We start from the raw sequence: 61859 nt of genomic DNA, 5'->3' as shown, positions 1-61859 counted from the left end.
TTCACTACAAGCCCACTGACTCCCACAGCTACCTGGACTACACTTCCTCCCACCCCGCCTCCTGTAAGGACTCTATTCCATTCTCCCAGTTTCTCCGTCTCCGCCGTATCTGCTCCGACGATGCCACCTTCCACACCAGTGCTTCAGACATGTCTTCCTTTTTCCACAACCGAGGTTTCCCCTCGACCGTGTCAGTTCTATCTCCCGCACTTCTGCCCTCACCCCTGCCCCTCCCTCCCAGAACCACGATAGGGTTCCCCTTGTCCTCACCTTTCATCCCACCAGCCTCCACATTCAACGGATCATCCTCTGGGATTTCCGCTACCTCCAAAGTGATCCCACCACCAAATGTATCTTCCCCTCCCCTCCCCTTTCGGCATTCCGTAGGGACTGCTCCCTCCGAGACACCCGAGTCCACTCCTCTATCACCCCAAACAGCCCTTCCCCTTCGCCTGGCACCTTCCCGTGCAAGCGGAGGAGATGTAACACCTGCCCCTATACCTCCCCCCTTCCCAGGGCCCCAAACACCCCTTCCAGGTGAAACAGCGATTTACTTGTACTTCTCGCAATCTAGTATACTGTATTCGCTGCTCACGATGCGGTCTCCTCTACGTTGGGGAGACCAAATGCAGATTGGGTGACCGCTTTGCGGAACACCTCCGTTCAGTCCGTAAGGGTGACCCCGAGCTTCCGGTCGCCTGTCACTTTAATTCACCGCTCCATTCCCACTCGGACCTCACCGTCCTTGGCCTCTTGTATTGTTTCATGGAAGCTCAACGTAAACTTGAGGAACAGCAGCTCATCTTCCAATTAGGCACTTTGCAGCCTTCCGGACTCAATATCGAGTTTAACAATTTCAGATCATAACCTCGGCCCCTGTCACTTTTTTACTTGTAATTTTTCCACTCCTTTCCCCCCCGCACTTTCCTTTTGTTTCACTCTCCCACCTGGCAGCTATCTCTTGCCCTGCCAGTACACTTCACACCTAATCTCAGCCTATTACCATCTCGTCTGGCTTCGAACACCTTTTATTGTCTCTTCTACTCCTTTTGTCTCTTTCACTTCTTTTGTCCGATCGCAGCCCTGCCTTCGATCTATTTTCTTTTCTTTCCAGTTTTGAAGAAGGGTTCGACCCGAAACGTCAACTCAAATTTCTCTCCACGGATGTTGCCTGACCTGCTGAGTTTTTCCAGCATTTTCTGTTGTTATTTTTAATGATTAAATGATATCTGATGATTATGATATAGAATGAGAACTGACTAGCAGCTCTAATCTACTAAGGTTACCCAGATAGGCTTTAAAGCTGGGTCTACTTATCCTTACATGCGTAGACTCCGGGATGATTGGAAAGAGGTGTTTAAAATAATGAAGGGACCAGACTTTTTTTTACCTGTTCCTGGGATGTGGGCGTTGCTGGCAAGGCCAGTATTTATTGCCCATCCCTAACTGCCTTTGAGAAGGTGGTGGTGAGCCGTCTTCTTGAACCGCTGATGCCCGTCATGTGGTGAAGGTACTCCCACAGTGCTGTTAGGGAGTGAGTGCCAGGATTTTGACCCAGCGACGATGAAGAAACGGCAATATACTTCCAAGTCAGGTTGGTGTGTAACTTGGAGGGGAACTTGCAGGTGATGGTGTTCCCATGTGCCTGCTGCCCTTGTCCATCTAGGTGGTAGAGTTCACGGGTTTGGGAGGTGCTGCTGAAGAAGGCTTGGCAAGTTCGTGCAGTGCATCTTGTAGATGGTACACACTGCAGCCACGGTGCACCGGTGGTGGAGGGAGTGAATGTTTAAGGTGGTGGATCAAATGGGCTGCTTTGTCCTGGATGGTGTCAAGCTTCTTGAGTGTTGTTGGAGCTGCACTCATCCAGGCAAGTGGAGAGTATTCCATCGCACTCCTGACTTGTGCCTTGCAGATGGTGGAAAGGCTTTAGGGAGTCAGGAGGTGGGACAGTTGCCGCAGAATACCCAGCCTGTGACCTGCTTTTGTAGCCACTGTATTTATGTGGCTGGTCCAGTTAAGTGTCTGGTCAATGGTAACCCCCAGGTGGATGGTGGGGTATTTGGCGATGGTAATGCCGTTGAATGTCAAGGGGCGGTAGTTAGACTCTTGCTTGTTGGAGATAGTCATAGCCTGGCACTTCTGTGGCGCAAATGTTACTTGCCACTTATCAGCCCACGCCTGAATGTCGTGCAGGTCTTGCTGCATGTGGGCATGGACTGCTTCATTATCTGAGGAGTTGCAAATGGAACTGAACACTGTGCAATCATCAGCGAACATCCCCACTTCTGACCTTATGATGTAGGAAAGGTCATTGATAAAGCAGCTGAAGATGGTTGGGCCTAGGACACGGCCCTGAGGAACTCCTGTAGCGACGTCCTGGGGCTGAAATGATTGACCTCCAACAACTACATCTCCCTTTGTGCTAGGTATGACTCCAGCCAGTGGAAGGTTTCCCCGATTCCCATTTACTTCAATTTTACTAGGGCTCCTTGATGCCACACTCGGTCAAATGCTGCCTTGATGCCAAGGGCAGTCATCCTCACCTCACCTCTGGAATTCAGCTCTTTTGCCCATGTTTGGACCAAGGCTGTAATGAGATCTGGAGCTGAGTGGTCCTGGCAGAACCCAGACTGAGCATCGGTGAGCAGGTTATTGGTGAGTAAGTGCCACTTGATAGCATTGTCGACGACATCTTCAATCACATTGCTGATGATTGAGAGTAGACTGATGGAGTGGTAATTGGCTGGATTGGATTTGTCCTGCTTTTTGTGGACAGGACATACTTGGGCAGTTTTCCACATTGTCGAGTAGATGCCAGTGTTGTAGCTGTACTGGAACAGCTTGGCTAGAGGCACGGCTAGTTTTGGAGCACAAGTCTTCAGCACGACAGCTGGGAGGTTGTCAGGGCCCATAGCCTTTGCTGTATTCAGTGCGCTCAGCCATTTTTTGGTACCACGTGGAGCGAATCAAATTGGCTGAAGACTGGCTTCTGTGATGGTGGGGACCTCTGGAGGAGGCCGATATGGATCATCCAGTTGGCACTTCTGGCTGAAGATGGTTGCAAATGTTTCAGCCTTGTCTTTTGCACTCGCGTGCTGGGCTCCACCATCATTGAGGATGGGGATATTCATGGAGCCTCCTCCTCCCATTATTTGTTTAATTGTCCACCACCATTCATGATTGGATGTGGCAGGACTGCAGAGCTTTGATCTGATCCGTTGATTGTGGGATCACTTAGCTTCTGACTATAGCATGCTGCTTCCGCTTTTTAGCATGCATGTAGTCCTGTGTTGCAGCTTCCCCAGGTTGACACCTCATTTTTAGGTACACCTGGTGCTGCTCCTGTCCTTATTGAACCAGGGTTGGTTCCCTGGCTTGATGGTAATGGTAGAGTGAGGGATATGCCGGGTCATGAGGTTACAGATTGTGGTGGAATACAATTCTGCTGCTGCTGATGGCCCACAGCGCCTCATGGATGCCCAGTTTGGAGCTGCTAGATCTGTTCTGAATCGATCCCATTTAGCACGGTGGTAGTGCCACACAACACGATGGAAGGTGTTCTCAGTGTGAAGACGGGATTTCGTCTCCACAAGGATGGTGCGGTGGTCACTGCTACCAATGCTGTCATGGACAGATGCATCTGCGACAGGTAGATTGGGGAGGATGAGGTCAAGTAGGTTTTTCCCTCGTGTTGGTTCTCTCACCACTTGCCGCAGTCCTAATCTGGCAGCTATGTCCTTAAGGACTTGGCTAGCTTGGTCAGTAGTGGTGCTACCGAGCCACTCTTGGTGATGGACATTGCAGTCCCCCACCCAGAGTGCATTCTGTACGCTTGCTACCCTCAATGCTTCTTCCAAGTGGTGTTCAACATGTTGGAGTACTGATTCATACTGCTGAGGGAGGGTAGTAGGTGGTAATCAGCAGAAGGTTCCCTTGCCCATGCTTGACCTGAAGCCATAAGACTTCATGGGGTCCAGAGTCAATGTTGAGGGCTCTCAGGGCCACTCACTCCTGACTGTATACCACTATCTCTGGTGGGTCTGTCCTGCCGGTGGTGACAGTGGAGTCTGGGACATTGGCTGAAAGGTGTGATTCTGTGAGTAGGACCATGTCAGGCTGTTGCTTGACTAGTCTGTGGGACAGCTCTCCCAATTTTGGCACAAGTCCCCAGATGTTAGTGAGGACGACTTTGCAGGTTCGATGCTGCTGGGTGTGTCGTTGTCGTGTCCGAAGCCGGTGACAATGTCAATTGCAGGTGGTCCGTCCAGTTCTATTCTTATTATTGTTTTTCATAGTGATTGTGTACAACTCAGTGGCTCGCTAGGCCATTTCAGTGGGCAGTTAAGAGTCAACCACATTGCTGTGGGTCTGGAGTCACATATAGGCCACACCAGGTAAGGACGGCAAATTTCCTTCCCTAAAGGCCATTAGTGAACCAGATGGGTTTTTACAACACTCCAATAGTTTCATGGTCACCATTACTGAAACTAGCCTTTTATTCCAGATTGATTTTAATTAACTGAATTTAAATTTCCTCGTGGTGGGATTTGAACTCACGTCTCTGGATCATTAGTTCAGTAACATAACCACTATGCTACCATTCCCTGTGTTCATACTGACAGATTTTTTCAATCAGAGAGTTTAGGGAGGACCTGAGGTCATGTGTATAAGTTATGCAAGGGCAGAACTCAGGCAGCAGGTTCTTCTTTTCCCAGTTGACCTATGGAATAAGTTGATCACTCATGCATGAAAGCTGATTCGCCACATACCTTCGAGAGAGAGCTGGATGATTTCCTGGCTGGGACGGAGATAAGAACATAAGAAATAGGAGCAGGAGTAGGCCAATCGGCCCCTCGAGCCTGCTCCGCCATTCAATAAGATCATGGCTGATCTGATCCTAACCGCCAATCCACTATCACAGAACCATCTCCTGAATCTAACAGAATTAGACACACGAAATAGGAGCAGGATCAGGCTACACGGCCCCTGGGCCCGCTCCGCTACCCACTGGGCCATGACCGATCCGAACCTAGACTCATGTCCAAATTCCTGCCCGCTCCCCGTAACCCTTAATTCCCTTTACTTCTAGGAAACTGTCTATTTCTGTTTTAAATTTATGTAATGATGTAGCTTCTACAGCTTTTTGGGGCAGCATATTCCATGGACCTACCACCCTCTGAGTGAAGTAGTTCCTCCTCATCTCAGTTTTGAAAGAGCAGCCCCTTATTCTAAGACTATGCCCCCTAGTTCTAGTTTCACCCATCATCGGGAACATCTTCCCCGCATCCACCCGATCCAACCCCTTCACAATCTTATATGTTTCAATAAGATCGCCTCTCATTCTTCTGAACTCCAATGAGTAGAGTCTCAATCTACTCAACCTCTCCTCATATGTCCATCCCCTCATCCCCAGGATTAACCGAGTGAACCTTCTTTGTACTGACTCGAGAGCACAGCACACAATAGGTCGGTAGAATACTAAGTAATATAAATAATGGTCAATGTGGTCTCCTGAACTAGTCTTGATCGCCTACGGAAGTCATAGAGGAATTTTCTAGGCTTGCCCCACCCACCTCCAACATGGCCTCCCCAGGAGATTACATAGCTGCTGGTGGGTGCTCAAAGCCTCACAACTGCATCGGGCCGGCTCGATAGATCTTTTTTTGTATGTTTATATGTTTGTATGGAAACAATTGAGAATCACGACATGGATGCGCTATATGCAGCCAACGCACAGCGCAAATCTTAAGGTTTTCATCATCATAAAAGCGAGTTCAGAAGATAAAATTCTTGAAGGCCAAAGTGCAGCTCACAAAAGGGTCTTTCACCTTCATCAACCTTACCATATTCCAGTTAGTGGGATAACAAAGCATTAAAAGAGAAAAAGTCAAATTAAGAACTTTAAAAGGATTTTATCAAATAAAGTTGGAAGGACAATTACGAAAATAAAAGGAAAGACCAAACAAAGGATGCCAAATCGAAAAGAAAGACCAAGGCAATGTGGTACAAATACTGGAGAAATACTGGGCAGGTGAGCTGAGTAATTTATTGAGATGAGGAATTGCAAAATTAAGACAGCAGACAATAAACCTTTCAGCAAGGAATATCAAAATGCAGATGCAGAAATCTAAATTTATAAGTGCATGTTGACATTTTTGAGAAACGTATTTTCCAATCAAAGCTCTTTTGCCAAAGTGCCAGCATTGAGTCAAATATTCAAAAGTTAAGGTTAACATTTAGGTCAAATACAGCATTGCCCAGGTATAATTCACAATATAACTGGTTTAATATGTAGACAAAATACACAGATTGCACTCAAACTCAGAGGAAGAAATGGAAGGCCGCTCAGATCATCATTCCTCTCCCATTGCAGTTCTTGCCATGTTCTATTAATCCTGCGATGGTTTCATGTACCCTTGAGAATGTTATAGCCAAATATGCGCTCTGCTGGCCCTGTTAAATCTCTGGCTAATAGAATTCTTTCATTGGTGTCATCTGAAAATTTCTACAACAACAACTAAATACGATTAAAATCACTAAGGAAGTGGTACTTGGTAAAATAATGGGACTCAAGGCGGATAAATCCCCTGGACCTGATGGCTTGCATCCTAGGGTCTTGAGGGAAATAGCGGTAGGGATTGTGGATGCATTGGTAATAATTTTCCAAAACTCACTGGACTCAGCAAAGGTCCCGGCAGATTGGAAAACTGCTAATGTAACACCCTTATTTAAAAAGGGTAGTAGGCAGAAGGCTGGAAACTATAGACCTGTTAGCCTAACATCTGTGGTTGGTAAAATGTTAGAGTCCATTATTAAGGAGACAGTAATGGGACATTTGGATAAACATAATTTAATAGGACAAACTCAGCATGGTTTCATGAAGGGGAAGTCATGTTTGACAAATTTGCTGGAGTTTTTTGAGGAAGTAACATACAGTGTGGATAAAGGGGAACCAGTGGACGTAGTGTATTTAGACTTCCAAAAGGCATTTGACAAGGTGCCACACAAAAGATTATTGCTCAAGATAAAAAATCACAGGATTGGGGGTAATATTCTGGCGTGGGTGGAGGATTGGCTCTCTAACAGAAAGCAGAGAGTTGGGATAAATGGTTCGTTCTCAGATTGGCAACCAGTAACTAGTGGTGTTCCGCAGGGGTCAGTGCTGGGTCCCCAACTCTTTACAATCTATATTAACGATTTGGAGGAGGGGACCGAGTGTAACATATCAAAGTTTGCAGATGATACAAGGATGGGACGGAAAGTAGTGAGTGAGGAGGACATAAAAAACCTGCAAAGGGACATAGACAGGCTAAGTAAGTGGGCAGAGATTTGGCAGATGGAATACAATACTGGTAAGTGTGAGGTTATGCACTTTGGCAGGAAAAATCATAGAGCAAGTTATTATCTTAATGGCAAGAAACTGGAAAGTACTGTAGTACAAAGGGATCTGGGGGTCCTGGTGCACGAAACTCAAAAAGTTAGTATGCAGGTGCAGCAAGTGATCAAGAAGGCCAATGGAATGTTGGCTTTTATTGCTAGGGGGATGGAATATAAAAACAGGGAGGTATTGCTGCAGTTGTACAAGGTATTGGTGAGACCGCACCTGGAATACTGCATACAGTTTTGGTGTCCATACTTAAAAGACATACTTGCTCTCGAGTCAGTACAAAGAAGGTTCACTCGGTTAATCCCGGGGATGAGGGGGTGGTCATATGAGGAGAGGTTGAGTAGATTGGGACTCTACTCATTGGAGTTCAGAAGAATGAGAGGCGATCTTATTGAAACATATAAGATTGTGAAGGGGCTTGATCGGGTGGATGCGGTGAGGATGTTCCCAATGAAGGGTGAAACTAGAACTAGGGGGCATAATCTTAGAATAAGGGGCTGCTCTTTCAAAACTGAGATGAGGAGAAACTTCTTCACTCAGAGGGTGGTAGGTTTGTGGAATTTGCTGCCCCAGAAAGCTGTGGAAGCTACATCATTAAATAAATTTAAAACAGAAATAGATAGTTTCCTAGAAGTAAAGGGAATTAAGGGTTACGGGGAGCGGGCAGGAAATTGGACATGAGTCTAGGTTCGGAATGGTCATGGCCCTGTGGGTAGTGGAGTGGGCCCAGGGGCCTTGTAGCCTGGTTCTGCTCCTACTGTGTTCTAATTCTGTGTTAGATTTCAGGAGATGGTTTTATTCCTTTTCCTGGCTGGGGTGGAGATCGCCTTTACAGAAGGTAAGTACTGTAGAAAATATAGGGACAGAGTGATCTCCTGGAAGAATTTCGATCGCCTAGATGGGTCGGAGAGGAATTTCCCAGATTTTTTTCTCCCAAATTGGCCATTGGGTCTTTATCTGGTTTTTCGCCTCTTCCGGGAGATCACATGGGTTCGGGTGGATGCAGAGTGATAGAAGATTTGAGGTTAGGATCAGATCAGCCATGATCTTATTGAATGGTGGAGCAGGCTCGAGGGGCCGATTGGCCTACTCCTGCTCCTATTTCTTATGTTCTTATTTCTATAACACTTTTAACCCAGTAAAATGTCCCAAGGAACTTCACAGGAGCATTATCAAACAAAATATGACACTGAACCACATAAGGGGGTATAAGGACAGCTTGGTCAAAGAGGTAGCGTTTAAGGAGCATCTTAAAGGAGGAGAGAGTAGTAGAGAGGTGGAGACGTTTAGGGAGGAAATTCCAGAGCTTAGGGCTGAGGCAGCTGAAGACACGGCCACCAATGGTGGAGCAATTAAAATCGGGGATGCGCAAGAGGCCAGAATTGGAGGAGCGCAGAGATCTCGAAGGCTTGTAGGGCTGGAGGAGGTTACAGAGATAGGGAGCGGCAAAGCCATGGAGTGATTCGAAAATGAGGGTGAGAATTTTAAAACTGAGGCATTGCCAGACCAGGAGCCAATGTAGGTCAGCGAGCGCAGGGGTGATGGGTGTTCACAATTTACATTAATGACCTGGATCAGGGAGTCGGATGCAGCATTTCCAAATTTGCAGACGACACTAAACTAGGAGGTGGGGTGGGCTCAGAGGAAGAGACCAGGAAGCTCCAGAGCGATTTGGACAGACTGGGCGATTGGGCGGATAAATGGCAGATGCACTATAATGTGGACAAGTGCGAAGTTATCCACCTTGGGTGCAGGAACGGGAGGGCAAATTATTATTTAAATGGCAATAGATTGGGAGAGGGGGAAGTACAGAGAGACCTGGGTGTTCTTGTACACCAGTCACTGAAGGCGAGCATGCAGGTGCAACAGGCGGTCAAGAAGGCAAACGGTATGCTGGCCTTCATAGCAAAAGGGTTAGAATACAGGAACAGGGATACCTTGCTGCAGCTGTACAGGGCACTGGTGAGACCACACCTCGAGTACTGTGTACAGTTTTGGTCGCCTCATCTGAGGAAGGATGTTCTTGCCATGGAGGGGGTGCAGCGGCGATTCACCAGGCTGATACCAGGAATGGCGGGAATGACCTATGAGGAGAGACTATGTAGTTTAGGGATGTACACACTGGAGTTTAGAAGATTGAGAGGGGACCTCATAGAAGTGTATAAAATTCTGACAGGTCTAGACAGACTGGATGCAGAAGGAATGTTTCCCTTGGCGGGTGAGAACAGAACTAGAGGACATAATTTAAGGATAAGGGCTAAACCATTTAGGACAGAGATGAGGGGGAATTTCTTCACTCAGAGAGTGGTGAACCTGTGGAACTCATTGCCACAGAGGGCAGTGTACGCCAGCTCATTAAATATATTTAAGAGGGAATTAGATATATTTCTACGGGCAAAAGGGGTTAAGGGTTACGGAGAGAAGGCGGGGACGGGATACTGAATTAAAGGATCAGCCATGATCTCATTAAATGGCGGAGCAGGCACGAAGGGCCGAATGGCCTACTCCTGCTCCTATCTTCTATGTATCTATGTATCTATGTGAACGGGCCTTGGTGCAAGTTAGGATACGGGCAGCAGAGTTTTGGATGAGCTCAAGTTTATGTAGGGTAGAAGATGGGAATGTCAAGTCTAGAGGTAACAAAGGCATGGGTGAGGGTTTCAGCAGCAGATGAGCTGAAGTGGGGGTGTAGTCGGACGCTGTTACGGAGGTGGAAGTAGATGGTCTTGGTGATTGGAGCGGATATGTGGTCAGAAGCTCATCTCGGGGTCAAATATGAGACTAATGTTGCGGACAGCCTGGTTTACCCTTAGACAGTGGCCAAAAAAATAAGGAACAAATGAAATAAACATTCTAGTAAATCAATAAGAAACTGGGAAGGTAACTTGCTACCAAAAACAAGCAGCATTTTGCACTGTAGAAAATCTACTGATGCTGATGTTCAACTATCTCTTTTACAAGCGCTATTAAACCCTCCCGCTATTTCAGAGCAGACATCATGAGCTGCTTAAACTTCTCAATATCACATTCTGTCACAATAAAAGCTTGATTTTGTTTTTTCAGGACGTTAAGTGTATCTATGACCATCATCCCTCTGGTCAGTGATCCCTGTAACTCCACGCTTACTCCATATTGTATATAATTGGTAACAACACTCTCGTCAATAGCAGCCGCCATTGCAAAAGAATCGCAGGACACAAAGCCGGGTTCAAAATGCAACTCTTTGCTGCCTTGCTTGGCTTTGGCAAATTTTTCGCTGTGTGCAGTTATCTTCTTCATGAAGCAAGCTTTCTCAGTGCCTTGATTTACCCACTCATTAAAAAACTCCTGTAATAGACACAATGAAAGGTTATCACCTTTGAGCAACTTCCAAGTCACCTCATATTCATTCCATTTAAATCAAAACCAAAAAGTAAGCTGGTTACTCGGTGGACTGTGCCACAGGCTTTACATTTACAGCAGCTTTGAAAAAGCAAAAACACTGCAATGATTTAGAAAATACAGACCTACAATATTATACTGGCAATTATTACAGTCATTTCACTCCTTAAAAACCTTGTAATTAATGAGTCATGAATTATTGGTCCTCTACATTTGTGAAATGTTTCAAGCATCTTGTAACTGCAAGTGTAATAATTGGATAAATACTTGAAGGGAAAACATTTACAGGGCTACGGGGAAAAAGCAGGGGAGTAGGATTAATTGTATAGCTCTACCAAAGAGCCAGCACAGGCACGATGGCCCGAATTGTGAAGGAATAAGCCATATAACCTATTCAGAAAAAGACACCATTCTATGAAAGGATTCTGGGCTTATTAAAACATGACAAACTGGGTCTGGAAACCTAGAAACCTAACGATGAAAAAGCTGTGCTAGCATTCTGGCTATTGAGATAAGATAAGTTGTTGACACTGAATCAATAACCTTATTGAAACAGAAGGTTAAAGGCTCCTGAAGTCTGAATCTTTGGGAACAAGACAATAGTTACCTGGTGCAAGGTGTTCTAATTTACACCTCGTAAAGGAGCACATAAAAGCAACAAACATCTGCCTTCATAAAAATGATACCAAGTAAAGTGCACCTGCTGATTACACCGTTTTTTATGATAAGCTTAGCACAGCTAGAGGAGAGACATGGTTCTGTAGTGCTACCAGCTGAGGTGACTAAGAACTGCAGGGGTCAGCAGAAAAATGACTAGAGATAATTATCTTACATCAGCAGAAAACCTTAAAGGAAATACCACTGTAAAAGGGTATAAATATTGAACTCTCAAATGGGATAATAGACTCGCTTAAAGAGGCAAAGCGATTCTCGGCTTCAGAGCTAGCTCTGTAAGTCTACAACTCTTTGTACCTCGGGGATCAAGGTACTGTATTTGATTTTGGTGGATATCCTGAATAAACTTTAAGAACTGTAATACTGTAGCAAAGTTAAGATTTGAGAGGAAGGATCTCTGATAAGATTGTAAAGCTTTCTCTTTTTGGAACTGTTAATGTTGCGATTGACTCACCAACTGTAAATTATATGTCGGTTCTTTAATAAATCTATATATTTTTAGAATTGTCTCACATAATACTTCTATCAAACTCGCAAACTCAATCTCTGTACACTCTTTGGTGAGGAGTTGCAGAATTCTGGGGGAGTTTTCCAGACCCTCATAATATCCGGAACGTTAGTCTAGCTAAACTTATTAAAAGTGCTATCTGGAGGATGGTAACATCTTCAGGTTGTTCCTTTCCTTTAGGGAGAGATAGTCTGGACCTTTAGACCCAATTAAGCGTCTTTAGGATTCGGCTGCCTCTAACTTTAGTTGAAAGTGAACGTCTGAGGAATATGCCTGATCCGGGGTAGCCCTAAAGGGGCTAGGACTAGTAATTATCCTTTCAGAATGGCCTCCTTCTGTGCTGTATCATTCTATGATTCTAAGAAGGGAAGCAGAGACGGAGGCCGGAATTTTCACCTTTGCGTCGGGTTGGGTGTGTGTGGGCGGCGTAGCGGGTCCGAAACGCGATGTTCTCAGCAACGCGCTGCTCAGAGCAACTTTCACTTAATGGCCCCAATTGAAAGAGTCCTACGTGTTTCCCGGACCTATTAAATGGTGCGGGTCTGATGACGTCATCAATGACTCATTTCCAGTGCCCATATTTAAAGCAGCCTTGCAGTGAACTCACTTGAAGGTTTCCAGAGGAAGGTGGAAGGTGTGAAAGAAAAGCCACAGTACAGCTAAAACTTGTGAAACATGGATAGCTAAAGGCAGAGGGCTATGTCCCGGTTCTCTGATTCTTCCTTGCATACGCTTGTGGAAGCTGTCAGAGCACGCAGGGAGGTCCTCTTCCCTGCTGACAGGCAAAGGAGACCTCCACAAGCAACAAGAGGAGCCTGGCTGGATATTGCTGAGGAGGTCAGTAGCAGGGATCTGGTCAGGAGGACCTGGATACAGTGCAGGAAGCAATTCAATGATTTCATGAGGTCAGGAAATGTGAGTGCAATGCCACACTCACCCTCATCCTGAAGTGCCTGTCAACACATCCCCATCACTCTTCCTTCCCAAGCCTACTCCTGCACATCATTACTCACACCAATATACCTTGCATGTCCACCCATCTCTATCTACATTATCACATCCCTATCTGACGAACCACCCCTCACACTCACCCTCATCCTAATCCAATCATACCAAGTAACACCACAAAAGGAGACCATTTTTTAAAAATTCGTTCATGGGATGTGAGCGTCGCTGGCAAGGCCAGCATTTATTGCCCATCCCTAATTGTCCTTGAGAAGGTGGTGGTGAGCTGCCTTCTTGAACCGCTGCAGTCCGTGTAGTGAAGGTACACCCACAGTGCTGCATGGGAGGGAGTTCCAGGATTTTGACCCAGCGGCGATGAAGGAACGACGATATATTTCCAAGTCAGGATGGTGTGTGACTTGGAGGGGAACTTGGAGGTGGTGGTGTTTCCATGCGCCTGCTGCCCTTGTCCTTCGAGGTGGTAGAGTTCGCGGGTTTGGGAGGTGCTGCTGGGCATTTTGTAGATGGTACACACTGCAGCCACGGTACGCTGGTGGTGGAGGGAGTGAATGTTTAAGGTGGTGGATGGGGTGCCAATCAAGCGGGCTGCTTTGTCCTGGATGATGTCGAGCTTTTTGAGTGTTGTTGGAGCTGCACTCATCCAGGCAAATGGAGAGTATTCCATCACGCTCCTTACTTGTGCCTTGTAGATGGTGAAAAGGCTTTGGGGAGTCATGAGATAAGAGACTCGCCACAGAATACCTAGCCTCTGACCTGCTCTTGTTGCCACAGTATTTATGTGGCTGGTCCAGTTAAGTTTCTGGTCAATGGTGACCCCCAGGATGTTGATGGTGGGGGATTCGGCGATGGTAATGCCGTTGAATGTCAAGCGGCGGTGGTTAGACTCTCGCTTGTTGGAGATAGTCATTGCCTGGCACTTGTGTGGTGCGAATGTTACCTGCCACTTATCAGCCCAAACCTGAATGTCGTTCAGGTCTTGTTCCGTGCGGGCATGGACTGCTTCATTATCTGAGGAGTTGCAAATGGCAGTGAACACTGTGCAGTCATCGGCGAACATCCCCATTTCTGACCTTACGGCATGAAGGAGCCCTTGTAAAACTGAAGTCAATGGGAATCAGGGGGAAAACTCTCCACTGACTGGAGTCATACCTAGCACAAAGGAAGATGGTTGTGGTGGTTGGAGGTCAATCATCACAGCCCCAGGACATCGCTGCAGGAGTTCCTCAGGGCAGTGTCCTAGGCCCAACCATCTTCAGCTGCTTCATCAATGAACATCCCTCCATCATAAGGGCAGAAATGGGGCGTGGAAACCTTTGTGGTTCACAAACACTTCTGAGTGATGATGGGGTGCCTTCATGGCCACATGTGTGCATTCGATGAAGCCCTGTACCTGTGGGAAGCCAGCCAGAGCCGCAAAGCTGAGCGCCCGCTCAGTAACACTGGCTTCATCAGTGGAAAAGTTGATATAATTGGCTGACTTGTGAAACATGGCTTCGGTGACCTGTGTGATGCATTTGTGGGCAGCCGACTGCGAGGTTCTGCAAATGTCTGCTGCAGATCCCTGGAAGGAGCCTGAGGCGAAGAAGGTGAGGGTGGTGGTGTCTTTGACAACAACTGGCCAGGACACCAGGGCAGCAGGTCTTGTTCCAGCAAGCTACAAATGTCTGCGATGATCTGGTGCAACAGCCTGAGCCTCCTGAAGCACTGCCACTCATTTATGTTTAGGAAGCTTATCCTCTGCATGTATACCCTGTGTTGGGGTTATTGCTTCCGGCGCACTGCAGCCTTGTGGTGCCCCCTCTCTGCTGTGGAGCATCAGGTCATTGGGAGAAGGCTGCTGTTGTGGTTGCTGCTGGAGTGGCTGGTGTTGGTTGGTGGTGGTACTCACCTTGGTCCGGTTCTGAGGACTAAGGTGAGGCAGTATAAGCGGCACCCATGCTGATGTTGTAGATGGCAGGTCAAGTAGTGATCAGAGGGCCAATCCCTCAATGTGGTGATAATAAGTAGCAATGTGGTGAGAGTGGCTGCCGAGGTTGCAGAAATGACCCGCAAATTCCAGAAACCTAAATCTGTGCACAAAATTGAGTCATCAACAGCCTTTCCCTTAGGCAACTAATGAGGTGTAAGGTGTGTGTATTTATCTGGTATTCCCAGCTGTCAATTAATGTCCTCGCACAATGGCCACTGAACTTCCGCCTCCCTTTCGCAGGCGAGGTTCCCGAGCTGCATGCTTCCCGTGCTCATGCTGTTAAATTCAGAAGCTTCAGTTAAAAACCCAGTGGCTATGATAACAAGCCCATAATGAGTTTAATTAGGTTGCCCGCCTCTCCCGATCGGGTCCATGGTAAGCTGGCAAACGCACCCGAGTTAAAGGCACGAGGAGGCAGGATGACGGCGGGTTCCCGACGCGCTGCCTATTTTCGCAATTTTTACAGCCAACCCGCCTCCAAAGCCACACACACGGCAACGGCAAAATTCCAGCCAGTATCTGTTATGCAAACTGGAACTGGAAGTGGAAACGGAGAAGCAGTGACAGCATCATCTTACAATAGCAGAATGGGCCGCACTGATAGCAAGACCAGTGAATGCAAATTGGACAAATCTGGAGGTGGTACCAAACTAGGAGAAGCAGTGGGTTCAGAGGAGGCACCTCAGAAATTACAAAATGAGTTGCACAAATATATAAGCGGCAGAACAATGGCAGCTGAGATATGTCAACAAGTGCAAAGTACAGCACATAATAAGGAAAAATTGGTGACTTTCCGTAGTAGCTGCGATTTCTCTCAGGGAACTTACTGAAGTCCCCAGCAGACAAATAGGAGAACGTAATAATTATATGTCATCCAATTAAGATGGTATTTCATGATGATCCTGTAAGTTATGAAAATTCTTTAACATCCTCTTATCAATTATTGAGGAACCAAGGTGAAGACCCAGAGTGCTTCACACCACAAGGGCTGAAAAGAATAATAGAAAAAGATGAAGTAAATCAGGAAGTCGAGGTTTGGTGACATCAAGCTGGGGATTTAACATTCTTAAGATTGTAGGATGAAGGAAAGATGGATCACAAACTTATGTACAGCAGATGTGCTCTAAAATGTCTCACTTAACATACGGACTTTTCATCGACATAAATCTGATCGATGCATGTGACAGACCTGCTCACTTCACAAGTAGGTAGAGGAAACTCTCTTTTTACCGGCACCTAAATAACCGGAAATCTCTCTTAACCGGCAAAATTCAGAAGTAGGTTCAGGTAAGTTTTACTTCATATTAGTGGCCGTGTAACCGGGGTTCCTGGATCTGTGGCCGTGTAACCGGGGTTCCTGCACCTGTTGCCCATGCAACAGGGACGCCTGGATCTGTGGCCGTGTAACCAGGGTTCCTGCACCTGTTGCCAGGCAACAGGGACACCTGGATCTGCGGCCGTGTACGAGGCTCTCGTACCTTAGTAAGTATACCTCTCTGTAATCCGGACTTTTTGATCAACCAGCACCACGCCGGTCCCATCGGTGCCGGATAAAAAAGAGTTTCCTGTAGTAAGGAGAATGAAGAATTTCCCCCACTGTCTACTTGTGAAGTGAACAGGCCCGTCACATGCATCAATCAAATTTATGTAGATGAAAAGTCTGTATGTTAGGTGGCACATTTTAGGCCACATTTGTTTTCTCACCCAAAATCTATCCAAACATGTCCGGTCCTCACTTCAGTGAGTTGAAATGGGATCGGACCCAGGTGGATTGGAATCAAACATTGGTAGGTAGAAACGTAAATGAACAATGGGAGGCCTTCAAAGAGGAGATGGTTCGAGTAGACACATTCCTATGAGGGGGAAAGGAAGGGCTTCCAAAGCTAGAGCTCCCTGGATGACTAAAGATATAGAACATAAGAACATAAGAACATAAGAAATAGGAGCAGGAGTAGGCCAATCGGCCCCTTGAGCCTGCTCCACCATTCAATAAGATCATGGCTGATCTGATCCTAACCTCAAATCTTCTATCACTCTCCATCCCACCCGAATCCATGTGATCTCCCGGGAGAGGCGAAAAACCAGATAAAAAACCCAATGGCCAATTTGGGAGAAAAAATCTGGGAAATTCCTCTCCGACTTTGTCATATGCCTTTGAAAGTCCATATACACATCAACCACACTGCCCTCATTAACCCTCTCTGTTACTTCATCAAAGAACTCAATCAAGTTAGAGGTTAAAATGAGACAGGAAAGGAGGCTTATGACAATTGTAAGGTTCATAATACAGTAGGGAACCAAGCTGAATATAGAAAGTACAGGGGAGATCTATAAAAGGGAATAAGAGGGGCAAAGAGAGTATGAGAATACAGTAGCGGCTAACATAAAAGGGAACCCACACATATAAATAGTAAAAGTGTAGTCAAAGGATTGGTGGGGCCAAAAAGGAGATCTTCTTGTGGAGACAGAGGGCATGGCTGAGGTACTAAATGAATACTTTGCATCTGTCTTCACTAGAGATGATGCTGCCAACATAGCAGTAAAGTAGGAGGCAATAGCGATACCAGATAGGATGAAAATAGATAAAGAGGATGTACTTAAAAGGTTGGCAGTCCTCAAAGTAGAAAAGTCACCCGGTCCGGATGGGATGCATCCTAGGTTACTAAGGGAAGTAAGGGTGGAAATTGCGGAGGCACTGGCCACAATCTTCCAATCCTCCTTAGATATGGAGGTGGTGCCAGAGGACTGGAGGATTGCAAATGTTACACCCCTGTTTAAAAAAGGAGCTAAACCCGGCAACTACAGGCCAGTCTGCCTAACATCGGTGGTGGGGAAGCTTTTACAGACAATAATTGGGGACAAATTAATTGGCATTTGGAAAAGTATGAGCTAATAAATGAAAATCAGCACAGATTAGTTAAAGGCAAATTGTGTTTGACTAACTTGATTGAGTTCTTTGATGAAGTAACAGAGAGGGTTAATGAGGGCAGTGTGGTTGATGTTGTGTATATGGACTTTCAAAAGGCGTATGACAAAGTACCATGTAATAGACTTGTGATATACCTATCAATTCATCCAATGAAAAGCGACGAGTTAAGAAAGTAACTATAGGTTTTTATTGGCTAAATAACAGAGCCCACCCTCGTGGGTGATCGGATACAACAAGGAGGAATGCCAGCCAGTCGACTACCTTTATACCTGGGCAGGTAGGTGGAGTCATGGGCGGAGTCAGCAGTGGTCAGCCCAGGTATAGCAGCGTGACAAGAGGCGACCTCGTATAGTGATACAACAGTGTGAACAGTGATAACCATAGTGTAACGATAGTGAACGATAAAAGTGGTTTACCACATTCACCCCTTGTTTAGATTTGAGTCCGGCGGGGTGAAGTGTACTACCAGTTCTGGTATGTCAGTCTGTCCGGAGGCCTCGTAAGCCTTTCTGATCGTCGCAGCGGCGGTGTTGCATTATCCGGTGTTAATGCTGGTGTCTGCGTGGTCGGCGAAGGCTCGTGGGGTTCCGGCATGCCGTCTACCTGGGCTGGAATTGGGGGGGTGGTGGGGGGGGGGGGTGAAGGTGGTGTCTCCGGAGTGCCCGAGGGTGCGAGGTCTCGTAAGGAGACTGTGTCCTCCCGCCCGTCTGGGTATGCCACATAGGCGTACTGGGGGTTGGCGTGCAGGAGGTCCACCCTCTCGACCAGGGGGTCCGTTTTATGGGCCCTCACATGCTTTCGCAGCAAGACGGGCCCCGGAGAGGTCAGCCAGGTTGGTAGCGTGGTTCCCGTAGTCGACTTCCTGGGGAAAGCAAACATTCGTTCATGGGGGGTGGCGTTGATGGCAGTGCAAAGCAGTGACCGGGTGGAATGCAGCGCTGCCGGGAGGACTTCCTGCCAGCGGGAGGTTGGGAGGCCCTTAGACTTTAAGGCTAAGAGGACGGCCTTCCATACCGTCGCGTTCTCTCTTTCCACCTGGCCGTTCCCTCGGGGGTTGTAGCTGGTGGTCCTGCTTGCAGCAATACCTCTCGCTAGTAGGAACTGACGGAGTTCCTCGCTCATGAAGGAGGAGACCCGGTCACTATGTATATAGTTTGGGAACCCGAACAAGGCGAAGAGGTCGTTCAGGCATTTAATGACCGTGGTACTGGTCATGTCTGGGCAGGGGAAGGCAAAGGGGAAACTGGAGTACTCATCAACAATGTTGAGGAAGTACACATTACGGTCAGAGGACGGGAGGGGCCCCTTAAAGTCGATGCTCAGGCGCTCGAAGGGGCGGGTGGCCCTTGATCAGGCTTGCTCTGTCCGGCCTAAAGAAGTGCGGTTTGCACTCGGCACAAGTCTGGCAGTTCCTGGTCATGGTCCTGACCTCCTCGATGGAGTAGGGCAGGTTGCGGGCCTTAATGAAGTGGTAAAGTCTGGTGACCCCGGGGTGGCAGAGGTCGTTGTGGAGGGTCTGAAGTCTATCACTTTGCGCGCTGGCGCATGTAATTCGTGACAGAGCATCAGGGGGTTCGTTCAGCTTACCTGGCCGGTACAAGATATCATAATCATAGGTGGAGAGCTCGATTCTCCACCTCAAGATCTTGTCATTCTTGATTTTGCCCCTCAGCTTGTTATTAAACATAAAAGCGACCGAACGTTGGTCGGTAAGGAGGGTAAATCGTTTGCCTGCCAGGTAGTGCCTCCAGCGTCGTACCGCCTCCACAATCGCCTGGGCCTCCTTCTCGACCGACGAGTGTCGGATCTCAGGGCCCTGTAGGGTCCTTGAGAAGAAGGCCACCGGTCTCCCCTCCTGGTTAAGGGTGGCGGCTAGGGCGAAGTCGGATGCATCGCTCTCGACTTGGAAGGGGATGGACTCATCCACTGCGTGCATTGTGGCCTTGGCAATGTCTCCCTTAATGAGGGAGAAGGCTGCGCACGCTTCCTCCGTAAGGGGGAAGGATGTGGACTTCATGAGGGGTCTGGCTTTGTCCGCATAATTGGGCACCCATTAGGCATAGTAGGCGAAGAGCCCCAGGGTTCTCTTCAGTGCCTTTGGACAGTGGGGGAGGGGTAGCTCCATGAGGGGGCGCATTCTTTCGGGGTCGGGGCCGATGACTCCGTTCTCTACTACACAGCCGAGGATGGCAAGGCGCGAGGTGTTAAACACACATTTATCCTTATTGTAGGTGAGGTTCAGCCGTTGGGCCGTACGGAGGAATCTCTCCAGATTAACATCGTGGTCCTGCCGGTCGCGGCCGCAGATGGTGACGTTATCTAGATAGGGGAACGTGGCGTGCAGCCCGTTCTGGTCAACCATCCGGTCCATCTCCCTTTGGAAGACCGAAACCCCGTTGGTGACGCCGAAGGGAACCCTAAGGAAGTGGTAGAGGCGGCCGTTCGCCTCGAAGGCTGTATACTGGCGGTCCTCAGGGCGGATAGGGAGTTGGTGATAGGCCGACTTAAGGTCGATGGTGGAGAATACCCGGTACTGCGCAATCTGATTGACCATATCAGATATGCGGGGAAGGGGGTATGCGTCCAGCTGGGTGTACCTGTTTATGGTCTGGCTGTAGTCGATGACCGGGCGGTTTTTATTGCCGGTCTTAACGACCACGACCTGGGCACGCCAGGGGCTGGTGCTCCCCTCGATGATGCCCTCCTTCAGGAGACGCTGCACCTCAGAGCTAATGAAAGCTCTGTCCCCGGCGCTGTACCGCCTGCTCTTGGTAGCGACGGGTTTGCAGTCGGGGGTGAGGTTAGCGAACAGGGAAGGTGGCGGGACCTTGAGGGTGGATAGGCCGCAGGTGTTACGCGGTGGGCGGTTTAAAATCTGCTGGTTGTCGACTGTGAGTGGGGGGAGGGGTCCGCCGTATGCTAGCGTGACGCTTTGGAGGTGGGATTGGAAGTCTAGGCCTAGTAGGACGGCAGCGCATAGCTGGGGCAGGACGAGGAGTTTAAAATTTTTATACTCCGTACCCTTAACCGACAGGGTCACAACACAGTAGCCGCTGATGTCTGTGGCGTGTGACCTCGATGCCATCGAGATCCGGTTGCGCGTTGGCAGGACAGGGAGGGAGTAGTGGCTCACCGTGTCTGGGTGGATGAAGCTCTCCGTGCTTCCGCTGTCGAACAGGCAGGTCGTGGCGTGGCCGTTTACTTTGATGTCCATCATCGACTTGGACAGGTGATGCGGGCGGGCCTGGTCCAGTGTGACGGAGGCTAGTGTATAGCTGAGCGAGTTGTTGTAGTCTGCGGTTGAGGCGGTAGTCGGGTCTAGAGGCACGGTGGCGGTCGGGCGTGGTGGGTAAAATGGCGTCTCCCACGAGGTTGGACAAAATGGCGGAGAAGATGGCTGCCCCCATAACTCACATGAGGCACTGCTGGTGTCGGTTGCCTGTATCAAAGATGGCCGCCCCCATGACTCACATGTGGGGATGCTGGCCTCTGTTGCCTTGAAGGAAGATGGCCGCCCCCACAGCTCGCATGAGGCACTGCTGGCCTCTGATGATCCACCTCTGCAGGCCTTAGCGAAGTGGCCTTTCTTCATGCAGTTTGAGCAGGTAGAGTTCCTGGCTGGGCAGCGCGACCTCGGGTGTTTCGCCTGGCCGCAGAAGAAGCAGCCGGCGGCCCGATCGCGGGGGTCCGATGTCGGAGCCGGTACCGGGGGTGGTGGTCTCGATCGGGTCCGGGACGCCGACGCTGAGGTAGGTCCCAGGGGGGTTGCTGCGGGGGGTATCGCGGTCGGGGTCGGTCCCAAGTCCCAGGGTCGCGAGTTACAGTACCTTGAGTATGCCTCGAGGTCCCGATGGGCCACCTCTAGAGAGAGAGCGAGGGCTGCAGCTTTGTCCAGGTCGAGGTCCCTTGCTTCCAGTAGTCTTTGCCGTGAGTAGTCGGACCGCAGGCCTTTCACGAAGGCATCGCGGACATTGTCTTCAGTATTTTCTGCCGCCGTTACCGCTTTAAAGTTACAGTCTCTGCCGAGTGCTTGTAGCACCCGTAAAAATTCCTCCACGGGCTCTCCTGGCTGTTGCGGGCGGGATCTTAGGAGGTGTCTGGCATACATGGAATTTACCGGGGTTTGGTACTGTCTTTTCAGCCGGTTGATGGCGTCCTCGTATGTTTTAAGGTCCTGGATGAGTGCAAATACTTTAGGGCTCACTTGGGCGTTCAGAACTCTTAGCATGGATTTCTGAGGCACGCCGGATTCTCCCAGGTAGGCTTCGAAGCAGCTCAGCCAGTGTTCGAAGTCGAGGGCTGAGTTTGCTGCCTGTGGGTTTAGGTCCAGGTACGGTGGTCTGAGGGCTCGCAGCCAGGCCGGCTGCTGTGGCTGTTGTAGCTGGGCGTCTGGCTGGTCGCTTGGCTGGTCGTTTGGCTGGTCGTTTGACTGCTCAAGTGTCGACATTTTAAAATTTAGCCAATAAAATTGATATACCTATCAACTCATCCAATGAAAAGCGACGAGTTAAGAAAGTAACTATAGGTTTTTATTGGCTAAATAACAGAGCCCACCCTCGTGGGTGATCGGATACAACAAGGAGGAATGCCAGCCAGTCGACTACCTTTATACCTGGGCAGGTAGGTGGAGTCATGGGCGGAGTCAGCAGTGGTCAGCCCAGGTATAGCAGCATGACAAGAGGCGACCTCGTATAGTGATACAACAGTGTGAACAGTGATAACCATAGAGTAACGATATAACAGTGATAACTATAGTGTAACGATAGTGAACGATAAAAGTGGTTTACCACAACTTGTTAGCAAAATTAAAACCTATGGGATTAAAGGGACAGTGGCAGCATGGATATAAAGTTGGCTAAGGGACAGAAAGCAGAGAGTAGTGGTGAACGGTTGTTTTTCAGACTGGAGGAATGTATACAGTGGTGCTCCCCAGGGGTCTTATTAGGACCACTGCTCTTTTTGATATATATTAATGACCTGGACTTGGGTACACAGGGCATAATTTCAAAGTTTGCAGATGATATGAAATGCGGAAGTGTAGTAATTAATGAGGAGGATAGTAACAGACTTCAGGGGGACATAGACAGGCTAAAAAAATGGGCAGACACATGGCAGATGAAATTTAACAGAGAAGTGTTAAGTGATACATTTTAGTGGGAAAAATGAGGAGAGGCAATATGAACGAAATGGTACAATTTTAAAGGGGGTGCAGGAACAGAGAGACCTGGGGGGGGTGTATGTACACAAATCTTTGGAGCCGTGTGGGGGGTTAAACTCGCAAAATCGGGGGGCACGAACCCATCCCGCCCCCAACCCGCCTCCATGCCAGTTTCAAAGGAGACGGATACCCGACCTGTGCTGGGAGCCGCCTCCCCGAGGCGGGGAGGGGATTAGTGCCAATTAACTGCCTGTTAACAGGTAGTTAACAGGCATTTTTTAGCCTAATCCCTATTTTTATTCCTGAAGTGTGGGATTCCTGACGGCTCCAAACCACGCTAAGTTAGTGAGGCAGACCGTTGGGCTGAAGGACTTGGAGGGTTCGAGATGTCCGGTGTTCAGGTGAGTGATGGGTGCATGAGTGCAAAGGTAAGTGTGTTTGGTGTGTGTAAAGTGTTTAAAGAAGTTTTACTTACCTTTACTTACCTTTACAGCCTTCCTTCCTTCAGGTCTCGGGAGTCCCTCATCTCACCGGCACAGAAAGCAGAATGGCCGCGAGCTGTCAAAAGTTGCAGCATTCAGCTTTCTGTTCTGGAGAGATCTCTAAATCAGCCTGAGAGGAAGGAATTAACTTCGTGTACAGATTGTCAGTGTTTGACAGCTTCAAAGAGCTGTCAAACGCTGATATTTCATCTGTCAAAAGCTCTTGACAGATGAAATGTCAATCTGTGACATCACCTGTTGCCGGGTGGCACTTAATTGGCCTGCTGAGCCCGCTGGGCGGGCTCAACAAGATCAATCAAGTGAAAATCGTGTGGGTTGGCCACAACTCGATGGAGGCGGGACTACAACCCCAAACGTTGTAGTCCCGCCTGCTACACGCCTCCAGTATCAAAATTCAGCCCTATGAGTCTGATCTCAATCTATGAAAAATAACAACTTGAATTTTCTAGTGTAGAATGAAAAGTCCCAAGGCAGTGCACAGATGCATAAGGAAAAAAATGTACGCTGAGCCAAAGAAGGAGATATTGGGAGGGGTGAAGAGGTGGGTTTTAAGAAGGATAAAAGCAGGAGAGGGAGGTGGAAGGGTTGGCGAAAGCAGGGTAGGTGACAGGAGAGTTGCGCCCGAGAGGGACCAAGAGAAAAAAAAAAGTGAAAAAGAAGTCAAGTGCTCAGGTTTGGAGTGGCTGCCAAAATGTGCACACGAAAGGACAGTGGGAATTGGTGTCACACAGGCATGTTAGAGATTAGAAGAAACATGTCCTGGTTGTAACTTTCTCTCCTTACTTTAGGTGCCTTGTATTGGATGGATCAAAAATTGTTACACTCAGTACCCTCGGTACCTTCATTTTTGAATATCTAATTAACCTGCAGGTGTAAAACTTATCTGGATCAGCAACCCCCACCAAACACTAAAGCACGCCACAAAAGAAGGCTCACAAATTCAACAGAAGTTGTCCATTTTTTTTTTAAGTGAGTCTCCCTCTGCAGGTTCACTGGGTTAAGGCACCGATCCGGCCCTGGTCTGATTCCCTGATGGTTTACTGGGTAAAAGCGTCGATCCCTGATCTGTGCTGAATCTCTGATGGTTTAATGACTAAACAGTTATAGCACGTACAAACATCTTTAATCCCCTCCTGATGCAAATGTTACCATTTGCTTGTATTCTTGCACACTACCTAACAGCACATTGAAATATAGCAATTCACCCTTAAGATCCCAGCATCAGCCTTCCGCAGTTGCTTGTTATAATTACCGTGTGGCAGCTTTCCTTTGCTTTTCCTCTTTATAGCAGGCAGGTAAATAAAAACCAGCAGGGCAAACCAGTCTATTTTTAAGCCTCCTCCGCAGAGCACCGTCCTACTTTCACCTGATGTCCTCCTCATGTTCAGCACCATTTTCTGAATCAGTACATTTACTCCGATACCATTTTAAGAATGTGACAAATTCTTTCAGGTTATGAACGGAAGCCTAGAAATTACTGTTGCTGATATTAGCGCACGAATGATTAACACGTTCTTATGATATTCTTCCATCTGCTAGTTTAAGGCAGACATTTTTAAAATGAGTAATGCCTCCATTAAAGCAAAGCAATGTCACATGAAGTGTACATCTGCTAATATCTTCAATAGCAATTTCTGGCCTATAATAAAAGCCATTAATAATCTTCAGCTTTAAGATGACATCCATTACAATTTGATTTTGTTTTTCTCCAATTAATGTAACCGATGTAATCCATATAAGTGCAAAAGAAGTGTACGTGTATTTACTGGGCTTGATTTTGTGTTTGTTAAGATACATTTTCAATAGCTTACCCAAGACAGTGCATGACGAAGACAATATTCCCAAGTTGTGATATTGATGGGGCATGCAAAATGGTTCAGGACAACATAAGCTGCTTCTGGATCTGTTGCAAAGTTAAACTCAGAGCACACTGACACATTTCCCCTGCCTGAAAAAGATAAAACCTTCAAGTGAAATTCATTCCATCACAACCAAGACTTCTTAATCCAGACACCTTTAGCAGTCTAGTGAAAATAAATGCTTAGCATTTATATGAAAATATCAACATTGGGTGGAATTATCAACTACCCAACAATGTAAATATGTGTTTACTTTAAGCAATCAAATACATAATGATACCCCATTGTCACGTTTCAGGAATTCTGAATATGCTTCCATGGTTGTGTTAAAAATACTACTGCTGAGCTCAACCTAGCTTTCAAGGGCTTAAATTCACAGGTCAATGGGGCTAAGCCACATAGTTTAGGTTTCAAATGTAGCATCTGAACCAGCCAAGAATGATCATTATAGTGATCACTCACATGCATTGCTGCTGCAATAAGAAGGTTCTGCCCTAGGCTAAAGGGCAGAATTCAGAGGAGTTATTCTGTTTAAGTCATGTAAGACGACCCACTGATGTGGGGAAATGTAATGCATTCATTATTTTGTGTTCTTGCATGAAGACAGGTTGTATTGATTGAAACAAAGGTATGGGAAATAAAGCAGCAAAATGATTTGTATCAAGCCTCTTCTCACCAAGTATGTTCTCAGTCCACCTTTAGAGATTGAAGAAGTGCACATGAAAGACATGAATATCTTGTTCAAGTCACAAAGGGGAACTACTGCTACACTTGGATCATACTATTATATAAGCAGACATAGGGCAGAGTGAGTCAACTCCCACAAAAGTAAGGCGTTCAGACTGCTTACAAGAATGCCTGACGCTACTGAACCCAGAAGGTATCTATGGCAGAACAAATTTGTAACACCTATTATATGCATTTAAATATGGTTATTGCAGATTCAATTTACAAATGCAGGCAATTGCTGTCTGGTCAGCAAGATAGTATAGTTCAAAGGAGTTTCGGAGCCATTAGATGATTAGCTTTGGTGGGACAAATAAGGGGCAGGAAAAACTGAATATGCATTGTTGCAAAATAATCAGGGCATTGAGAAAACTTGTACAGAACAGGGATCTGGAATCACACAATACAAAAGCAAAATACTGTGAATGCTGGAAATCTGAAATAAAAACAGAAAATGCTAGAAATACTCAGCAGGCCAGGCAGCATCTATGGAGCGAGAAACAGAGTGAACGTTTCAGGTCGATGACCTATCGTCAGAACTGGAAAAAGTTATAGAGATGTAGCAGGTTTTAAGCAAGTGCAGGGGCAGTGAAAGGTGGGAGGGGAGGAAATTGTTGAACTCGATGTTCAGTCCAGTAGGCTGTAAAGTGCCTAATTGAAAGATAAGGTGCTGTTCTTCGAGCTTACGTTGAGCTTCGTTGGAACAGTATAAGAGGCCGAGGACAGAGAGGTCAGAGTGGGACTGGAGTGGAGAATTGAAGTAACAGGCGACCGGAAGCTCGGGGTCATGCTTGCGGACTGAACGGAGGGGAGGGGAAGATGTGTTTGGTAGTGGGATCACGCTGGAGGTGGTGGAAATGGCGAAGGATGCTCCATTGAATGTAGAACATAAGAGAACATAAGAAACAGGAGCAGGAGTAGGCCAATCGGCCCCTCGCACCTGTTCCGCCATTCAATAAGACCATCGCTGATCCAATCTTGGCCTCAACATCACTTTCCCGCTCTCTCCCCGTACCCCTTGACTCCCCTGTAGTTCAAATGTCTGTCAATCTCCGCCTTGAATATATTCAATGACTCCGCCTCCACAGCTCTCTGGGGTGGAGAATTCCAAAGATTCACGACCCTCTGAGAGAAGAAATTCCTCCTCATCTTCGTCTTAAATGGGCGACCCCTTATTCTGAAACTATGCCCCCTAGTTCTAGATACCCCCACTAGGGGAAACATCCTCTCTGCATCTACCCTGTCAATCCCCCTCAGAATCTTATGTGTTTCAATAAGATCACCTCTCATTCTTCTAAACTCCAAGGAGTATAGGCCCAACCTGCTCAACCTTTTGTCATACGTCAACCCCTTCATCCCAGGAATTAACCTAGTGAACCTTCTCTGCACTGCCTCCAATGCAAGTATATCCTTCCTTAAATATGGAGACCAAAACTGTACGCAGTACTCCAGGTGTGGTCTCACCAGCGCCCTGTAAAGTTGCATCGAAACTTCCCTACTTTTATATTCCATACCCCTTGCAATAAAGGCCAACATTCCATTAGCTTTCCTAATTGCTTGCTGTACCTGCATGCTAACTTTTTGTGTTTCATGTATTAGGACCCCCAGATCCCTTTGTACCACAGCATTCTGTAGTCTCACTCCATTTAAATAATAATTTGCTTTTTCCTTCTTCCTTCCAAAGTGGATAACCTCACATTTTCCCACATTATACTCCATCTGCCAAATTTTTGCCCACTCACTTAACCTATCTATATCCCTTTGCAGACTCTTTGGCCTAGAAATTCAGTTTTGCCAGTTTTGGGGCGCTAACGTTAGCGCCCGCCCGACTTTAGCGCCCGCCCCAAAGTTGCGCCCCCTTCGCCGAAATTCAGTTGCTTCGCCCTAAGAGGTTGCTGGAGCGCTAAAAGAGGCGTTACACGACTATCTTTAGGCGCTAAGCCGGCGGTGCAGAGGGATAGCGCCGAGGCGGGGCGCAGCGCGGGTGCGGTCATTTTTTGATTGACAGCAGACCCCGTGGCGCCGGGCAGCTCTTAAAGGGGGAAGGGACGATTTGGTCTGCTGCCACGCCCTGCACACTGCAGCTTTCAAACTAGGCCTCAACACTGCTGCTGAGGCCAAGGAGCCATGGCAACGCATGATAAGGCCCGTGAGCGTACCCTGCGCTTCTCAGAGCGTGATCTGGATATCATGCTGACAGCATTGGAGAAGAGGCGCAGGATCTTGTTCCCAGACAATGGCAGGAATCCCACCCACCGCGTCTACACCAAAGCCTGGAGGGAGATCGCCACCAGGGTGTCGTCCTACGGCGATGCCCCCAGGGACAAGGTGCAATGTCGGAAGAAATACAATGACCTGACCAGGATTGTCAGGGTGAGTACCCTTTCCACTCTCCTCCTCATTCTTGCATGTACACCTGACATGATGGGCAAAGGGACCTGAAAGGCCTAATGGGCAGCCCTCAGCCAGGAGCTTTGGGACAGTCATGAGCATCAATTGCACATTCTGCACTTTACACACTGGCCAAGCTATTCCGCCATGAGAGGCAGTGCACACTAGATCAGGCCTACACTCTGGCCAAGCTATTCCACCATGGGAGGCAGTGCACACTACGTCACGGCTACACACCGTACTTAGAGCCCGTCCTTTCTCTTGCAGGCTAAACTTGCGAATAATCGCAAGCGCCGCGACATCACCGGGGGAGGCCGCGCCAAGTTCCAGAAGCTCACTCCCCTGGAGGAGCGCGTGAGTGGCCTCATGGGAGGCCGCGTGATTGTGCCCAGAGCGTGCGGAGAAGCCGACCCTCCGCTGCCCGGCAATGGTAAGGACCTCGCCTTTTGGCCCTCTCTCGTCACACTTGCGCATCCGAGCTACCTCCTTTGCCACTGTGCCACCAATGCGCTGAATGCCACCAGTCATGACTCCCTCGCTGACGCCCTCTCCTCACTCTGAAGCTACTCTTGTGCCTTCCTGCTTTCAGCTGGTGACGAAGAGCTCCCTGAAGCTGCCAGTGACAGCCTCTCCGAACAGGAGGAGGAGGAGGAGGAGGAAGAGCAACCCGGACCATCAGGGGAGGACTCAGGTCCCACAGCAGAGGGCGAAGTGTTGGACACGTCTTCCCTGGACGAGAGCCTGGAGCAACTTTCGGAGGGGAGTGCAGCTGCTGGGACCAGTGGCGTCCAGCCACCCAGGAGGGCTGCGGGTGGGCCGCGGCCTTCCCCCCAGAGGGGGGAAGGATCGGAGGGGAGTGCAGTTGCTGCGGACATTCGGCGCCAGCAACGTGCCAAGGGTCGCCTAGCTCGGACCCCTGCTCCCCAGCGGGAGAGTCCCGCCTCCAGTCCGGCCACCTTCACCTCGGAGGAGGTGCGCCAGCTGGACCAAATGGCCGAGGATTCGGACCGCCGCCACACAGAGCTCATGCAGGTGGTGGGATGGATGCCTGAGGCCATAGAGTCGCTGGCGACCAGTGTGCGGGAGTTTGGGGCATCAAATGCCGAGAGTGGCCGGATGATGATGGAGGTAGTGGAACGGATGCTTCCGGCGATGGAGTCGCTGGCTGATGCCGTCAAGTCAGTGGTGGATGTGATGCAGGCGCAGACCAGGGCAACAGGGGCACTCACTGCTGCCACACGCGCTGCCTCAGCCAGGCATCGCCAGGACACCCGCCGCGCTGCAGCAGCACAGCGATCCGCCCTTCGGCTGATTGGTGCGGATCGTGCAGTGCGTGCCCGGGCGAGTGCCAGCGTGCGACATCACCAGCCAGCGCCTCCAATACGCCAGCTTGCCCACATTGCGCCATCCGTCGCCGCCACTCCCCCAGTGGAGCGTCAACGGCAAGCGGCTGGAGCTGATGGTGGCCATGCACATGTGCGCCAATCAACAGCCGGCCCCTCGAGGCCCAAAGCCCGTGTAGGCCGCCCCCCAAGGCCATCTGGCGGAAGGACATCTGACCCTCAGGCGCCTTCCCCCAGCCTCGCAGCAGCCACTGGGCAGAGCTTGCGGAGGAGCAGCAGGCCGGGCAGGGGCGCCAAAAGGCTGGACAAGGTCTCGCCCTCGCGGGCCACTAAGTAGAGGGTGTGGCCAGCTTTCATTTTATATGGCGGTGGACATCTTTATTTTGCCCATGGTTGTTTTGTTTATGGGTATGTTTTTTGCGTTAAGGCCGAGGTTGAGGCCTGGTTTGTTCAAATGTGGAGTTACTCCTCCCCAGGTTGTGGGAGTGAGTTGTTTGTTGCACTTTTTGTGGGGGCCGTTGATTGTTTTTGGGATTCATGTGGAAAGGGGTTTCATTTTTGTCAAATATAAATTTATCTTTATTCAGACAGTGTCCATGGTTGTTCTTGTTAGTCTTTGTTGCCTTCGCCGGCTGAGGGCTTGCGGAGCGGCTGCATTCATCTTGCTTCATGGCCACAAGGCATTCCCTGACAGGGGGCTTAGAAGTTACGTTCAATAAGCTGGCGACGGACGGCCCTTGGACCTTGTCGCTCCCTCCTGGGAACGTACTCCTCCTCCTCCTCCTCCTCCTCCTGCTCCTCCTCCTGAGGTGGTGGTCTAACGTCAGGTGGCAGTGCCTGAATCCTGCGGAGAGCCAGGTTGTGTAGCATGCAGCAAACAACGACAAATTGGGAGACCCGTTGCGGCGAATACTGCAGAGATCCGCCGGAACGATCAAGGCAGCGGAACCACTGCTTGAGGACCCCAATAGTTTGCTCGATGATGTTTCTGCTCCTTTGATGGCTCTCGTTGTATGCCTCTTCAGCAGCGGTCCTGGGCGCGCGGAGCGGGGTCATGAGCCAGGTACACAAAGGATAGCCTTTGTCCCCGAGTAGCCATCCTCTTGGGGGAGGCTGTGCCTCGAACATGTCATGCACAGTACTCTGCCGCAGGATAAAGGCATCGTGGCAGCTGCCTGGAAAGCAGGCATTGACAGCCAGGATGCGCTGCTTGTGGTCACACACCAGCTGCACATTGAGAGAATGGTAGCCCTTCCGGTTGCGATACTGCTCGCCATGCTCCAGAGGTGCCCGCAAAGCCACATGCGTACAGTCAATGGCGCCCTGCACCAAGGGGAAGGCCGCGAGTCTAGCAAATCCCACTGCACGCTGATGCTGGCTCTCCAGGGCCATGGGGAAGGAGATGAATTGGCGTCTCCTTCTGAAAAGGCCATCGGTCACCTGGCGGATGCAGCGATGCACGCCGAACTGGGATATGTTCGCTATGTCCCCAACAGCGGATTGGAAGGAACCGGTGGCATAGAAGTTCAATGCCACCGACAGAGACGTCCTGCACCTGAGCTTTGGACGCAGATCTCTGCGAAGCAGGTGGCAGATCTCTGCAACCACCTCCTTTCGGAATCTCAGCCTTCTTACACATCACGCGCCACTCATGGTGAGGTAGGAGCGCTGCTGGCGGTATACCCTGACTGGGTAAGGCCTATGTTGCCGACGCCTGTTGCCCCCTCTGCCTCTAGCCAGGGCTGCCCCTCTGACCCCGCGTCTGCGAGCCCTACGCACATGGCGCTGAAACTCCGCGTTGGCACCCCATGCAGCCCCCATCAAATGCTGGCAAACAGTCAAATTTCCAACAGGGCACTTGCAGCGCTTTGGCCTGAGTCCAAAAATACCTGAGCTATTGCTGCACGAAACCAGTTAGCTCTCCTCCTTGTTGTGTGTCCAGAAATCCGTTGCACAAGAGTGTTTGCTGCAAAATGGCTGCCCTTTATACTGCAGGGTACGTGCCCTTTAATTTGCGCTCCCCGGGGCCCGCGTCGGCTGTGTTGCGTTCCATTTTACAAACGCTCTGGCCGCCAGCCGCACAATGGGGCGGTCCGACTGAAGTTTGGAATCGGGGCGCGCAAAGGGCGTTGCACGAGGATGTGACGTCATTTTCTGTGCGCGCAGCCGGGCGGGCGCTAAACTTTACGCCGGCGCTAAGGGTCCACTTAATTTGGGGCGAGGCGCAAACTGCGCTGCGCCCGGGCGCTACATGCATAGCGCCTGAAATTCACTTCTTTTAAGGTGCTAACTGCTGGCGCAACCAACTGAATTTCTAGGCCTTTGTATCCTCCTCACAACTTGCTAACCCACCTATCGTTGTATCATCAGCAAATTTGTCTACAGTACACTCGGTCCCTTGATCCAAGTCATTAATATAGATTGTAAATAGTTGAGGCCCCAGCACTGATCCCTGTGGCACTCCACTAGTTACTGATTGCCAACCGGAAAAGACCCATTTATCCCGACTCTGTTTTCTGTTAGTTAGCCAATCCCCTATCCATGCCAATATATTACCCCCAACCCCGTGCGCTCTTATCTTGTGCAGTAACCTTTTATGTGGCACCTTATTGGATGCTTTCTGGAAATCCAAATACACTACATCTACCCTTTATCCACCCTGTTTGTTATATCCTCAAAGAACTCTAGCAAATTTGTCAAACACGAGGAGGCTGGTGGGGTGAAAGTTGAGGACAAGGGAAACCCTATCGTAGTGAAAGAGGAAGTAGTGGAGATACTGGATGGGATAAAAATTGATGAAGAGGAGGTACTAGAAAAGCTGGCTGTAGAAAGTAGATAAGTCACCAGGACCGGATGGGATGCATCCTAGGATGCTGAGGGAAGTTAAGGTGGAATTCGCGGAGGTACTGGCCATAATCTTCCAATCCTCCTTAGATACAGGAGTAGTGCCAGAGGACTGGAGAATTCCAAATGTTATGCCCTTGTTCAAAAAAGGGTAGAAGGATAAACCCAGCAACTACAGGCCAGTCAGTTTAACCTCAGTTAGTGGGGAAGCTATTAGAAACGATAATCAGGGACAAAATTAACAATCACTTTAGACATGTGTGGATTAAGCAAGGAAAGCCAGCACGGATTTGTTGAAGGCAAATCGTGTTTAACTAACTTGATCGACTTTTTTGATGAGGTAACAGAGAGGGTTGATGAGGGCAATGCGGTTGACGTGGTGTACATGGACTTCCAAAAGGCGTTTGACAAAGTGCCACATAATAGGTTTGGCAGCAAAGTTGAAGCCCATGGAATAAGAAGGATAATGGCAGCATGGATTCGTGTAATAAGAACATAAGAAATAGGAGCTTGTGTAGGCCATTTTGCCCTTCGAGCCTGCTCCGCCATTCAACAAGATCATGGCTGATCTTGTACCTCAACTCCACCTTCCCGTACTATCCCCATACCCCTTAATTCCCTTCGTTCCCAAAAATGTATCGACCTCTGTCTTGAATATCATCCATGCCTTTGTTACCTCTAGACTTGACTATTACAACGCACTCCTGGTTGGCCTCCCACATTCTACCCTATGTAAACTTGAGGTCATCCAAAACTCGCACCCAGTCCTGTTCACCCATCACCCCAGTGCTCGCTGACCTACACTGGCTCCCGGTTAAGCAACGCCTCGATTTCAAAATTCTCATCCTTGTTTTCAAATCCCTCCATGGCCTCGCCCCTCCTTATCTCTGTAATCTCCTTCAGCCCCACAACCCCCCGAGATATCTGCGCTCCACTAATTCTGTCCTCTTGAGCATCCCTGATTATAATTGCTCAACCATTGGTGGCCGTATCTTCTGTTGTCTAGACCCTAAGCTCTGGAATTCGCTGCCTAAACCTCTCCACCTTTCTACCTTTCTTTCCTCCTTTAAGACGCTCCTTAAAACTTACCTCTTTGACCAAGCTTTTGGTCACCTGCCCTAATTTCTCCTTATGTGGCTCGGTGTCAAATTTTGTGTCTTATAATGCTCCTGTGGAGTGCCTTGGGAAGTTTTACTACATTAAAGGCGCTATATAAATACAAGTTGTTGTTGTTGAATATACTCAATGACTGAGCATCCACAGCTCTCTGGGATAGAGAATTCCAAAGATTCACAACCCTTTGAGTGAAGAAATTTCTCCTCATCTCAATCCTAAATGGCTGACCCCTTATTCTGAGACTGTGACTCCGTATTCTAGATTCCCCAGCCAGGGGAAACATTTTCTTAGCATTAACCCTGTCAAGCCCCTTAAGAATTTTACATGTTTCAATTAGATCACCTCTCATTCTTCTAAACTCTAGGGAATATAGGCCTAGTCTACTCAATCTCTTCTCATAGGGCAATCTCCCCATCCCAGGAACCAGTCTGGTGAACCTTTGTTGAACTCCCTCTAAGGCAAGTATGCCTTTCCTTAGGTAAGGAGACCAGAACTGTGCACAGTACTCCAGGTGTGGCCTCACCAATGCCCTGTATAATTGTAGTAAGGCTTCTTTACTCATATACTCTAATCCCTTTGTAACAAAAGCTAACATACCATTTGCTTTCCTAATTGCTTGCTATACCTGCATGTTAACTTTCTGTGATTCATGTACAAGGACACCCAGGTCCCTCTGAATGCAAACATTTCCCAGTCTCTCACCATTCAAAAAATATTTTGCTTTTTTGTTTTTCCTACCAAAGTGGATAACTTCACACTTCCCCACATTGTAGTCCATTTGCCATGTTCTTGCCCATTCAGTCAACCTGTCTATATCTCTCTGCAGCCTCTTTGCATCCTCCTCACAGATTACTTTCCCACCTGACTTTGTATCGTCAGCAACTTGGATACATTACACTCAGTCCCTTCATCTAAGTTATTAATATAGATTGTAAATAGCTGAGGCCCAAGCACTGATCCTTGCAGTGCCCTGCTAATTACAGCCTGCCAACCTGAGAAATTCCCGTTTATTCCTACTCTCTGTTTTCTATCCATTAACCAATCCTCAATCCATGCTAATATATTACCCCCAATACCATGGGGGAAAAATTCGGTATCGCCCCATTTGGGGCGCCGTTATCGGCTGTGCGCAAAGTTTAGCGCCTGGCACTAATTATCGCCTCCGACAGCAAACTTGGCTTTTATCGCCCCTGGAGGTGATTGGAGCGTTAAATCGGGCGCTTCACACCTATCTTAAGGCGCAAATGCTGAGGAGTGAGGCGCTACCTCAGAGTGCTGGCGCAGCAAGGAAGGGCAAATCAAAATAAACCTGCAAAGTGCTGCTCAGTACTCAAAACTCCTTCACACAGCGTTGAATCTCTCCAGAAGTCTCTCTCTCTCTCTCTTAGACTGCGTGGTGCAAAAATGTCACGACCAAAAAAGGCAGGAAGTGGTCGCCTTTAAATAGCATAACGCTCCCCTCAACCTGCCGTTGCTAGCGGCAGGCAGTAAGGCAGGGGGCGCCACTCAATATCCGGTCCGGGGCGCTAACGGGGCGTTGCGCACTCGACTGATGTCACAATCTGCCAGTGCAGGAGATCGTGGCGGTAGCGTTTAGCGCCGCCGCAAAATGTCTAGTTAATTTCGCGAGCGGCACAAACATCGCCGCGCCCGGCCTCTAGTTGCTTTGCGCCCCAATTGGCACCCTCTTAAGGCGCTAACAGGAGGCGCAAACAACTGAATTTTTCCTCCCATGAGTCCTAATTTTGTGTAATAACCTCTTGTGTGGCACAAGAAGTTATGATGAACCTTTATAAAACACTGGTTCGGCCTCAACTGGAGTATTGTGTCCAATTCTGGACACTGCACTTTAGGAAGGATGTGAAGGCCTTAGAAAGGGTGCAGAAAAAATTTACGAGAATGGTTCCAGGGATGAGGGACTTCAGCTTTATGGATAGACTAGAGAAGCTGGGGTTGTTTCTCCTTGGAGCAGAGAAGGTTGAGAGGAGATTTAATAGAGGTGTTCAAAATCATGATGGGTCTAGACAGAGTAGATAGCAAGAAACTGTTCCCATTGTCGGAAGGGTCAAGAACCAGAGGACACAGGTTTAAGGTGATTGGCAAAAGAACCAAAGAGGACATGAGGAAAAACATTTTTATGCAGTGAGTGGTTAGGATCTGGAATGCACTGCCTGAAAGGGAAGTGGAGGCAGACTCATTTGTGGTTTTCAAAAGGGAATTGGATAAGTACCGGAAGGAAAACAAATTGCAGGGCTACGGGGAATGGGTGGGGGAGTGGGACTAGTTGAAGTGCTCTTGCAGAGAGCCGGCATAGGCTCGACGGGCCGAATGGCCTCCTTCCGTGCTGTAACCATTCTATGATTCTACTGTATTCGCTGCTCACGGTGCAGTCTCCTCTACATTGGGGAGATCATATGTAGATTGGGTAACCCACTTTGCGGAACACCTCCATTCAGTCCGCACGTGTGACCTCGAGCTTCCGGTCGCCTGTCACTTTAATTCTCCGCTCCACTCCCACTCTGACCCCTCCGTCCTCGGCCTCTTACACTGTTCCAACGAAGATCAACATAAGCTCGAGGAACAGCAGCTCATCTTTCAATTAGGCACCTTACAGCCTTCTGGACTCAACATTGAGTTCCACAATTTCAGATCGTAACCTCTGTCCCCATTTTTTCAGATGGCAGCTGTTGATGATTCTACTATTCCCAGTTACATCTCTTCTAGACTCATCTTTTGTTTCTTTACCTGACCCATTACCATCTCCTTTTGCTTTGTACAATCATAGCTTTTGTCATTTAATCTCTCCGGCCTGCCACCATATCGCAGACTTTCCCTTTTGTTCTTTCCTCTCCTCCCCCTGTCCCTACCCTTGCACTTGCTTAAAACCTGTTACATCTCTAACATTTTCCAGTTCTGATGAAAGGTCATCGACCTTAAACGTTAAGAACATAAGAAATAGGAGCAGGAGTAGGCCAATCGGCCCCTCGAGCCTGCTCCGCCATTCAATAAGATCATGGCTGATCTGATCCTAACCGCCAATCCACTATCACAGAACCATCTCCTGAATCTAACAGAATTAGACACACGAAATAGGAGCAGGATCAGGCTACACGGCCCCTGGGCCCGCTCCGCTACCCACAGGGCCATGACCGATCCGAACCGAGACTCATGTCCAAATTCCTGCCCGCTCCCCGTAACCCTTAATTCCCTTTACTTCTAGGAAACTGTCTATTTCTGTTTTAAATTTATGTAATGATGTAGCTTCTACAGCTTTTTGGGGCAGCATATTCCATGGACCTACCACCCTCTGAGTGAAGTAGTTCCTCCTCATCTCAGTTTTGAAAGAGCAGCCCCTTATTCTAAGACTATGCCCCCTAGTTCTAGTTTCACCCATCATCGGGAACATCTTCCCCGCATCCACCCGATCCAACCCCTTCACAATCTTATATGTTTCAATAAGATCGCCTCTCATTCTTCTGAATTCCAATGAGTAGAGTCCCAATCTACTCAACCTCTCCTCATATGTCCATCCCCTCATCCCCGGGATTAACCGAGTGAACTTTCTTTGCACTGACTCACGAGCAAGTATGTCCTTTCTTAAGTATGGACACCAAAACTGTACGCAGTTTTCCAGGTGCGGTCTCACCAATACCTTGTACAACTGAAGCAATACCTCTCTATTTTTATATTCTATCCCCCTAGCAATGAAAGCCAACATTCCATTGGCCTTCTTAATCACTTGCTGCACCTGCATACTAACCTTTTGAGTTTCGTGCACCAGGACCCCCAGATCCCTTTGTACTTCAGTACTTTCCAGTTTCTTGCCATTAAGATAATAACTTGCTCTACGATTTTTCCTGCCAAAGTGCATAACCTCACACGTTCCAGTATTGTATTCCATCTGCCAAATCTCTGCCCACTTACTTAGCCTGTCTATGTCCCCTTGCAGGTTTTTTATTTCCTCCTCACTCACTACTTTCCCTCCCATCTTAGTATCATCTGCAAACTTTGATATGTTACACTCGGTCCTCTCCTCCAAATCGTTAATATAGATTGTAAAGAGTTGGGGACCCAGCACTGACCCCTGCGGAACACCACTAGTTACTGATTGCCAGTCTGAGAATGAACCATTTATCCTAACTCAATAATACCCCCAATCCTGTGATTTTTTATCTTAAGCAATAATCTTTTGTGTGGCACCTTGTCAAATGCCTTTTGGAAGTCTAAATACACTACATCCACTGATTCCCCTTTATCCACCCTATATGTTACTTCCTCAAAGAACTCCAGCAAATTTGTCAAACATGACTTCCCCTTCATAAAACCATGCTGACTTTGTCCTATTAAATTATGATTATCCAAATGTCCTGTTACTGTCTCCTTAATAATGTACTCCAAAATTTTACCTACCACAGATGTTAGGCTAACCGGTCTATAGTTTCCAGCCTTCTGTCTACTGCCCTTTTTAAATAAGGGTGTTACATTAGCAGTTTTCCAGTCTGCCGGGACCTTTGCTGAGTCCAGGGAGTTTTGGAAAATTATTACTAATGCATCCACAATCCCTACTGCCACTTCCCTCAAGACCCTAGGATGTAAGCCATCAGGTCCAGGTGATTTATCCGCCTTGAGTCCCATTATTTTACCGAGTACCACTTCCTTAGTGATTTTGATCGTGTTTAGCTCCTCCCCCCCTTTAGCCCCCTGTTTGTCCAGTGTTGGGATATTCTTAGTGTCTTCTACTGTAAAGACTGATATAAAATATTCATTCAGTGTTTTTGCCATCTCCATATTTCCCACCATTAATTTCCCGGTCTCATCCTCTAAGGGACCAACATTTACTTTAGCCACCCTTTTTCTTTTTATATAACTATAAAAACTCTTACTATCTGTTTTTATATTTTTTGCTAATTTACTTTCATAATCTATCTTCCCTTTCCTAATCAATCTTTTTGTTATTTTTTGCTGTCTTTTAAAGTTTTCCCAATCCTCTATCCTCCCACTAGATTTGGCTACCTTATATGCCCTTGTTTTTAGTCGAATACTATCCTTAATTTCTTTACTTAGCCACGGATGGCTGTCTTTTCTTTTACACCCTTTTCTTCTCAGTGGTATATTTTTTGGAAGTTGTAAAATAACTCCTTAAATGTACACCACTGATCATGTATCGTCTTACCCTTTAATCTATTTTCCCAATCCACTCTACTCAATTCCGCTCTCATACCTTCATAGTCTCCTTTATTCAAGCTTAGCACGCTTGTTTGAGATCCAACCTTTTCACCCTCTAATTGAATATGGAATTCAACCATGTTATGGTCACTCATTCCAAGGGGATCCTTTACTAGGACATTTTTAATTAATCCTGTCTCGTTACACAGGACCAGATCTAAGATTGCTTGCCCCCTGGTCGGTTCAGTTACATACTGCTCAAGAAACCCATCCCTAATACACTCAATGAACTCATCCTCAAGGCAGTCCTGCCCAATTTGATTTGTCCAATTAATATGATAGTTAAAATCCCCCATAATTATAGATGTTCCCTTATTACAAGCCTCAACTATTTCCTGATTGATACTCCGTCCAACAGAGTTGCCACTGTTCGGAGGCCTATAGACTACGCCCACTAGTGTTTTTTTCCCCTTATTATTCCTTACCTCCACCCAAACTGTTTCATTATCCTGATCTTTTGACCCAATATCATTTCTCTCTATTACTGTGATTCCTTCCTTTATTAACATAGCCACCCCACCTCCCCTTCCTTCCTGCCTGTCCTTCCTGATCGTTAAATAACCTGGTATGTTTAATTCCCAGGCATTGTCACCCTGCAGCCATGTTTCTGTAATGGCCACAAGATCATACCCATATGTAGTTATTTGTGCCATTAACTCGTCTATTTTGTTACGAATGCTACGTGCATTCAGATAAACTTTCAAATATGTTTTGTGACACTTAGTTCCTGCTTTTGCCCTTTTTATTACTTTACCTTTTACTCCATACCTTCTGCCCCTTCCTGACACGCTCTGGTTTTTAATTTCCCCACTGCTACCTAAGTCTATGACCTTCTGCGTCGTCATTTCTGTTATTTGCTCTCTAGAAACCTCCCCCCCCACTAGTTAGTTTAAAGCCCTCTCTACAGCCCTAGTTATATGATCCGCCAGGACTCTAGTCCCAGCACTGGCCAAGTGAAGCCCGTCCCAACGGAACAGCTCCCTCCTGCCCCAGTACTGGTGCCAGTGTCCCAGGAAGCAAAACCCATTTCTCCCACACCAGTCTTTGAGCCACGCATTTAACTCTCTAATTTTATTTGTCCTAGCCAAATTCGCTCATGGCTCAGGTAATTACCCTTGTGGTTCTGCTTTTTAATTTGGCCCCTAGCTGCTCAAACTCCCTCAGCAGAACCTCCTTCCTTGTCCTATCTATGTCGTTGGTACCAACTCTGTTTCTCTATCCACAGATGCTGCCTGACCTGCTGAGTATTTCCAGCATTTTCTGTTTTTATTAGGGATAGGGAATCCATTGCATAGTGAGATAAATCTTCTAAATTTCTAATGTAGAGATTATTATTTTCAGAGCTTCCCTAATGACTCATTGGGTAAATGCACACATGATGAGCCGCTGAGCCATAATGACTGGGAGACTATCAGGTTTGATCCCTGTTTGCTCCTGTCAGCTTACGTCAGACAGCAAAGCACAGTGGCCTAGAAATTCACTGGCGGCCCCAGCCTCGCCAGGGCGCCGGAAGTACCGCCCCGGAAGGAGTCGTGGCCGCCCGCCGCAAATTCAGTTTCAGCGCCCCAGACGGAAGCGCGGCACTACTCGAGGCGCCCCACGTCCCTCTTGGGGCGCTGCAACTGAAAATCGCAGCGCAACGTGCCGCAGTGCCACACGCTGCGGCACGGTGCGCTGCGGTACTGCAGGCCTTCCTCCTCCTCTTAAAGGGGAGGGGCCTGCTGCAGCGCGCTCAAAGAGCGCGAGTGCCGGCAAAAGAGCCCGGCACCGAGGAGAAGTGCCGGGCTCTTGGGACACAGCCGGCACTCCGCGGGGGTGGGGGGGGGGTGCTCAGGAGGCTGGGGACGGCGGCGCGGGGAGGTGCTGGCAGGTGGCCAGCAAAAAACATGGCCGCCCCGCACCTCAGCGCCTCTACCGCCGCAGGTAGGCTCCCCTGAACCGGTCGCAAATTGCGACCGGCGTTAAAGCAGGGGGCGCTACTAAATTTCGCGATCGGGGCGGTAGCGGGGCACTGCGCACACCGATGACATCATCGGTAGTGGCGCAGCGCTAACGGCTAGCGCCGCCATTAGCGTCCCACTAAATTTAGCGGGAGGCGTGGCCAGTGGCGCAAAACCCACTAAGTGCCCTCTTAGGGCGCTAACGGGTGGCGCAGGCCACTGAATTTCTAGGCCAGTGTGTCTAGGATAGGGGGAGAAAAAATCCCCACCCCTTGATTATTATCGAAAGTACACGTATATAAATAGCAGGTGAGGACTGGGTCAGGGTCAGGTGTGAAGCGTCCCCACCTCCCACAGTTGAATGGAATGCTGCAAACAAGGTATATGGCGTACCTTCCATGTTTCCTCCCATGATGTGCAAATGTCTTAGCTTCGAAGGAAAGGTGGGATCCATTTTAAATGCCAGGGCAACATTGGTCAGGGGACCAATAGCCACAAGAGAGAGCTGCAGGATAATAAACAAATGCTTTTAGCACAGTGGCTGAGAAATGTTAAAGTTACAGTAGGCTTGTACAACTGTAAAATATAACAGAATTATTTTAATTAGGGTACAGTAGCATCGTGGTTAAGTTACCGGACTAGTAATCCAGAGGCCTGGACTAATGATCTGGAGACATGAGTTCAAATCCCACCATGGCAGCTGGGGAATTTAAATCCAGCTAATTAAATAAATCTGGAATAAAAGGCTAGTATTACCCAATCTGGCCTATATGTGACTCCAGACCCACAGCAATGTGGTTGACTCTTAAGTGGCCTCTGAAATGGCCTAGCAAGCCACTCAATTGTATCAAAACCGCTATAAAAAGCTATAATCCACACGGACTGCAGCGGTTCAAGAAGGCGGCAAGGGCAATTAGGGATGGGCAATAAATACTGCCTTGCCAGTGATGCCCACATCCCATGACTGAGTAATAAAATTATTTCTCTATTTTACACATGCATTTTAACTAAGAATTAGTTTTATATCTGGATTTGTTTCATCAGAAGCTCAAATTCCAGCCCGATTTTGAAACATGCTTGTTCTTATTAAACAAGCTTGACCTGTTCTTGCCACCTCACTAGCTACAACTCTGTGCAAGATCTGACATCACCAGTCAGGTCCACAAAAAGTATACGCTACATTGGCAGCTAATCCCTGAACAGCTAGATATGAAAGGCAATGCCTGGACTATCCAGTCCTCCCAGCTAACTGTGGGAGATGTTTATTATGTCAGTATGTCAGTGTCGTATCCATTTTAAAGTTCCCACCTAAAGAAGTTGATAGGGTAGATAGAGAGAACTTGGTTCCTCCGGTGGGGAAGTCCAGAATAATTAAGGCATAACCTTAAAATTAAAGCTAGGCTGTTCAGGGGTGAAATCAGGAAGCACTTCTTCACACAAAGGGTAGTGGAAATCTGGAACTCTCGCCCCTAAAAAGCTGTTGAGACTAGGTCAATTGAAAATTTCAAAACGGAGATTGATAGGCAAGCGTATTAAGGGTTACGGAAGCAAGGCTATTAGATGGAGTTAAGATACAGATCAGCCATGATCTACTTGAATGGAGGAGCAGGCTCGAGGGGCTGAATGGCCTACTCCTGTTCCTAAGTTACACTGACCAGTAGAATTTTATTTCCTGAAACTCATACATCTCACCTGACCGGCATGTTCAGTGACTATCCTTATCATGGCATTCACCGCGTGCTCAGCTTGTATGTATTCCAGCCCTGGAGCATTAGGGTCTGGAACATCACCCAGCCCGTCCTTTCCATGGTATTGACCAGCAATTAGCTGGTCTCCAAGGAGAGAGGTAGCTGCACCTCGGTACACAGGGATCTGCAATTGTAAGGGAAAAAAATCTTTTAACAGCACTTATGGGGGATGAACTGCAGTGGTTACTAGATGTAATGACATTGTGTAAACACATGGGCTCTGGAATTCAGCGAGGCCCTTGCTCCGCCACCGAACGTGCCACAGGGCAGGACTTCTGACCACCAGGCTGGCCCGGCGTTGACCTCATCCCAAATCCCAGGTACGAGGTCAATTAAACAGAAGAGGCAGATGACCATACCCTCTATCGCACTGCCTGGGTATCTGCCCTTCCAGGGGCCTTGCTGGTCCTTTGGGTGGGTGAAGGGAACAGGCCATTAAAAAAAAAAATCTCCTTTCTCCTGTTGTTGCTTTCCTTAAGGCGATCATTCGCTCAGTGATAGACTGCCATGGGTGAACTTGTATTACACCCCCACGTCTTCAGCTTGCAGGCATTCTCTACGGTGGCCACAGGAACGGCAAAACTGTTGGGATTTCTGATTGGGAACATCATCACACCAGTCCTGCATCTTTTGGTGAGGTCAGGACAGGAGGGGATGAGCACAAGAAGCATCCGCCTCTCCGTCAGAATTTTTGACCAGCGGAACCTGGTCCCACATCAGATTCTGCCCCCACCCCCCCCCGCCCTCTCTCTCCTCCCCTTATCCTGCCATGACATCCATCCTGGTTCTGCCTTTCTAGGCCCAGGAATTTGGGGGCCATTTTTCTTTGAATGTATTTACATTGTTGCCACACATGGCAAGCAGAGCAATTCTTCCTCCTTTATACTGAAACTTTAAATCTACACATCTGATCAGCTGAAATACACACACATTTAAAAAGAAAAAAACATTTTACAAATAGTGTAATGCAGCTCAAGCTGAACCAGTGACTTTTTTTTTTAAAAGGAAAAACTATGAGGGTAGTCAAGAATTAGAAATAAACTTGATGGCTTTATTTAAAGCTAAAAAAGCTGATATAATTCACACAACTGTTTCACAGTGTGTGAAATTCAAGTACATGATTTAACCATAATCACAAGTTAGGGCTGCATTAGATTGGACCAATAAGATGTTGCTGTTCCCCTTAGTAAGTGTAGGAGTACTTTCAAATGTAATGAAGGCACCTTGTGGGGAGAAACACTGTACCAACATTGGTTTTATGTTAAGACAGTGGTTGGATAAATAGGATGTTGCGAACCCGACATTACTTTCCTACTCCTCAGCTATGTGGAACAATCTTTGTTCCAGTCCTACTCGGGTCCCCTCCCTCACCTCTTTTTCCGATACATTGATGACTGTATCGGTGCCGTTTCCTGCTCTCGCCCCGAACTTGACAATTTCATTCACTTTGCCTCCAATTTCCACCCTTCCCTCACCTTCACATGGTCCATCTCTGACTCTTCCCTTCCCTTCCTCGACTTCTCCGTCTCCATCTCTGGGGATAGGTTATCGACCAATATTTACTACAAGCCCACTGACTCCCACAGCTACCTGGACTACACTTCCTCCCACCCCGCTTCCTGTAAGGACTCTATTCCATTCTCCCAGTTTCTCCGCCTCCGCCGTATCTGCTCCGACGATGCCACCTTCCACACCAGTGCTTCAGACATGTCTTCCTTTTTCCGCAACCGAGGATTCCCCTCTACCGTGGTTGACACCGCCCTCGACCGTGTCAGTTCTATCTCCCGCACCTCTGCCCTCACCCCTGCCCCTCCCTCCCGGAACCACGATAGGGTTCCCCTTGTCCTCACCTTTCACCCCACCAGCCTCCACATTCAACGGATCATCCTCCGGCATTTCCGCTACCTCCAAAGTGATCCCACCACCAAACGTATCTTCCCCTCCCCTCCCCTTTCAGCATTCCGCAGGGACCGCTCTCTCCGAGACACCCTAGTCCACTCCTCTATCACCCCAAACAGCCCTTCCCCTTCGCCTGGCACCTTCCCGTGCAAGCGGAGGAGATGTAACACCTGCCCCTATACCTCCCCCCTCCCCACTGTCCAGGGCCCCAAACACCCCTTCCAGGTGAAACAGCGATTTACTTGTACTTCTCGCAATCTAGTATACTGTATTCGCTGCTCACGATGCGGTCTCCTCTACATTGGGGAGACCAAACGCAGATTGGGTGACCGCTTTGCGGAACACCTCCGTTCAGTCCGTAAGGGTGACCCCGAGCTTCCGGTCGCCTGTCATTTCAATTCACCGCTCCATTCCCACTCGGACCTCACCGTCCTTGGCCTCTTGTACTGTTCCACGGAAGCTCAACGTAAACTCGAGGAACAGCACCTCATCTTCCGATTAGGCACTCTGCAGCCTTCCGGTCTCAATATTGAGTTCAACAATTTCAGATCATAACCTCGGCCCCTATTTCATTTTCACTTATATTTTTCCACTCCTTTCCTTCCCCCCCCCCTTTCCTTTTGTTTCTCTCTCACACCTGGCAGCTATCTTTTACCCTGCCAGTACACTTTACACCTAATCACAGCCTATTACCATCTCGTCTAGCTTCTAATCTCTTTTACTTCTTTTGGTTCTTTTATTCTTTTGTCCGATCGCAACCCTGCCTTCGATCTAGTTCCTTTTCTCTCCAGTTTTGAAGAAGGGTCAAACCCGAAACGTCAACTCAAATTTCTCTCCACGGATGTTGCCTGACTTGCTGAGTTTTTCCAGCATTTTCTGTTGTTATTTCGGATTTCCAACATCTGCAGTATTTTGCTATCCAACACTGACAATGTTGTCTCTACTTCCCCTGTAGGTGGAGCACAATTCCACGGGCACCTGCAGCCCTTTGGTATTTCACCCAGATGAAGCATCTTCATGTGGGTGGCCATAAAGTAATGGCTATGAGGCACTTCAACTGTCCTCAACTGACAGCCACAGTAGAGCCCACTGAAGAGACAGACACCCCAGCAGAAATTAAATTTTCACAGGTTCTGCCCTGGATCAGGTTTCTCTTCCAGCTGTGTGAAGATTGTAGAAAAAAAAGTAAAATTCTAAATCATTGCATACTCACTGTGTGGCTTCCGATAACTAGAATGACAACTAAAATCACTGTTCATGAAAAAATATTTTTACTAACTAAAATTACATAATTACAACTTAAAGGTTAATTATTCTGAGTAAATAACACCATTCTGCATACTTGTGCAGTGATTTATGAAACAATTATCTTTCTTGCACACGTACAATAGTTATTTTTTGTCACTGATCTGCATCTTATATATACGGTCTAAAAATACTGATTTTTAAAAACCACACACAAAAAAGGATTCTAGTCACTGTAAAAGGTTATCTTTCTAAGCACACTATTCCTTTACCCAGAATTTTCTTCACCTACCTCTGTCCTCTGGCTAACTTTTAGCACTCGAAACACGTTTTTGCACACATTGTCAATTGTTGTGTTCCCATGAGTGCATGTTATACCCAGGATCTGTACATTAGGAGCTTCTAGAGCCATCATTATGGCTTGGGCATCATCCACCCCACAGTCGACATCCAAGAGCAGCAGCTTCTTTGCCATCTTAGAATCTACGGCCCAAAAAAATTAGTAAGGCTGAGTTTAAAACAGTACCTATTGGTCTGATGTTCTGTAGTTAATACTTCTGGCAGTGTTGAACACTGGTGAGTTATAAGTGAGAGTCAACAGGTTATCTGACTCTGGGAGCTGGGGAAGTGGCCAGAGCTGAGCCCAATCCTGTTTTTACCTGGCGATCAAATGGGCACTTTCCAGCAGGGAGTCACTAGACAGTGATAAGGGATGAGAAAGCCTACTTTGGCGTTTCCCTTCCCTAGTCCAATAGCACTAAGACAAACTTCAGTGCCCAAAGTACTTTCCCAGCCGAGCCCATCCAACAGCATGGGCTGAAGATTGAATCTGGGACCTTCACATTCTGTACGGTTCAATGTTATAGGCAGCACCTTTGCCCAAGATGGTTTGGCAGGGGATGGAGACCTGTTTTTTTTAAATTAATTCTCATGCCAGCACACTCCATCATGTCCTACCTCAGCATACGGTGTAGGGTGTTTTGGTGAAACCAAAGAAATATATTTCCGGAACTAGGGGATTGGCCTTGCTGTTTTGGCGTGGAGTTGGTTGGGTGTTACTGGAGATGGTTATTTATTTGTGGAGTGACAGCTCCCCTTGTGATTTGAAACTTGTTGGGCCGGATTTTGTGACCCCTACAGGTGCGTACGAGGTGCACACGCACCCGTAGGGGCCGCGCAAGTGCCTGTTTCAGGCATGCAAAGCGCATGCGCTGGAACCCAGCACTTGCGATCCGTCAAGAATTCTCTTGACAGATCATCCGCCTGCCCAAGAAAAGTGTCTCTGCGGGGGGAGAGTTGCGCTTATTGCACAACTTCCGCCCGCTGAATGACTGTCAAATTCTTACACCTGGTAAAAGCGTAAGGCCTGCTTTTACCAGCTTAAAAGTTTTAAAAAATAGTAAAATGAAATTTGATAACTCATTTATAAATTAAAAATACTCTTCAAAAAGGGAAGTTTATTTTTAGCCCCGTAAAAACATTTAATTTTTTTCAAAATTAAAATTTTTGTTTGAAATGTTTAATTAAATGGCATTTTAATTAATTTTAAATATGTAATTTAAAAGAAAAATTATTTAATGTGTTGGTGTATTTTTTAGGTGATCCCCATTCATACTTTTGACAGTTCTGTACGTACAGACCTGTCAAAAGTATGAATGAGGATTCTCTTTTATTGGTTGGGCCGGCCCACGTGATCCCAGGAGCGCCTACGAATCGCTTGCGCCCGTGGGATACGTGGGGCTCTGCCCGCGCGGACCCGGAGAAGCCCAGGACGCAAGCCGCCATTCTTCCCGGGCCACCAGGTAAATTCGTAGACATTTTGCAGGTCAGAGGCGTCCGCCTGCGGGAAGCCTCTGATCACAAATGTTGGTCCGTTATAATATGCTACCCGAGTTGGAAGCTGTGAGGCTCTGGGACAATGCTGTAGCTCTCAGCACCCAGCAGCACAGCTTTGGGATGTTTTCCTATGTTTCAATTTCAATTTCATTTTCAATTTTATTGGTCACATAACTAAATACAAGAAGTGAAATCTAGTCAGTGAAATGCTTTTTTCTTGATGAGCCGAGAGCACCAAGCAGCAAGAACACTGAGCTGCCTGGTACGCACGGAGCTCGCAAGGACGGCAGCCATCTTCATCGGCGCCATCACAAAAAAACACATACCGACATATACACACATACATACTTTAAATATAAATAAAGCAGACATAAAATAAATAAAAGACATAAAAAGACAGCACATAAAATGAACAAGCAATAATGTAAAAAAAAGTAATTTCTACAGTAAAAGGTGTTGGCCCTTATTTTACAATACGATTAACGGTGAGGCTAACAGCACTCACTGTTATTAAGGAGTAAATCGGACAGCAACTTCCGGCGTCCGCACATGCGCAGTTAAACAGGGAAATCAGAAAGTTGCTGTCCGACTAGCCCTGGCCCTCCACAAGAGAGACTTAGCATTCAAACACATGAAGGGCGTGAAATTGGTGTACTTACCCACTAGATACCCACTAAACATGCCAGAAAAAGTTAGGGCTTGTCCATTCAAATGTAAGTGAAATTTTAATGGTGATAGGTCTTAATTATTGCCAAACAACCTCTCTGGCACTGAAAATTTACTTTTACAAGAGTGACGTCTCATTCCTTCAGATTTTAATTATTGTTGGAGATTTTTTTTAAATTAAAATAAAACATTTCTTAAAACGTTTTCTTTGTCTTTTATCTCTCTCTCTTAAACCCATCTTTCTTTCCCTCTCTTTATTTCGCTTTCTGTACATGATTTTATATTGAATTAAATATTCTAACTGATAGTTCCTGCTTTAGAATCTGCGTGCCTCAGTAAGGATTCTTCAATCTGATTGGTTGAAGAGCTATGCTGTTGCTTTCCCTACTCACACAGGTCCTAGAACCCCTGTAGAGGGTGCCGCGCTCTATCGGACTCCCGATGACCGTAAGTTGTTGCCTAAAAGCTTATGAAAAGTCTGTGGGCAGCTGTAAGCAGAATGAATGCCGAGCGCCGTTTATTCACCACTGACAGCAAAATCTGGGCTGTTATATGAATGTAAAGTTGATGTTGTAGTATCATATTACTCGTCCCCACCGGTCCTGATTAACAGGATAACAACGTGGCAGGATGTATTGGGCCAGAAATTCCAGAACGGGGCTTGCAGCGCGTGCAAGCCCCGTATTTGCACTTACCCCGCGCTCCTGCCGATCAGCTCCAGGGACGCCTGCACTTCCAGAAACTGAAACAAGAATCCCGGGCAGCGTATGACGTCACGCCGCCCAGGAGTGCAGCCAGCGCGGACCCAGGAGCGTGCAGTGTAAGTGAGACACGCCCCTTGAGGTCTCAGTTTCACTGGACACGCCCCCAATGTTTCTGTCAAGCTGCTTTGCTTTTTTACATGCAAAGCAGCAGTTTAAATAGGTTTTTGGAAGTTTTTTCAAGATTTTGGTAACTTTTATAAAAAAATTTAAATGTTTACATTATTTTGAGTAATCTGAAGTAGTTTTAAAGAGAATTAAAGCAATTTAAAGACTTTTAAAAGCCCTAAAAGAATTTTTTTAATTCCATTTATTTATTTAGCAATGTCGTCGTCATACGTGTCTTCACACTGTTCCCTTTGGGGAACTGTATGAAGTGGTGGAAGGATTTATGGCCGTGATTAACGCTCATTCCGTGACCGTAACCATCTTTGAACCAGCCATTAGGGCGGTTAGTCCTATGGCGGGAGGGTTTTACGCGCTCCCACAAGCTATACAAGGAGGGGGGCCACCCACACCCACGGACGCAAATATCCCACTGGATGTCAACCCAGAATTTAGAGCCGGAGCTCTGACTCCACTTGCCGGGACTGTCTGGAGCGGGGTTCGAAACCCTACCCTGATCTGGCCCAGCGGCAGGGATCCTACCGCTATGACAAAGGCCCAATCCGATTAGCAACGTGAAATGGCAGCATAGGGCTCCAGTCACGGGGAGGGAAAAGGCGCAGGAAACGTATGGGTGTCACCTTTTGTGCGGAGTGGGCCTTTTGCGTAGCAGTAAGCATCCCCACCGCTGGGCCAGAAGGAGTAGGGTTTTGAACCCCACTCCAGACAGTCCCGGCAAGTGGACTCGGAGCTCCAACTTTAAATTCTGGGTGGACATCCAGCGGGATACTTGCGTCCGTGGGTGTTGGTGGCCACCCCCCCCCCCGTCAGATGGGTTGTGGGAGCCCGTAAAACCCTCCCGCCATAGGACTAACCACCCTAATGGCTGGTTCAAAGATGGTTACGGTCACGGAATGAGCGTTAATCACGGCCATAAATCCTTCCACCACTTCATACAGTTCCCCAAAGGGAACAGTGTGAGGATACGTCCGATGATGACCTCTTGCGCAATGCACCTCCTTGGACCCTCAGTCGCAGGTGCGAGGGGGCAAGTGGTGCAAGTGTTAAATTTTTTATTTTATTGACATGTAAAATGTTGGCCCAATAATTCCCTTCCAAATGCGCTAGTACGGTCGGGGTACTTACGCATCTGGCCGGATGAAATGCCGGTTTTCAGCATGCACAGTGCATGTGGGGAAAACCGGCATTTCCTGTCCTCTGAACGAAGGGGTTCAGAGGCAGAACGCGTGCGACTGCACATGCAACGCGTGCGCAGTATAATTCGCCGCTTTCATTAATGCTTTCAGTGAGGTCCAGTCATTACAACTTACACATGAAAAAAGCATGGGTACAGTTGCTACAGAGGCTGCGGAGGAAAATATTTTTTATCGTGGAGCTTCTGAAAGTATGTATGTCTGTATATATTCCTTTGCGTGTTATGTATATATTCCTTTACTTATGTGTATGAATGTATTATTTAATTATGACTTTCAGAGAAAGTAACTTATTGGAAAATCATAATTAAAAACATACATTCATAGTAAAGGAATATAAAACATACATACATATACGTAAAGGAATATATGTGGACATACATACATAACTCATTCTCACATTCCATTCACACAGCCACAATTGCTCCTTCTACCTACCGTTCTGAAAACCCTTTAAAAAAAAAAAAATTTAACTTTAAAACTTACTTAAAATTTCTTAAAATAACTTCCCTCCCTTTCCCAAACAAAAATATTGCATTTCAAAAGCTCCACGATAAAATATATCTTCCTCCGCAGCCAATGAACCACTTTACACTTGCTTTTTTTCAGTGTAAGTTCTGAGGACTTACCCTCATGGATTTCATGAATGAAATCCACGAAGTTCACTGCGCAAGCGCTGCCTGTGCAGTCGCACGCGCTCGAGGTCTGGAAATGCCGGCGTTCCCCGCATGCGCTGTTCCTGCTGAACGCCGGCATTTCCAACGGCCAGAAGCGTGAGTACCCCGAGCGCACTCACGCTTCTGGCCTGGAATTTCTGGCCCATTAATATTGTGTCCATTGAGTCACAGAGGCCCAAGCTCCTGGGTTTGTGGACTTTTGCAATAGACTGGTCCACAACAATAACCTTGAGGGTAACAAGTGGTATAAATTTGTCTTGGGCAGAAGTTCAAAATGGACGATAGCAAATTGGCAGCCTGTTTTACACTCTGCCCGATTTTCTCTTCAAACGTGACTAAAACAATTTTTTAGCATACCTGGAGTTGGTAGCCGTGGGGGTCACTGAAGAATCCTGAGTGGATTGATTTCTCGATGGAGTCCTTCAATAGGCATTAAGCCACTAATTTACATATTTAAGGGAGCTAATGCCCATTGTAGGCATCCTGGCAAGGGCCCCTGAATTTAGCAGTGGGACCAACGAATGCGCAGATTGGGCGCAGGCTATCCCACTGTTAAACTGCTTTTTTTTTTATTCGTTCATTGGATCTGGGCGTTGCTGGCAAGGCCAGCATTTATTGCCCATCCCTAATTGTCCTTGAGAAGGTGGTGGTGAGCCACCTTCTTGAACTGCTGCAGTCCATGTGGTGAAGGTACTCCCACAGTGCTGTTAGGGAAGGAGTTCCAGGATTTTGACCCAGCGACGATGAAGGAATGGCGATATATTTCCAAGTCAGGATGGTGTGTGACTTGGAGGGGAACTTGGAGGTGACAGTGTTCCCATGCGCCTGTCTTTCTAGGTGGAAGAGATCGCGGGTTAGGGAGGTGCTGTCGAAGAAGCCTTGGCGAGTTGCTGCAGTGCATCTTGCAGATGGTACACACTGCAGCCACGGTACGCCGGTGGTGGAGGGAGTGAATGTTTAAGGTGGTGGATGGGGTGTCAATCAAGCGGGCTGCTTTGTCCTGGATGGTGTCGAGCTTCTTCAGTGTTGTTGGAGCTGCATTCATCCAGGCAAGTGGAGAGTGTTCCATTACACTCCTGACTTGTGCCTTGTAGCTGGTGGAAAGGCTTTGGGGAGTCAGGAGGTGAGGCAATCGCCAAAGAACACCCAGCCTCTGACCTGCTCTTGTTGCCACAGTATTTATGTGGCTGGTCCAGTTAAGTTTCTGGTCAATAGTGACCCCCAGGATGTTGATGGTGGGGGATTCAGCGCTGGTAAAGCCACTGAATGTCAAGGGGCGGTGGTTAGACGCTCTCTTGTTGGAGATAGTCATTGCCTGGCACTTGTGTGGCACGAATGTTACTTGCCACTTATCAGCCCAAGCCTGAATGTTGTCCAGGTCTTGTTGCATGCGGGCATGGATTGCTTCATTTTCTGAGGAATTGCGAATGGAACTGAACAGTGTGCAATCATCAGCGAACATCCCCACTTCTGACCTTATGATGGAGGGAAGGTCATTGATGAAGCAGCTGAAGATGGTTGGGCCTAGGTCACTGCCCTAAGGAACTCCTGCAGCCATGTCCTGGGACAGAGATAGATGGCCTCCAACAACCACAACCATTTTCCTTTGTGCTAGGTATGACTCCAGCCAGTGGAGAGTTTGTCCCTGATTCCCATTGAATTTTACTAGGGCTCCTTCATGCCACACTCGGTCAAATGCTGCCTTGATGTCAAGGGCAGTCACTCTCACCTCACCTCTGGATTTCAACTTTTTTGTCCATGTTTGGACCAAGGCTATAATGAGGTCTGGAGCCGAGTGATCCTGGCGGAACCCAAACTGGGCATCAGTGAGCAGGTTATTGGTGAGCAAGTGCCGCTTGATAGCACTGTCGATAACACCTTCCATCACTTTGCTGATGACTGAGAATAGACTGATGGGGCGGTAATTGGCCGGATTGGATTTGTCCTGCTTTTTGTGGACAGGACGTACCTGGACAGTTTTTCACATTTTTGGGTAGATGCCAGAGTTGTAGCTGTACTGGAACAGCTTGGCTAGAGGCGCGGCTAGTTCTGGAGCGCAAGTCTTCTTCACAACAGCCGGGATGTTGTCGGGGCCCATAGCCTTTGCTGTATCCAGTACGCTCAGCCATTTCTTGATATCACGTGGAATGAATCGAATTGGCTGAAGACTGGTTTCTGTGATGGTGGGGACCTCAGGAGGAGGCCGAAAAACGGCCTTTAACTCCCGAAAAACGGGTGCAACGCGTACCAATTTCTACCCTCGTTCCTTTTAATATTTTTCAATCCTGGCACCAAACATTCACATCAGACCAAGGTAGACCATTAAATTCAGCTAGTGGTATGGATTATTTGCACATATGATGTTCCAGACACACACAAGGTGGTGGTATAGTGTGTGAATCTGGTGATAAAGGAAGGAATCACTGTAATACAGAGAAATGATATTGGGTCAAAAGATCAGGACAATGAAGCAGTTTGGGTGGAGGTAAGGAATAATAAGGGGAAAAAACACTAGTGGGCGTAGTCTATAGGCCTCCGAACTGTGGCAACTCTGTTGGACGGAGTATCAATCAGGAAATAGTTGAGGCTTGTAATAAGGGAACATCTATAATTATGGGGGATTTTAACTATCATATTAATTGGACAAATCAAATTGGGCAGCGCTGCCTTGAGGATGAGTTCATTGAGTGTATTAGGGATGGGTTTCTTGAGCAGTATGTAACTGAACCGACCAGGGGGCAAGCAACCTTAGATCTGGTCCTGTGTAACGAGACAGGATTAATTAAAAATGTCCTAGTAAAGGATCCCCTTGGAATGAGTGACCATAACATGGTTGAATTCCATATTCAATTAGAGGGTGAGAAGGTTGGATCTCAAACAAGCTTGCTAAGCTTGAATAAAGGAGACTATGAAGGTATGAGAGCGGAATTGAGTAGAGTGGATTGGGAAAATAGATTAAAGGGTAAAACGATACATGATCAGTGGTGTACATTTAAGGAGTTATTTTACAACTTCCAAAAAATATATATTCCACTGAGAAGAAAAGGGTGTAAAAGAAAAGACAGCCATCCGTGGCTAAGTAAAGAAATTAAGGATAGTATTCGACTAAAAACAGGGGCATATAAGGTAGCCAAATCTAGTGGGAGGATAGAGGATTGGGAAAACTTTAAAAGACAGCAAAAAATAACAAAAAGATTGATTAAGAAAGGGAAGATAGATTATGAAAGTAAATTAGCAAAAAATATAAAAACAGATAGTAAGAGTTTTTATAGTTATATAAAAAGAAAAAGGGTGGCTAAAGTAAATGTTGGTCCCTTAGAGGATGAGACCGGGAAATTAATGGTGGGAAATATGGAGATGGCAAAAACACTGAATGAATATTTTACATCAGTCTTTACAGTAGAAGACACTAAGAATATCCCAACACTGGACAAACAGGGGGCTAAAGGGGGTGGGGAGCTAAACACGATCAAAATCACTAAGGAAGTGGTACTCGGTAAAATAATGGGACTCAAGGCAGATAAATCACCTGGACCTGATGGCTTACATCCTAGGGTCTTGAGGGAAGTGGCGGTAGGGATTGTGGATGCATTGGTAATAATTTTCCAAAACTCCCTGGACTCGGCAATGGTCCCGGCAGACTGGAAAACTGCTAATGTAACACCCTTATTTAAAAAGGGCAGTAGACAGAAGGCTGGAAACTATAGACCGGCTAGCCTAACATCTGTGGTAGGTAAAATTTTGGAGTCCATTATTAAGGAGACAGTAACAGGACATTTGGATAATCATAATTTAATAGGACAAAGTCAGCATGGTTTTATGAAGGGGAAGTCATGTTTGACAAATTTGCTGGAGTTCTTTGAGGAAGTAACATATAGGGTGGATAAAGGGGAACCAGTGGACGTAGTGTATTTAGACTTCCAAAAGGCATTTGACAAGGTGCCACACAAAAGATTATTGCTTAAGATAAAAAATCACGGGATGGGGGTAATATTCTGGCATGGATAGAGGATTGGCTATCTAACAGATGGCAGAGAGTTGGGATAAATGATTCATTCTCAGACTGGCAATCAGTAACTAGTGGTGTTCCGCAGGGGTCAGTGCTGGGTCCCCAACTCTTTACAATCTATATTAACGATTTGGAGGAGGGGACCGAGTGTAACATATCAAAGTTTGCAGATGATACTAAGATGGGAGGGAAAGTAGTGAGTGAGGAGGACATAAAAAACCTTCAAGGGGACATAGACAGGCTGAGTAAGTGGGCAGAGATTTGGCAGATGGATTACAATACTGGGAAGTGTGAGGTTATGCACTTTGGGAGGAAAAATCGTAGAGCAAGTTATTATCTTAATGGCAAGAGACTGGAAAGTACTGAAGTACAAAGGGATCTGGGGGTCCTGGTGCACGAAACTCAAAAGGTTAGTATGCAGGTGCAGCAAGTGATTAAGAAGGCCAATGGAATGTTGGCTTTCATTGCTAGGGGGATAGAATATAAAAATAGGGAAGTATTGCTTCAGTTGTACAAGGTATTGGTGAGACCGCACCTGGAATACTGCGTACAGTTTTGGTGTCCATACTTAAGAAAGGACATACTTGCTCTCGAGTCAGTACAAAGAAGGTTCACTCGGTTAATCCCGGGGATGAGGGGATAGACATATGAGGAGAGGTTGAGTAGATTGGGACTCTACTCATTGGAGTTCAGAAGAATGAGAGGCGATCTTATTGAAACATATAAGATTGTGAAGGGGTTGGATCGGGTGGATGCGGGGAAGATGTTCCCGATGTTGGGTGAAACTAGAACTAGGGGGCATAGTCTTAGAATAAGGGGCTGCTCTTTCAAAACTGAGATGAGGAGGAACTACTTCACTCAGAGGGTGGTAGGTCCATGGAATATGCTGCCCCAAAAAGCTGTAGAAGCTACATCATTACATAAATTTAAAACAGAAATAGACAGTTTCCTAGAAGTAAAGGGAATTAAGGGTTACGGGGAGCGGGCAGGAATTTGGACATGAGTCTAGGTTCGGATCGGTCATGGCCCTGTGGGTAGCGGAGCGGGCCCAGGGGCCGTGTAGCCTGATCCTGCTCCTATTTCGTGTGTCTAATTCTGTTAGATGCAGGAGATGGTTCTGTGATAGTGGATTGGCAGTTAGGATCAGATCAGCCATGATCTTATTGAATGGCGAGCAGGCTCGAGGGGCCGATTGGCCTACTCCTGCTCCTATTTCTTATGTTCTTATGTTCCTGATAAAAACCAGTGCAAATAATCATGACAGAAGTACACATTTTTGGCCCGTTCTTTCCGTCAGTACAGCAACAAAAAAACTACCTGGAAATCGTTCCATGAACTTCCTCGGCTGTTGATGGAATGCCGTCATGCAGCTGTGAACAGTGTAGGAGATCTTAGTTACATTGACGAGATGGCGTTGGGCCACATTCTCTGTTGACGGGACCGTGGGGATACAGGAAAAGACCCCGCACGCACACACGAGTTAACGGCCGGTTGAAAGTTAGTTTGCACCCAGTACATTTGATAATCGCGGAGCGTAAATAACTCAGGATTGTAAATATGTGAAGCCCAAGCGCCGATTTCCTGCGTCTTGCTCTTCCTCTTCCTGCACAGCCCATGTATACCAGGAAAAAATAGAGCAACTCCCCAGCCCCTGGTTTCACCCTCTATGGGCGGCCTGGAGCTCGGCAATCGGATTGCTTCATTCAACAGCTTCTTTCCATTCTTTCTGGTGGCCAGTTTACTTTTGCCATTTTAATATCATTATTTTACCTCACATTGTAGATATGCAAAGCAAGGTAAATATGCCAAAACGTTCAAGATTGAGGCACCGACACTGCAAAGCACTTACTTTGGTAGAGAAGGTTGTAAAGTTGGTGAATCCAGGGGCCAATTATCAGTCGGAAGTTTTTTGATGTCCTTTGCCTCCTTTATAGAGCTCAGATATTGAACTTTAGACGTTGCTCAATCAATTCACAATAACCCTTGATCCTGAGCAATTATTTGCTGCAGTTTTCCTTATAAGCATTGTATGGATTTATTAAGCAGTCCTGGTTTAAACAAATAATAATTTCAACTTAATAAATGCAGTCCAAGTGTTTTCTATGTTCGGATTTCCCACAAAATTCTAATAATAATAATAATCAACTTTATTGTCATTGTTAGTGCACAAGTGCAGTACAACGAATTGTTAGCTTGCGGCTCCCGAGAGTGTACATTTTGATTAAGACATTTAACATACATTTGGCTTGTAACATAAACATAAACATAATAAAGTGCATTGACAGATGTGCAGGCTTTAGAGTTTATTAGCAGAGTTCAGTAGGATGACAGCCCTGGGAAAGAAGCTGTTCCTAAATCTGGTCGTTCGGGTGCGAATGCATCTGTAGCGTCTCCCAGATGGCAGGGGGGTGAACAAACTGCGGCTGGGGTGGGTAGGGTCTTTGATGATGGTCAGTGACCTCCGTAGACAGCGTTTCTGGTAGATGTTCTCAATGGTCGGTAGCCGGGTGCCGGTAATGCGTTGGGCAGTTTTGACTACCCGCTGCAGGGCTTTCCGGTCATAGGAGGTACAGCTGCTATACCATACTGTGATACAGTTCGTCAGGATGCTCTCTATTGTGCAGCGGTAAAAGTTAGAGAGGATCAGGGGTGACAGGTTACATCCCTTCAGCCTCCTTAGGAAATATAGGCGCTGCTGGGCCTTCTTCACCAAAGAGGAGGTATTGAGGGACCAGGAGAGGTCTTCCGTGATGTGGACTCCGAGGAACTTAAAGCTGCACATTATGAGATTAGACAACAAAAGGGAATTGAGGATTTCTTTTAAAAACTTGGATGAACACACAGCAAACCTCAAAGTGTTCTTCACCAACAACCCTTCCTTGCCAAAGGAGATACATCAAGTTTCTCTCTACCTGGGTCCCAACCATACTCTGGCATGTGGGAAGGGAGTGAATTTACCATCTAGCTTTGGTTGCTCTTTAAAAATAACAAAGTTTTGGGGGAAAAAACTACACGAGCCTTCGAGTGGCACAACCAGCTCAATAACCAGCGTGCTCTGTGAAAGTTGAAATATGACACTTAATTGCCTGACTCTTGAAGTTTGAAACAATCATGAGAACATGGAAGACAATTCAAAGGCATTACACTAGATTTCCAAACTTTTCCTCACCTAGCTTTGGGATGGGTGGTATCACAAGTCGATCTGAGACACATTACACCCTATTGTTCCCATAAAAGTATCATTATTGATTGTCCCCCAGAAGTGACAGCGCCGGCAAGAAGTGACGCGCAAACTAAAATTACGTGCAAATGACATTCGATGTCACATTTCCTGAGTTTTGTGCCTCATTTTCACACAATACTGAGTATAAAACAGGCATTGCTAGGCAGTGACAAGAAGGCAGGAATATTTTTACATTTCCCTTATAGATATTGGCAATAGTTGCTTGAAGACTTTTTAACAAACATTTTTCTCAGTTTTTTGGTGGAGAGGCTGAGATTCCTATCTCAACGCCTCAGTGGCAGTTGTCCGAGCCTCCATCGTAGAAGCTAAGACGATCTCTGTCACAGATTGGTCTGGAGGGGTGGACTGCACATACATCCATCATGGTGGTGCAGATATGGTTGGTAGGACTCCTTCAATTCATTCACTGAAATATGGCTCAAGACAAATTTATTGTCTCTTTAAGGTAGCATTGTAACATTTGTCACTTTTCTGTCATTGTAGGCCTGGAGCAGCCTGAAGCACAGCCAGTAGGCCAGGCCAACACAGTATCTCATAGCACCCTGTGTCACCTTCATCAACCTTTGCAAGCACCAGCACAGCTGTACACATCCTACAGGCTGCACTTAGTGAGCATGGGGAAGTATCATAAGGTAGGTCACAGGGCATAGGTAAGGAGGTGCAAGTAGTGGTGGCAGAGAAGGAGTAGTCACCATCAAGGGTCCCCGCCAGTAATAAGGTGTCATTGGGCAGCACTATCGCCCTCCAGTTGCAAGCCAGTAGAAAAGATGAAGTAGTTGGCTAAGCTGATCGCCACATTAAGTAAGACCTTGCATTTAAATACAGTCCCCACCGCTTATAGCAGGCATGTTGACGCGATTAGCCCACTATAAGCTTCAAGCGGTGTATCATCTTTTAGAGACACTGAGAGACAACAGGAAATGTCCGAGGCCGCAATTGAGATGACAGTCACCGAAACGGAGGACTAATAGCAGTGAACAGAAGGTGAGATTCTCTCTGAACAGTGCCCTGTGTTTGGCTACGTCCCTCTGGAATTGAACACTCTGTTTAACTCCAATATCGGGGGAAATGCCCCCTCCTACATCTACCAGCTGATGAGCAGCCTCTACAACCCCGATGACCACCAAATCGAATGTAATAAAACTTGCCGAGACCCGAAAAATACCATACACAGGGTGATCCAAGAAGGGGGTTAAGTCCAAGTATGACAACAAGGTACAAAATGCTTCTTGAATTGCCTGAAATAACCACCCCCTTAATGCGTTATGAGCGGCACCTTTGTAATTGAATTCAGTGGAAATGGCAAGTGGTTAGCGCCATTGCCCGATAAAGGCGGCTGCCCGTGATAAGTGTGGACAGTATAAGTAGTGCGGACTGTACCACCATTGATGTCTTCAAGACATCCCAAACACTTTCAGACCAATGAATTACTTTGCAAATACTTGGGGCTAGAAATTGCTCCCCTCAGCGCCACTCCGTAGCGCCATTAAATGGCAGTAAACCATTGGATGCCGCTCTTTCGCCAGCTGGTGGCGTTTCCCACGGCGGCCGCAGTTTCTTTTGAAGAGGCATTCGCTAACCTTGACCAGTGGTCTGAGGTCATGAAACTTCTATTTTTTTTATTCGTTTATGGGATGTGGGCGTTGCTGGCAAGGCCAGCATTTATTGCCCATCCCTAGTTGCCCTTGAGAAGGTGGTGGTGAGCCACCTTTTTGAACCGCTGCTGTCCGTGTGGTGAAGGTACTCCCACAGTGCTGTTAGGGAGGGAGTTCCAGGATTTTGACCCAGCGATGATGAAGGATCGGCGATATACTTCTAAGTCAGGATGGTGTGTGACTTGGAGGTGAACTCGGAGGTGGTGGTGTTCCCATGCGCCTGCTGCCCTTGTCCTTCTAGGTGGAAGAAGTCGCGGGTTTGGGAGGTGCTGCCGAAGAAGCCTTGGCGAGTTGCTGCAGTGCATCTTGTAGATGATACACACTGCAGCCACGGTACGCTGGTGGTGGAGGGGGTGTCAATCAAGCTGCTTTGTCCTGGATGGTGTTGAGCTTCTTGAGTGTTGTTGGAGCTGCACTCATCCAGGCAAGTGGAGAGTATTCCATCACACTCCTTACTTGTGCCTTGTAGATGGTGGAAAGGCTTTGGGGAGTCAGGAGGTGAGACACTCGCCACAGAATGCCTAGCCTCTGACCTGCTCTTGTTGCCACAGTATTTATGTGGCTGGTCCAGTTAAGTTTCTGGTCAATGGTCACCCCAAGGATGTTGATACTGGGGGATTCAGCAATGGTAATGCCGTTGAATGTCAAGGGACGGTGTTTAGACTCTCGCTTGTTGAAGATAGGCATTGCCTGGCACTTGTGTGGTGCGAATATTACCTGCCACTTATCAGCCCAAGCCTGAACATCGTCCAGGTCTTGTTGCATGCGGGCATGGACTGCTTCATTATCTGAGGAGTTGTGAATGGCACTGAACACTGTGCAGTCATCAGCGAACATCCCCATTTGTGACCTTATGTTGGAGGGAAGGTCATTGATGAAGCAGCTGAAGATGGTTGGGCTGGGACACTGCCTTGAGGAACTCCTGCAGCGATGTCTTGAGGCTGTGATGATTGACCTCCAATCACCACAACCACCTTCCTTTGTGCCAAGTATGACTCCAGCCAGTTGAGTTTTCCACCCGATTCCCATTGACTTCAGTTTTCCTAGGGCTCCTTGATGCCACACTCAGTTAAATGCTGCCTTGATGTCAAGGGCAGTTAGTCTCACCTCAGCTTTGAAATTCAGCTCCTTTGTCCATGTTTGTAATGAGATCGGGAGCCGCGTGGTCCTGGCGGAACCCAAACTGGGCATCAGTAGCAGGTTATTGGTGAGTAAGTGCCACTTGATAGCACTGTCGATGACACCTTCCATCACTTTGCTGATGATTGAGAGTAGACTAATGGGGCGGTAATTGGTCTGATTGGATTTGTCCTGCTTTTTGTGGATAGGACATACCTAGGCAGTTTCCACATTGTCAGATAGATACCAGTGTTGTAGCTGTACTGGAACAGTTTGGCTAGAGGTGCTGCTCCTTCTGGAGCACAAGTCTTCAGCACGACAGCCAGCACATTGTCGGGGCCCATAGCCTTTGCTGTATCCAGTGCGCTCAGCCGTTTCTTGATATCACGTGGTGTGAATCGAATTGGCTGAAGACTGGTTTCTGTGATGGGGACCTCAGGAGGAGGCCGATATGGATCATCCACTCGGCAATTCTGGCTGAAGATTGACACTGCTGGCAGTGATGGCCTCGGTGATGTGGTCCCACATCATTCTATCTGGAGGGCCTGCTGGCCCCTGCGGGCAGAGGACCAGTCTTGCAGTGTTGACACCCTGCACAAAGCTGGAGTGCTGCATGTGTGACCCTGGGTGCCCCTTCCCTGGCTTGCTGAGCCATTGTGTTAGTGCTGAGGCAGTTTTCCCTATTTTTTAGGTTAGGAAGGGAATTCAGCTTTAACAGCGGAATATTCACATTTGGTACGTCTTTTAATGTTAAATTTTT

General features: G+C 47.4%; 1 protein-coding gene across 3 annotated transcripts; it reads right to left on the bottom strand.

The window, feature by feature from the left end:
• Nucleotides 1–5892: 5892 nt before the first annotated feature.
• Nucleotides 5893–57021, bottom strand: LOC147112039 (nucleoside hydrolase-like). 3 transcript variants are annotated; one of them, XM_085999531.1, is made up of 6 exons: nt 56931–57021; nt 46106–46296; nt 42614–42793; nt 41315–41426; nt 25288–25424; nt 5893–10714 (listed from the first exon to the last, which is right to left on the bottom strand). In XM_085999531.1, exons 2-6 carry the CDS (start codon nt 46286–46288, stop codon nt 10367–10369), a joined length of 960 nt encoding a protein of 319 aa, XP_085855657.1. In that variant the 5' UTR covers nt 46289–46296; nt 56931–57021; the 3' UTR covers nt 5893–10366. The 3 variants fall into 3 exon arrangements, with proteins under 3 accessions (XP_085855657.1, XP_085855655.1, XP_085855656.1); XM_085999529.1 differs by lacking the exon at nt 56931–57021 and adding an exon at nt 56399–56708; XM_085999530.1 differs by lacking the exon at nt 56931–57021 and adding an exon at nt 49011–49090.
• Nucleotides 57022–61859: the final 4838 nt, after the last annotated feature.

Source organism: Somniosus microcephalus, chromosome 10 (assembly GCF_052327205.1).
Source record: "Somniosus microcephalus isolate GS21.2 chromosome 10, FLI_Smic_1.0, whole genome shotgun sequence".
NCBI lineage: Eukaryota > Metazoa > Chordata > Chondrichthyes > Squaliformes > Somniosidae > Somniosus > Somniosus microcephalus.
Note: the sequence above shows the minus strand (reverse complement) of the source record. Positions and strands in the feature narration are given on the sequence as shown.

Coding starts and splice junctions, on each gene's coding strand:
- LOC147112039 (XM_085999529.1), bottom strand. CDS start 56,447: ATGACGGCATTCCATCAACAGCCGAGGAAGTTCATGGAACGATTTCCA. Junction 25,425..41,314: donor CATGGGAGGAAACATGGAAG/GTACGCCATATA, acceptor TATCTTTTTCAG/GCAGGGGAAATGTGTCAGTG. Junction 10,715..25,287: donor TTCGTCATGCACTGTCTTGG/GTAAGCTATTGA, acceptor TGTCTATTACAG/GAGTTTTTTAATGAGTGGGT.